General features: G+C 37.6%; 2 protein-coding genes and 2 long non-coding RNA genes across 5 annotated transcripts; 3 read left to right on the top strand and 1 right to left on the bottom strand.

Moving 5' to 3' along the window:
- Positions 1-30,241: 30,241 nt before the first annotated feature.
- On the top strand, positions 30,242-31,694 carry LOC147516235 (uncharacterized). Its single transcript, XM_086593193.1, has 3 exons — positions 30,242-30,789; positions 31,014-31,132; positions 31,363-31,694. Exons 1-3 carry the CDS (start codon positions 30,242-30,244, stop codon positions 31,692-31,694), a joined length of 999 nt encoding a protein of 332 aa, XP_086449319.1.
- Positions 31,695-32,473: 779 nt separating this feature from the next.
- Positions 32,474-33,329, top strand: LOC147516234 (uncharacterized). Its single transcript, XR_015213615.1, has 3 exons — positions 32,474-32,585; positions 32,759-33,116; positions 33,194-33,329. It is a non-coding gene; the product is annotated as an uncharacterized LOC147516234 (long non-coding RNA).
- A 31-nt stretch (positions 33,330-33,360) lies between these two features.
- LOC147516233 (uncharacterized) lies at positions 33,361-34,104 on the top strand. The gene is made up of 3 exons (XM_086593192.1): positions 33,361-33,703; positions 33,782-33,865; positions 34,006-34,104. The coding sequence occupies exons 1-3, from the start codon at positions 33,446-33,448 to the stop codon at positions 34,102-34,104; spliced, it is 441 nt and encodes a 146-aa protein (XP_086449318.1). The 5' UTR covers positions 33,361-33,445.
- A 30,799-nt stretch (positions 34,105-64,903) lies between these two features.
- On the bottom strand, positions 64,904-66,078 carry LOC147516232 (uncharacterized). 2 transcript variants are annotated; one of them, XR_015213614.1, is made up of 4 exons: positions 66,053-66,078; positions 65,413-65,463; positions 65,247-65,345; positions 64,904-64,974 (listed from the first exon to the last, which is right to left on the bottom strand). It is a non-coding gene; the product is annotated as an uncharacterized LOC147516232 (long non-coding RNA). The 2 variants fall into 2 exon arrangements; XR_015213613.1 differs by lacking the exon at positions 66,053-66,078 and having other exon boundaries at positions 65,413-65,598.
- Between the last annotated feature and the right edge of the window lie 6,011 nt (positions 66,079-72,089).

Genomic DNA, 72,089 nt, shown 5'->3' with positions numbered 1-72,089 from the left:
TTTGGAGATACGTGATAAGAAAGGAACAGAGAATGTCGTTGCTGATCACCTTTCTAGATTGCTAGTGGAGAATACAAAAAGACAATTAACAAATCATGGACTTTTCCTGATGAACAGGTTGTTCAAGATATCGTAGTACCATGAATACGACCATATATAAATTATCTTGTGACCGACAAGGTACCATCGCATTGGAGCAAGCAAGAAAAAGATTTATTCTACTCAAAGGCCAGATATTATTTTTGGGATGATCCATACTTATTCAAGAAGTGTTCAGATCAGATTATTTGAAGATGCATCCCAGAATCGGAATAGGAATCTATTCTATCATCATTCTGTCATGATCAGCCTTGCGGAGGACACTTTGGCCTGCAGCGTACTGCAGACAAGGTATTACAAGCTGGATTCTATTGGCCTACTCTTTTTAAAAATGCAAATGTTTGTTGGAAAGCATGTCCGAGATGCCAATTTTTGGGTAAGACCTCAAAAAGGTTCGAGTGGCCTCAATAACCGATCTTTATCTCAGAAATCTTTGATGTATGGGGTATATATTTCATGGGACCATTTCCGCCTTCTTTTGGTTACACCTACATTCTACTGGCTGTGGACTATGTTTCAAAGTGGATTGAAGCAGTTCCTACAAAGGCCGCCGATCATAAAGTCATCGTGGACTTTTTGAAGAAGAACATTCTACCAAGATTTGGAACACCGAGAGCCATCATCAGTGATAACGGTTCTCACTTCTGTAACCGAGTATTTGGGAATCTTTGGAAAAGTGTGGAGTAATTCACAAGCTAGCTTTACCATATCATCCTCAGAATAATGGTCAAGTAGAAGTTTCGAATAGGGAAATCAAGAGTATTCTGGAGAAGACAGTTAATCCTTCTAGGAAAGACTGGTCTCTTAGACTCCAAGATGCACTATGGGCATATAGAACATCATTCAAAACACCCATAGGGATGTCACCCTATCGCTTGGTATATGGAAAGGCGTGTCATCTTCCTGTTGAGTTAGAACATAAAGCCTACTGGGCAGTGAAAGAGATGAATTTTAGCCTAGATTTAGCAGGAGAAAGGAGAAAGCTTCAAATCAGTGAATTAGAGGAATTGAGAAGTGATGCTTATGATAAGTCAAGGATTTACAAGGATAAGACTAAAACATTACATGACAGAAGATTTCTGAAGAAAGAATTTGAACCTGGACAAAAGGTTCTGGTCTACAACTCTCGTCTAGAAATTTTCCCTGAAAAGTTGAGATCTAGATGGATGGGACCGTTTGTAGTAAGACATGCCACACCTTTTGGAGCTATTGAAGTAGAAGATATAAAGAGAAGGACTCGTTTCAAAGTCAACGCTCATCGACTGAAGCCTTTTATGGAGTAAACTACTGGAGACGTGGAGGCCGTTTTGCTCAAGGATCCGATTTATCAGACTACTGTTGAAGCGGAAAATTGGGGTAAGTTACCTACACACCTTAAAGATTACATTCTATGTCTTGTTGAACCTGTTACTCTGTCTAGTTTAAGTTTTTTGCATGAGGAAGCCAAGCGTCGTAAGCTTGACTCCTTAGGATCTCATTAGTATAAGTGCCACCGATAGTTGGGCCCTCAGATTTTCATAACTTTATCCTTTACTGAGAGGAGTTGCAAGTGCCAGAGTCAAAGTCTCATAACTCTAGTAGACCGAGTATAAAATGTCTACAGGAAGTAAGCATGTTGACGTCAAGAGATCAGTTTTGAGATGGAAACCTAAGTGTTCACCATGTAGGAACCATTATTTCAGAATGCAAATTTCTACAAATCGCGAAAACCCACGCGCAGCGGAATTAATAGGGTTTACAATTTTGGATAGAAAACATACATTTTAGAATCGGCTAAGATGTAATCTCTGAGAATCCAATAGCTATGAATCCGAATCAACAATCAACCCCTTGATTTTCTGTTGTATTCATTTAGAATAGATTGGATGTTATATCCTTTCTACATCCCGTTTTCCAACCTTTTCAGGAAACAAAATAGCGATATTGAGCTCTTCACCTTCTCGTCTGTGCCTTGCGCTTTCCCGGTGAAATCCCACACTCCCTCAAACTGCGCATTCAGGAAAGCCTTCTTTTTAGCTATTTTGGCTAGTAAAATCCTTCACTACTTCACAGTGTAAGTTTGCCCAAGATAGCTACCCCTCTCTTGGTTTACTTCACGGTAAAATCCTCCACTTCTGAAAGTGTGAGTTCGCAAGGTACCAAGAATGAATCTCTATGAACTGGAAAATCCCAGTGTGCCAATGCCTGTGGTTTCAGGTACAGTTCCAGTTGCGCCACAAGATAATCTACCTGGAAGTAACGCAGTAGCTCCCTTGATGAGCTCAAACAAAATATCATATGTTGAGGCTGCAACTTAACATATCCAACAACCAATGGAAATGACTGGGCTTCCAAATCCAGAGAGGATGGGGGAGTACCCTTCAATCACAATATAGGAAACAGCTTATGAAAAAGGTCTTCTCTTTTGCAAACATTGTCTGGTGGGTAGGATTGACTTACAAAAGGTGACACTGGAACGGGTGTATATCCTAGCTAAGAAACTATGGCAGACGTCCAATGAATGTCTCATTATCCCTATAGGAAAGGGTTACCTTTTTTTGACATTTTCGAAAGCTGAGGATTTGAACAGGGTTTGGGTGAAGGGATCATGGGAGTTTGACAAAATTCCTATGAGAATTAGCCAGTGGACGCCAAACTTCAATCCAGACAGCCAACGTCAATCTCAGGCACTTGTCTGGATCAGACTGCCTGGACTGGGGCAGGAATATTGGGAGCCAGAATCTTTTAGGTCTATTGCCCGAGGAGTAGGTTATCCTATGGAGATTGATGAGAAAACTCTGAATAGGGAATATGGATACTCCACCAAGATTTTGGTGGATGTTGATCTGTTGAAACCTATTCCTGATCAAATTTATGTCAGGACTAAGAATGCCCAATTTTGGTAAACGGTAGAGGTTGGAAAACTACCGAAAATGTGCACCCACTGCAAAATTGTGGGCCACTTGGTTACGAAATGTCGGAAGCTCCGTAGTGATATGCAAAGAAACAACGGGCAAGGAAACAAGGATAAGGAGGTGGTAGTGGATGTTAATACAACCACCGAACCAATGGGAGAGAAATTTGTCCAGAGGCGTGGGAAAAAAAAGCATGCCGGAGAGACTAGTAGACAAGGGATGAATACCTGGCAGAGAAAAAACTCCGAGAAAGCTCCAGATTTGCCGGTTCAGAATAGGTTTGCCGGTTTGGCGGGGGATGAGGACCAACTGATGAGGCCAATGATAGAGCAGCCAATATCAGAGATAGAGCAGTTAATAGTAAATATAAATGTTGAGGCCAAGGGCACCATGGGCTCAGTAGCAAGCCAGAACGCAATGGATCAAGGTAACCTAGACCCAATGATCCACTCTGCCATTTCTTAACAGCGTCATGGCAAGGAGGTAGCTGTCCAAGGCTAACAAGAAACTCTACCCACCATCTCAGCTGGAGTGGCTGCCCGAGAACATTGTGTAGTTGGTATTGTTGAGAGTGGGATTGGGTCGATTGGAAGAGTTGTGGCTCTACACCTCCATGATGCCCAGACCGACTCCATAGTAGGTGATATAGCAGCTGTGAATGGAATGGACGATTTGAGCATCGCAACCAGGAAAGAGATGAATCAATCACAGCTAGAACATCGATAACAGCTACAGAGGTTTTGCTTTCCCCTTCGGCGTTGGATGAACCTGACGTAGCCAAGGCCAAGGAGTCCATTACACCTGACCCACAGGTTAGAGTGAATCAAGATTCTGAAGAATATAACTTGGCCTCTCCAAATAGGTTTTGGGTCCTTGAGGAAGCTGATTTTCTGCTACAAGGGAATTGGGTGGATTAGGTGGAACAGGATGAGGCACAAGCCAGTTCAAAGAAAAGATATAAGCCTAAGTGGCAGGTGCAGAATCTGTCTGCATCGAGCACCAGGGCGAAGGCAAATTCATCAACCCACAAATGAATACATTGTACTGGAATGCTAGGGGAGTTAAAAGACAGGAACCTTGGTACCATATTGAGGAGCTTGTCTTATCTCACCACCCCGACTTTCTCGTATAAGCGTAACCTCTTATCAAGCCACCAAACGTACTTCGCCATTGTTGAGTAAACATGGTTTTGTCGCGATTTTCTATCACAATAACACCCCTCACAGGGTAGGCAATATATGGTTATTTTGGAGGGAGGGTATGACTCCTACCCTCATAAATTTATCCCAGCAGCAGATTACAGTAAAAATGGGAAATTTTCTTCTGACTTTTGTGCATGCAAGCAGTTCTTATGGTATTAAATTAAATCAGCTTTGGCGGGGAGCTTTCTCTGCTAGGTACTAGCGGACAAGCTTGGGCAGTGATAGGGGACTTCAATATTGTTACTTCAATAGCCGAAAGGAAAGGGGGTGGAACTCTGTGTATATCGGATATGGATGAGTTCAATCATTTTATCCACTCAAAGGCTCTCATTGATTCCACCACCTCGGAGTTTAAATACTCTTGGTGTAATAAGAGATGGGGTAGCAAATGTATGCTTCAGAAGATAGATAGAATGTTGGTGAACCAAGATTGGTTGAAAGGAAATGTATGATGGAGGAGCAAAATTCTCAAACGAAAGCTCTCACATCATAGTCCAATTGTGGGCTGGAACGCTTGCATTCCTAAGCCCCACAACATACCATTTCGGTTCAGAAAGGCCTGACTCTCTCATGATACTCTCAGGGAGGTGGTAGCGGATAGCTGGAACGAGCCCCTATATGATGTGCCCATCAGGAAAGTTGTAAAAAAACTAAAAAGGCTGAAGCAAAAGTTGAAAAGCTGGAGTTTTGAAGTCTTTGGTAATCAATCCCAGCATCTTAAGCGCTTGGAAGAGGAAATGGATCAGATTCTGCTAGATCAAGAGCATGACCCTACAGATTCCACCTTATAACAAATGGAATTTGATAAGGCATCGAAAATTGAGGAAGTTACAAATGTTCTTACTACCATGGTAAAGGAGAAATCCAGAGTCTCAGATGCTTTACACGGTGAACAAAACTTGGCCTACTTTCATGCCACCATCAAAATGCGACAGGCAAGAGCACAAATCATTGAAATAAAGAACAGAGAAGGTAGCTTTCTTACACAACAAGACCATATAAAGGGGTTTATTATGGAGGAATATCAGGAAAAGTACAAGCACCAACCAGTAGAGATGGATGAAGCTACGATGAATTTGATTCGAACACGGTTCTGATGGAAGATAATCTTTGCTCTTTTAGCCATGCCAACCAAAGATGAGGTCGAGGTGTTGTGTTAAGCTATGGATGCAAAAGCAATTGCTCGAGGGCTCTCGGCGGCTTCCAAGGCATTTTCTATCACACCTTCTGGAGTATCATTGGACAGGACGTTAGTCATGCGGTCATTTTTTTCTTTAGAGATAATGTTCTCCCCAAGGGCATGAACTCTAGCTTTCTTGTCCTAGTGCCGAAAGTTACGAATGCTGTTGAAGTTAATCATTTCCGACCTATCTGCCTTAGTAATTTCTTATTCAAGATTATTACTAAGATTCTTTCCTTGCGGATTAAATCCATTGTGTGTAAGATCATTAGTGGAGAACAGTTGGCTTTTATTCAAGGCAGAACAGGTACTGTGGGCATTGCTCTTGCCTCAGAAATGGTGAATGAGTTGGACAAGAGGACTAGAGGTGGCAACGTCGGCATCAAGCTTGACATTACTCAAGCTTTTGATTCTATCAGTTGGGAGTTCCTGCTAAAAGTTCTTAGAAGGTTTGGCTTCTGCAACCAATGGTGCTCCTAGATTTCCACTCTTCTCAAAAGTGCCAATATCTCTGTTATTATCAACGGTGGTCCATGTGGTTTCTTTGAGACTGGTAGAGGTCTCAGGTAGGGGGATCCTCTTTGATATAGCGGAAGATGTCTTCAGTAGAGCATTAAATGGGCTATTTCACTATGGCAAGATAAAGCATATGGCAGCAGCGGGCAAGTGCCTTAGCCCCACCCACATTTTGTTCGTGGACGACGTTTTCATATTCGCTAATGGAGGCATACGGGGCCTTAGGCTTCTTAAACAGTTGCTTAACAGCTATGAGCAGTCCGCCGGCCAATATTTCAACCAGTCTAAAAGCAAGTTGTTCCTTGGTGCTATGAATAGGAACAAGAAAGCTAAAGTTATAGATTTTCTTGATATCTTTGAAGGTTCTCTCCCTGAGAAATACCTAGGCGCTCCGCTTTTTAAAGGTAGAAGAACTCAAGCTAGTATACAACTCTTGGTGGATAAAGTGAAGAGAAGAGCAAGTGGTTGGGCAGGAAGAATGCTTTCTTTTTAGGGCAGGGTGGTAGTGGCCCAATCAATTCTCAATAGTCTCCCAGTATATAACATGTCCGTATACAAATGGCCCTCAAAGTGTATCAAAGACTGTGAAACAGCTATACGGAATTTTGTTTGGTCGGGGGATCCCACGATTAGGAAAGGTATTACTCTTAAATGGGAGAAGGTTTGCAAACCTCTCAAGGAAGGAGGGCTAGGGCTCAGGAAACTTCTCGAGCTGAATCTAGCCCTACTCATGAAACTTGCTTGGATTTTTCTCACTGGGAAAAGTGAATGGAGCTTGTATATGCAGGCTAAATTCACCATGGTTTCGAGAGAATGGCTTTCTTATTTCAAAAGTTCCTCAATATGGCCTAGTATTAGATGGGCCCTTAGAGAGATGTCTCCGCATTTGGGGTGGCTTGTGGGTCAGGGACAGGGAATTAGGCTGTGGCAGGAGAATTGGGCTGGAATTTCTGTAGTAGATCAGGTTCAAGGTATAAACTGGAAGCACCTCAAAGCTAAGGTATCCGACATCATTTCTGTGGGCGATTGGTCTATCCCTGATCAAGTGAAGCAAGTCTATGCAAGAGGCGATATTGATCTTAATTTGTTACCGCCACCTACAGGAGAAAATGAAGATGTTAGAATCTAGAAACCTACGAAAGATGGCAGATTCACTATAAAAGAGGCTTTTGAGACCGTCAGGAGCAAGGAACAAGCTGTGGGGTGGCACCGTATGGCTGGAATAAATACTTGCACCCTAAGACCGCAAGTACCGTTTGGAAGCTTATTCACAAGGCTGTCCCTACTGATGATAAGGTCAGGAAAAAAGGAATTCACATGGTATTGAGATGTCGTCTTTGCAAACAAGAGGAGGAGACAGCCAGCCATATCCTATGGGATTGCCCTATCGCTAAGGAGTTATGGGCTTGGCTATTTGGAGTCCACAAGGTAAAGCCAGCCATAAGTACGTCATCAAGGTATTCTTGCTGCCCCCCGAACTCTGAGCCCAATCAGGAAAGAGTTATGGAATTCTGCAGCTGCCCACCTGATGTCTCAAATTTGGAAGACGAGGAATCGCATATTCTTCGAGGACAGGAAGTTAAGCAAGTCGCACATCAAAAATGAAGTCATAAAGGGAGTTTCAGCTTTGGGTAAGGTAGCTTCAGGTTACATGTTCAATATTCCAGAGGACTTAGCCGTGCTGCATGCCTTCAAAATTAAGGGGACCGTCCCCAAGCACATACAAGAGGTAAGTTGGATTCCTCCAGAATTGGGTACTATGAAAGTGAACACCGATGGCTCCTCCATCCGGAATCCAGGGATTGGTGGCGCGGGCATTGTCTTTCGGAACCATGAGGCCCAAGTACTAGGAGTTCAAGCCTACGGTCTGGGGGTTACCACCAGTTTTGACGCAGAGTTTTTTGCAATTGTCTTAGCAGCGGAAGTAGCAATTGGCAAAGGATGGCTACACTTTTGGATTGAGAGCGATTCTGCAACAGCGATTAAGGCGTTTAGTGGAGGCAACATGCCATGGTTTCTTAAAGCTCGTTGGGTTAGAGCAACACAAAAGCTTGTGCACTGGCGCCTGTCCCATACCTTCTGGGAGGCCAACTTTGGCGCCGATGCTGTTGCAAAGAGAGGATCTTCTCTGATCCAGGATGAGACTCTCTTTGGAGCTCGACCAGACCGAGTTACATCAAGGCCATCGAAAGCCCATATAGGCCTTATTGCCGGTTTAGCTAGGCTGGATACATTAACTTGGTATCTCTCTAGCTGTATTCCTTCTCTCAATGTAACATTCTTTTTATAAGTAATAAAATATCCCTACTTGCATGCAAAAAAAAAAGTTGTGTGGGAAACGATCTACCAACCCCCTTCTTTCTCACAAAGCTAGATCCAATTTTGGATCTATCTTTTCTTGCCTCTCTTTTCAATCCAGTGAATAGTTATTTCGGCCAAGAGAAAAAGGATTCTATTTATAGGCTACAACAGGGACCATGAGGAGAAATTAGGGTTGGGCCTCCTGACAAGCTTGGGCCTCCCATGTTCGCCCAGAACACACAGCCTAAGTCCGTTAACAAATGACTTATTCCACTAAAGGCCATTCTTGCACTACCGCCCTAATCCCAAATTACGTGTTAGCGTTTATGGGCTCCATATTATATGCTCGTTGATCTCCATGTGTTTAAGATATCGAATGCCTGTTGATTAAGTCAAGTTACTGACAACTACATCAATCAACTTCTTATGTCCTTGAGTAGTACCACTCAACCTCATTGTCATGTCGGATCAAATCCACCTACAGGGTTTACATGACAGTCTTTTTAAGCTCCTCAAGGGGACATCATCAACCTGACTTCCTGCGGGCCACGGATTCCTTTTATAATCAACAACACACCTTACATACAATGTCATTACCCAATCCATCGAGTTTGTTGATTCACAAATGAATCTCACTCATTGATGATTTAAAGTAATGTACAATGCATTTAAGTGCCCGTTATTATATACGGATTAAGAAAACAAGCATCCATAATAACAGAGGCGTTTGTTCTCTTATATAGTCAGTATAAAGAGAAACAACCTCACTTAGTTCTGTTCAATACACACAAAGTGTACTAGTGTAATCCTATAGTCAAGATAGACTAATACCAGATTATACTACAACCGTACCAATGGTTTGTCCAAATCCATCTAGGTTTTGAACGATTACTTATACTTTATAAGATACTGATGATATGATCTTCTGTGTGTTCACACCATATCATCTACAACATAAAGTATTAGACACATGCATATAACTAATAACATATATAATATGCATAACATTTGTCCATATGATTCTCATTCAAAATATAAAGAATTAGAGTTAATACAAAAGTAACGCTTTTAGTATATAACCCTATCACTCCACCTGTTAGTTTGTGGGATTTACTCCCCGTTGATCTTCAAATGAAGATTATTTCTATCGCTCGTGTAGGGTTCGGTAAAAGTTCATTTGCGCATAAGAGGATAGTGCGTAAGCTAGTTTGGTGTAAGAATTACCATTCTAAAACTTGTCTTGGGTTACAACCATTAAGAGAAAATTGTTGGTACAAGGTATACTTTTGTCAATCACCTGCTGAGAGATATCAGAAGAATCCTTACAAAGTGAAACCTAGTGGGTGGGAATACTAGTCTTGAGGATCTGACTATAAAGGACTCAAAAGTCTTGAGAATCTGACTTTAAAAGACTCACATTACGTCTTGGGGATCTGACGTAAAAATACCTAAGAAAATAAAAATAAAATACTGATACATGATTATGAGGACTAATGTTGATTATGAGGATTAATTTTGATTTGAACTAATTGTATTTGATTTTCTCTATTTTGTGAGCTTAACCTTGATATGACAGAGAAAGATCAAAATATTGATATTCGGCATCAATGGTAATATTCTACCTTTTTCTCATCAATTTCATTTACTTCTTTATACATTGAGGTCAATGCATACATAAGTAGGGGGAGGGTGTACTTGAGAAATGAATTTCAAAAATTAGTTTTTAAAAACAAAAATATTTTTGTTTCTATATCAGTAGCATGAGAAAAATGAATTTTAATGATGAGTTTGGGATATAGATTCTATACTGCTTAGTGTTGAGTTTGATGGATAGTTGATATTATTGATTTCATTACCGCTTAAACTATTTATCATGCTCGGACATAGTTCTTGTTGATAGAATTCTTTATCAAGGCACCACCATAGTACTTGGTTAGTTTTGTGTACTTTTGCTAGAAGAGAGATTTCACCTTTAGTAAATTGGAGGTAGATTTTTTAGACTTAGTCCGTGAGACTTGAGCTTTATACCCATTCTTTGGAGAGTTCTTACAAAAAACCCGAGTCTTAGTGACTCAACATCATTCAGTTCTTTATGTCATTGTAATATAGTCTCATTATTCGTTGATTTGGTTAATCACGAAGTGACATCAACTGGGGAGATAACCATTAGGTCTTGTAGTCTATTCAAAACAGAGTATCATACTGATAAGTCAAGTAGTGAACCTATTCAGCCCTTATCCCATCTAGTAAGATCATCATGTTAAACCCTTTTGAGCCTTACAATAAGCCATTTTCTTTCATAAAACCCTTTACCCTTTACCCAACTCCAGACAAGGAGTATATCCAAAATCTTTATCAGCCATACCCATATGTTTATGAGAATACGAGGGGCACAAGGAGGAAGAAAGAGCACAAAAGGAAGACTACAAGAAAATATCAGAGAGATACAATGAAGACCATCATTATGTTCTAAGTGAAAGAAGATAGTGGAAAACAAGCATATCCAATACTAATCAAGGATATACCACTGAGCTAAACTAAACTAAAAAAAAAAATGTTGAACAGAATGAATGGAAAAGCTAAAACAAAGGAAGAATTTTCTTTGCAATACAGGATTTGAAGAAATCTTCCAAAGAAAGAAGCAAAACCCTTAGTGTTTCAGAAACAACCTTTGAATCCTTTTTATCTTTCCTTCATAAACCAATACCCAAGCCAAGTTACAACCCATGACTTATCACTATAGTATGGTACGAAGTCTAGAATAGGTGAGAGGATGCTAAAGTGAAGGACTCGACACTTCATATGTGATTGACATTCTTTCTATGAGACTACTTTCATTCAGAAGTCCATTTTTCAAGGTAGTATGTGGGATGTTTGTAATCATTATTCTTTCCCCCACATACATGAGGTAAAATAGTAGACCATCTTCTGAGAGATTCTTTTCTGAGAGTATGACCAATGAGAATTGAAAGTCGAGATTATCTGCCTATGGTAAACTAGGGATTCCGTTTCTTGGATAGGAGAGTATAGGAGATTGACTGAGTACACACATAAGCCTTGATTGAGAATTTTGTCAATTTTTACTATCTCCCATCATAATCTATGAGTCTTTGTAGCAATGTAGTTGGTAATAGAAACCCATCTATTGGAGTAAGCACTAAGTTGGTAAGGAAATTTCTCTCTCTAAAAAATGTCATCATTATTGAACATGCTATTGATTGATTTCGTGGGCATATCACCTGAAACCCCTCACGAGACTATAACTCGTTCTTTTTTGGGAACTTAAAGGTTTAAAGCCTTGTTGCATATGGTAAATACAATCGCAATGCCTACGAAAGTGAGTTAGGATTTTATTTTTGTTATTAGGATGTGATTTTGATCACTTGTCTCTTTTTATCTTATTTGCTAAGAGACTAGCAAAAGGCTGGTTGGGAGTTGTGATAAGTGCTCAAAAAGTGCATTTTAACCCTCGATTATATCTCTTGTTTAGCCATCTTAGTGGACTAACAGTCCTTGTAAGTCATGTTTTATGATTCTACAGGTGAAAAAGAGAGTTTTGTAGAATATTAGAGAAAAAAAGGGTAAAACGGAGCAATTCGGAGCATTAAGGATCACATAGGAACCCCGTGGAAAATCATGGAGAAGGCCAAGGAATTGAAGCTATGAAAGATTCATTGCTTGGACCAAAGCCCACAAAAAAGGAAAGAAGGATGGAACAAAAGAGGAAAAATATACTCTCGTGTCTGAGACGCAAGGATCGTGCGTCCAGACGCATGAACCGACACTGTAGCCACTTCTTTCACTGTTTTGGAAATGAAGTTGGACTCTGAAAGAAGTTGATTTGTATTAGGAAACAAACCACGATTTGGGATGCTTCTAGAACTCATTGTAACCCCTATAAATAGAGGACCTAAGTGCCTCATGAAACTTGCAAATTCACTTACATTCTTGTCTCCAGAACTTGAGGTAGAGAGAGATTAATAATAAAAGATTCGGTTTTAACAAGTCGAGTCTTGATAAGTAATCTTTCTAGTCCTATGTTCTTTGACTCTTCTTCTTCTCATTCTTAGTGTTCTTCCTTCTTTATGGAGGACTAATCTTCTCCTTCAAGGGAGGAGATGAAGTCGGTGCTTAGGGTTTAATGATTCTTCTGGTTCATGCTATTCTTCAATAAGGTTAGTTCTTTATGTTTTTAGTTATTAGTTCCATTGCTCACACCAGGGGATGGAAGTATAGAATAGGGTTTATGTTTTGCAATATTAATATCATGCTAGTGTTCTATACTTTTCTTCTAGTAATGTAGTTTTTTAGAGTTAGGGAAGTATTCTTTGTGTTGCCCTAGAAGGGGTAGCTCAGGGAGTGGCTGCCTAGAGGAAGTATTCTTTGTGTTTACCTTAAGTGGTGATTCATTGAATGGCCGCCCTATTAGGAAGTACTCCTTGATGTTGCTCTTGGTAATACATTGAATGGCTGTCCGAGCTTACATAAAAGGAAAAAAGATATTAATAGTATAAACATAGGAACAACTTTAAGTAGAGTTATTTGTCAATGATGTTTCATCCAAGAGGGTATCGGCACTCCCTCGATTGCCTAATTGTAGTCTACTTGTGAGAGCAACCATGAAATAGAAGATCACAGATCAAAGGTAGCGGTGGATTCTAATCTCTTGAATTTTCTCTCCTATAAATTCTCAATAGTTTAATTAGTTTAGTTTAGTTTAATATTAGAATCTAAAATCTCTACAATTATAGTTTTTAATCCCTCAAACCCCATTTCCAGTCCTGTCCTTTACATAACATACACTTAAAAGTGGAACGATATCCTACTCATTCTTTACTTATTGAGGGATAATTAGGTTTTGATACGCTTATATTTTGTTTAACGACCATCATCTATCTACATCATCCATATACCATCTCATACACACAAAACGAGCGCGTGTCAATATTCTAAAATTGGTTTATCTTTGTCTACAGGTGCTGTCTCTTTCATCCATTTCTTGCCTTCCTATCTGCATCTCCAATAATGGAACCTCCAAAGATCATCCCTGAACAATCCTTCCAAGCTTTGTTAGATTCTCTTTCGTATGGACTTCATTTCAGAGACCTTATCACCCAAGCCGGTTGGTCCTCCCTCGTTCTGCAACCTGAGCAGACATACTCTCCATGTTTAGCGGCTTATTTTTATGATCATATAGAGGATACAACAATATTTATTGGTGCGCGTGGTTTCTTTTTGAACGGATTCGCAATCCGTATGGGTAACACCAGACATATCTTTTACGAGCCAACAATTGTTATGACTTTGGACCTTCCTTATCATGAGCCCACCCCCACCATTCAATACATCATACAAAACTCCTTTAATCACTACTTTTAGGAAGATTTCACCGGCCACTATGGTGATGGCCTCACCTGAGTTATTGAACGTGAAGAAGCTGGCCGATGGCCGAACAAAACAATTCCCATAACAAATATGGCAATGAATGTTGGGACTTCCATGTTGTTTATCCTTTTGAACATCATGGGGGATTGGCATTTTTCTACTACTACCGAATCAGCTTGCAAGACTTTCCATGTTCTTGCTCAGCAACACACCTTCTTCGACATCACGAACCTCGTAATTGAGAACTTGAAAAGGGATCGTCATTTTCGACACCATTATATCACCTTGCCCGTTACCGTATGCCGGATAATGAAGGCATTCTTCCTGCAGTTTTCAGCCACTTTTCATGATTGGGTACAAGTAGATTCTATGTGTCTGGCGAACAGGATAATTCGTTCTTTAAGATTTTGGGTTTGGCGTCGTCGCTCTTCAAGGTACCTGAAGTACGTTTGTTGCTTCCCCAAAGACAAAGACATGATAGCTCATTTGGATGCTTCTAAAAAAAGAAAGTGGAGTGAAGTTTGGCAGGCCATGATAAACTGGCGTGACGCCAAAGAATGGCACTTCGATAGAGATGAAGCTAGAATGGACATATCCCTAATTCTTAATTAGGACAAGTAAGTTGATGTACATATTTGTTGTTTTAGTTCTTGATGTGCCTTTCCCTTTTGTTTTTGTATATTATATGTTGTGTTAGCATAATTTTCTATTGAAGATATCAGCTCTATTTTTGCTCAAGCCTCTTAGGTATATTCTTTCTTCCTCTTGATACTTTGAGGAAACAACGTCCTTCTGTTTGGGGGTGGTTAGAACCTTTCGCAAAAAAAAATTAAGCATTTCTAGATTGTATATAGCTTTATTTTATGTTTAAATAAGTGTATTTAGTGACAAAGTCTCATTTCCTTTTCTGTGATGAAAAATATCTATAAATTTCACCCTAGCACTAGAATTAGGATTTGTTCTTAGAAACTTCAGTTAATATGTATGCAATAGTTTTTACATCTTTTCATGAGCATTCATGCACTGATTGTCATTGAATGTATATAGTAGTAAGTTTCTGGGACCCACAATTAGACAACTTAATTTCCATATCCTGTGAGAATCTAACCAAAAAGCCTCAACATGTGTGATATATGAGTAATGACACAGAGGAGTAGCTTTTCCCAATAGAGAAAATCACACGTCTATGTACTTGATCACTACCCAAATCCTAGGCGAGAATATAGGCCTTCTTTGGATCGATATAGCTAAAAATTCATACCTGTAAAATTTTTACCGCTAGTTGCCCCACTGAATCTTTCATTTTCACCAAAAAAAATCCTTACCCATCTATTAACCACAAATAAATAAGCCCACCTAGATGATGAGTATGAGAAATAGGATAAAGTGTGGAAAAATGAAGAGAAAAACTTGTCACAAATCAAAATCAGTTACCTGCTTTAGAAAGAAAAGAAAAAGAAAAATAGAAATATGTTTCCAAAAATCAAAAGAAAAATCAAAGTTAGAACTTTCCCCAAAATCAAATCAAAAGGGAATACAAAAGCTTAAAAAAGCTAAGTATGGAAACTCATGTTAGAAGCAGGAAAGAGAATAAGGATTTCTCTAGTGTAAATATCTCGAAGACCTTATTCTCTAATACTTATCATTTTTGAATTTTCCATTCCATTTTCTTCTACACTACGACCTAATCCCCATAGCACCTAATAAAGACCTCTAGCTCAATTATGAGTAAGATGGTTTGATAATAAGTAAGTAGTAGATGTGAATTCTCGACCTCGACTCCTCTGACTGTCATTGAGTATGTGAGGAAATGTGTGCCCACTGCACACTGGAGTTAGCAAAACTTGAGTGGAAAAATATGAGAGAATTTGTGTTTCGACACATACCTGTGAGAACCTACTTAAGGACGCTATCCAAAGGATCCAAAAATGGCCATGCTCGTACATTTCATTGTAAAGATCACTGTATGCATGTTCATATTTAGATGTTTTGATTATTGTATGTATATTAACTTGAAATTCAAAGGAATTAATCATTGTTTCCCCCGCTAGTGAGATGTATAGATATCTGAGATTAATTCAGGGAACAAGCCTTTGTTGCTAAGTTGTTGTAGTATAGATGATGTTTGTGAGTATCTTCTCTGGAAAACTCTCATGAGGCTATAACTTGTCCACTAGGGAATTCCTAGTGGTTTAAGGCCTTGTTGCATACAGTCAATGCAACCGTACTCTGAGAAATGAGACTTAGTTTAAGACAACACATTTTTGGCCACTTATCATTTTAATGTCTCTTCTTTGCTTGAAGACAAACAAAGTGCTGTTTGGGGGTGGTGTGATAAGCACCCAAAACTGTAATACTAAACCCCGTAAAAACATAGCATTTTGGGTAATTATGTGTTTAATAATCATGAAATAATTATATTTTCGTACTTTTGCAAGTTTTTGCAGTTAACGTGAATATGATGTTAAACCTACATCAAAGCACGGGAATACTGTGCATACTTGAAGTTTTCCCACTCAGCCCCAGTGAAGCCCAACAAAGCCTGACTAGAGCCGAAGATTCCAACGGGACAAAACCAGTGAAGAACGGGACCACGTGCAAAGAAGCAGCAAACTTTCAAAGCTCACATCTTTCAAACCTGGACTCCGATTTTGGCAAGTGAACTCCTAGAATAACCAGGGCGATTAGCTCTACGCAAAAACAGAAAATTGTAAAAACGCCAACATCCCGGGTCGCCACTGGACACAACATGTGGACCCATTATGTGGGCCCACAAGAAGTGATGAGTCATCATGCATAGACAAGTGGCAAGTTATGGGCACTCTTGGACACCTTGCAAAACAAGATAAGACAGAATTAAATGCATGACTATACTTTTGATTAGGAAAGGTGTGAAAAAAGTTTGGATGATTTGAAAAGAAAAAGGCAAACTTATAATAAATATGGGAAGGTTTCACGTGAGAGAGGGTGGTATATCTTTTGGGATGTTGGAGAAAGGGGGCATTCCATTTTTCATTCTTGCTTTCCATTTTGGTTGTTTACTTTTCATGCATGGTATTTTCTCTCATTTGAAGCTTTTGTGTTAGGTTGATATAGGAGGTCTTGAACTTCTAATAAAATCTATTTTTCTTCAAGTTAAATTTCCAGTTCTTCCTTTGCTTTTTACTTTTTCATTTCATACATGCAAGAAATAAAATCCATCCAAGGACCATGAGCTAAAACCCTCCCAAGTTGAGGGTTAATGATGATCATGTGAGGATCAGGCTGCATTTTTGTAGTCTAAAATCACTACTTAGGAAATAGGTTTTGATTATACATCCAGTCCCAAAATGACTAAGACTGATCAAGTTTGGAGTGTTGATACTCCAGTTCAGTCTTGTGCGAGACTCAGTTAACACTAGGTCAAGTCTCGTGCGAGATCCTATGGTAGCCGTTAGCCCTCTAGTTTGTCCACATGGTGTATAATTAAACCAGGAGTTGAAGTGATATTCTAGAGATGGAATGTTAATTCAACTCCTCATGCTAGTGAGATGAACTCAAAGATGAGTACATTTTACTAGGGATCGATACTCGATGCCGTTACGGGTTTGTCTATAAACTCGAGATGGATTAGAGCTGTAGTAATAAGGTACTCTAAAAATTTGTAATTGATCTTGCATGATTATGATTAACCCTCTTCTTGTATCTCTCTCTCTCTCTATCTAGTTTACTAAGAAATCAATCTTTGTAATTCTACGTTAACTTGCATTCCAAGTTTTAATTGAGCAACATAAGAAATAACCTAAAATCCTACCCACTAATTCCCTTGAAGCTGTAAATTCAGTTGTGAACTTTGCCTAGTCCTAAGGTTTGGACGATCCCTTACTCGATCTATGCTACCAACCCACGTGAGTAAGGTAACTTGACTAGTCAGACATTTTATGGACTTTGGACACGAAAGAACAAACCTAAAAACACTAATTATCATTAGTGAAACCTGGAGGTGGTTGGGTTTGTGGATTATTAGTCCATGCGAAATTGGGGTGTTACCTCCATGGTGCATTTGGTATAGGGAAAGCACAAATTTCTTCTGGTGGAAGTGATGAAAGGTTGGTGATCAAGGGACAACTGGTATCTATATGATTTAAGCTTAAACAGAAATTGTATGGTTAGGTATTTATATTCATGACAGGATGAGGAGTTTGGTCTTTTTGTTTGGTTGTGAGGGCATCTATTTTTCTTGTGAGGGATTCAATTAAAGTTTTGATTTCATGATCGGATTTCACCTTAAAAATACCACTAACCTTAGATGTACTGGGTTGGGTTGTTCTGGAATTGTTTATATCGCCCCAATGGGTACTCTTTTCAGCTTGGTTTTCAAGAAAGGTTAAAGCTTCGGTTGAACCTCTATCCAAAAAATTACCATTACTCATGATGTCGAGGGTTATTTTGTGTTCTTGGAGAAGACCTTTGAATAAACATTGGACAAGAGTGGATTTTTCTAGTTTGTGGTGAGGACATGAATGGAGTAGGTCGGAGAATCTATCCCCCAATGCTTCGAAAAATGTCTCACTCGAACTCTGTCTGAAGAACTAAATCTGACTTCTTATCTCTTCTGTTTTCTTCGGTGGAATGTACTTCTTCGTGAAGGAGAACACAACATTTTCCCACGTATCGAAGGAATTGGGCTTCTGAGAAATAAGCCATGTGTGACTTTTACCAGCTAGAGTGAAAGGAAACACTCGTAGCTTCACTTGATCGTTGGTGATACCCAGATGGTGGAAAGTATTGCATACTTCATGTATCTGGTGTAGATGTTCGTACGGTAACTCGTGTTTAAACCTGTGGAAAATGGGTAGAAGATTAAACACGTTTAGTGGAATGTGAAACTCATTCGTGAGCGGTGTGAGACGTATACAAGATGGAGGTCCATCTTGCAACGATGTGTAGAAGTTTGAGAGAGGCTCTTCAACTTGCACGACTTCGTCAGCCATCTTAGAAAGGGGGGATGAGAAATTGGAGATTGTCTAGGATGACGTGCTATCCTACGTGAGTAAGTTTTATGCTTGCTAAACCTTGTAGTGCCTGAACGTAGTATCATGTACTTTAGCATGACTAGCAAAACTACCTAAAAATGCGCAAACGATGCAGTGGATGCTCAAACAATCAAAATTCATTTTTGCAAAATGGAGTTTTGAAAGAGTTTGCTTGGTCTATATATTACTATGCCCTGTTCAAACGAACAATTGGGCACTAAACTAGGATTGATCTACTACACGGCTTAGAAGAGTAAGCAATCACTTCACCAAGTGGTGTGCTACCAATAATCTCACTCATGGTGAATCTGGGGGAGAGGAGTAAGGAAGGTAGTTGGTCTACTGGAATCTGGTAACTGATTATTCTAAATCCCCATTGCTATATATTTTTTTCCTTTTCTGGAGGAGCGTGACTACTTTAGGCTTTAGTTGGTTGATTTTAATTTGTTTGTTTGGTTGGGTCTCAAGTAACAAGTAACACCCGGTTTATCTACATTAGGTAATGACCTCCCAATAGTTGTTACGTGGCTAGGGTTCAGCCTTATGCAGAGTGCAGAAAATTAAATCAAACAATCATGTAAGCATGCTTGAACAAACAAGGTATCCTCTTACATGGGCTTCGAGGAGGTTTAGAGTTTACCTCTCAAGCCGTGCTTACACGCTGCTTAAGGAGAAGGTGACGTTGGTTGGCGTGTGATTTGAGGATCAGGCCCAACCATTCAAGCGTTCCCTATTTTAGGTTACATAAAAGCCTACTTAAAAAGCCCACAGTCTGGGTTTTTTTTTTTTATAATTATACAACCTTGTCTTCTAGGGCCCAAAACATAAAAGTAAAACTAATACTAATACTGATAAGCACCCAAAAGTGTGGTTTATACTAATACTAATAAGCACCCAAAAGTGTAATTTAAACCCCTTAATAATATTCTACTTAAACCAATTATATTTATAATAAATAAGAGTTAGTACTGTTTACGTGTTTTTGTGCATTTCAGGACTTGAAGCTGATTAGGTGACTAAAAACACCATTTTTGCATGGAAAACGAGTCACGATGATTGCTGAGGAAGTTCTACTTTTAAAGCCCAAGAATCATGGAGAAAAGCCTTTTTTATGCCCACTCAAAGCTGGGAAGTCAAAGTCAATCTGGGTAGAAAAAGAGCAGAAAAGTCAATAGATATTCAAATAGGCGTATCTTTGGACTCAAGCCTCGGAATTGGACCTACTATATGTCAAAATGACCGGAACGGAATAAGCTTTCCAATAGACCCACAATCAGAGCTATAAAAGTAGACAAAAAGGGCATGTAAATAATTTCCAGCAGCTATGGCCTCTCTAGACTTAACCTAATGGACTTTGAGCTCACTTTAGGGCCCAAAGTCCCCTTTTTTGGCTCAGCACGAAAATGTAAACCTAACCCTCTCCTATTAAAGAAGGCTAAGCCAAAACTTAAGCTTTCTTCCTTACCCTTAGTTATAATTCTCTAAGTAGTTTTAATTAGGTTTTACTTTCTGCAGTTTAGAATAATTCTAGTATTATAGCCACCATTAATTCCCATCAATAAAAAGCTTTGTTCTTCAATTCAATTGCCTTTTCAATTATGTCTTCTATTCAATTCTTAGTTAAGGTGATTCCTATGGCACAAGGCTAAACCTCTATTAGAGGAGGTTTATGAAACCATGTGAGGATAATTAACCATTAGTATAATATTGTTTTGTATCAAGAACGTCAAGTTCTTTGTTGTGAGTGTCTAGAGATAGAGCTCATAACGTAGAACTAGTGTTTAGAGCCACCACCAAAGAGATTTGTGGTGGAGCTACACTCTCATGCTAGTGAAGCCTTGATCTGAAAGGATTTGGTATTCACTAGGGATTAAAGTGAGTGATTCGATACTAACTAATACTCAATCGAATCGCGTGGCAGATTAAACCCCTTCTAATAACTTCTCTTGTCATTAAATTCACTGTTTTCACCTTTAAATCTATTGTTTTCACATCATATTACTCTCACTAGTAAAAACACAATTTTAATCTAAGCTTGCATTCAAGTAAGGTATGACTAGAGTGGAACAAACACGACTACTCTCCTCTTTATTACATGATTTATAGAGTTTCATATCTTGATAAATATTGTTTCTTCATCTTCTCATTATTGCTTTCATAAGATAAATATTATTAATTATCAATGGCTCCACTTGCCATCTAGTTCATTTACATTACGCGTGTTTAGATTAGCAAAACTATTTTAACTATTCGCTGAAAACACACACTGAAAACACTATTCACAATTTCTTTGAATTTTTCTGCTACTGCCAGAGAGCATACGAGTTGTGCAACCAACTCTCTGCCCTCCCATGACCTGACCCTAAAAGTTTTAACCCTAGTTATTCACTTGGGAGCGCACACGCGCCCTCGTTTTGCCTTCACACAGCGTGCCTTGCGCATTACACCTTCGGCGCAACCCGCGCCCAATTTGCTCTATTTCAAGGTGCACACGCGCCCTAATTAAATTAGATAAATTTCAATTTTTGTCATTCAGTATAATATTATCTCACGAGTAATGTACAGTACTCGTATGCTATCAACCACATAATTATTTTTTTTCTCATTCTAAACGATGTCTAGAAAACTTTACGAATTTGGGTTCTCTAATTAATGAACGTGCACACACCAAAAACCTCCCTCAATTCTTAAGTGGCCTGCCGTTGGTTTGATACAAAAATATATAAAAAATAATAATATTAGTTAGTAAGCCCACCCACTACCAAAACCCGTTCACCAGGCCCAACACGAAGCCCATAGTAAAAAGCCTAAAACTTATTCTTAAAATGTTATCACTAATTAAGGTTAACTTTTTACAGGACTTCACTATCCACACCGTGTATCTAGACCAGTACTCGTATAATTGTTCAAGTAACACTAGACGTGCTTCAAGGCTGTTGAAGACGCTATTTATACGCATAGCAAGGACGCTCCAGGTAACACCTTTATACATCCTCTAATTTGCTGTCAGAGGATTCTATTTCTAGTACTCGTATAATTGTTCAAGTAACACTAGACGTGCTTCAAGGCTGTTGAAGAAGCTATTTATACGCGTAGCAAGGACGCTCCAGGTAACACCTTTATACATCCTCTAATTTGCTATCAGAGGATTCTATTTCTAGTACTCGTATAATTGTTCAAGTAACACTAGACGTGCTTTAAGGCTGTTGAAGAAGCTATTTATACGCGTAGCAAGGACGCTCTAGGTAACACCTTTATACATCCTCGAATATACTATCAGAGGATTCTATTTCTAGTAATAATCAGGCTATTTTTGCATGCTCGTTAGGACTTGCCTATTAGACTTAAAACTTGCATGATATGAGATTAAGATCTGGTTCGCATAAACCTGCCATATTAGTTTATCGTACACGCAGAAATAATTGCCTACCTAGAAATTCACCAATAATCACACACGCACCATCTACACCCACCACTACTGCATCTGTAGCAATGGGTGAAGAAATAGCATAGAGACCACTCTCTGATTTCTATAAGGCTTTAAACGATGGACCTGAGTCCTACATAGTTCTTGCAGATGCAATGGGAGATTTTAGAACTCCCCCCAATATATTTAATCTGCTACCTGTTTTTCCATCGGTTAGACCATGAGAAGCATTATCAACACTTAAGTAGGTTACAATAAGTTCTTACTACATTTCATCATCCTAGCATAAGACCTAAACAAATAAAGTTCATGGTGTTTCTTTTCACTATATCTAACAAAGCGGCTGCTTGGTTAACAGCACAAAAGCCAAACTCTGTCGACACATGGGAAAAACTAGTGGAATTATTAATGGAACACTTTTACCCACCACAGAAGACTGATGAAATGCTTTCGCATATTCATTTCTTTCGCCAAAAGCCTTAAGAATCTTTTTCTGAGGCTTGGAATCGTTTCACTGATCTTCTAGTAGAATGTCCCCATCATAATCTTGGTAAAGACACACTAGTTCGTGTCTTCTTCAAAGGTCTATCCCAACACCATAAAGAGACTTTAGATATCATGAACGGAGGAAATTTCCTAGGTAAAAGGAGCCACTGATGCTTACAACTTTATAGATAATCAATCTAAGAAAAGTAACAATGGGGGAGGTAACAATTACTCCCGCTCCATTCCTTTTTCTTCTAAAGCTAAAGCAGCCAATATGTTTGAGGTTAAACATGATCATGAACTTAGAACTTTAATAGAATCCCTCACTCGTAAGGTAGATGCCCTTTCTATAAATAAACAAGAAGCACAACCCACTCTCATCATGAATATAAACTCTTTTCACTGTAATTTATGTTTTAGTCTTGAGCATTCCGATCATTTTTGTCCTCTTGCCTATGAACAACAACCACAACCACAGCCAGAAGATGTCTGCACTTTTAATATACCTAACGCACCTTGGAGACAAAATCCTAATTTTAGTTGGCGTAATAATCACCAGCAAGCAATACCTCCAAGTTTTAATAATCAAAACGTTAGGCCCACCAACAACTACAATCAATATCAACCAAGGCAAAGACAAGGGCAAGGTAATTTTAATAACAATAATAGAAGTTTAGTCTTGGTAAATAACAACTATCAAAATCCACCCGTTAATAATCAACGTGCGATAGTTCCTGTTATATAACCCGCGGCCACTCGAACTGCCCAACCCGATAGATTCGATGCTTACATGCAAACTCAATAACAGATATTACTAGCAATCCAACAATTATCCCAAGAAAAGACCCAACAAAAGGCGTTTCAAAGGTCAACCTGTACCTAATCCAAAATCAATAAACACAAAGATTTGAATTAGCAGGTAATCCTAGTAATGAAAATTTAATACAAGAATAATTAAAGGCCGTAACTACTCTCTGTTAAGGGAAAGTGGTTGACAACAAAGTAATAATGCATGAGGATTCCCTATAACCTAATAAAGGACCCTTACTAGATGCTGTAGTTGACACTGAAGATCCTACAACTGTAGAAGTACTAGTTACACCTCAACTTAAGGGGAAGCTGACAAAAGTTAAGGAAAAGGGCAATACTCCTATTGACCCTTATGCTAAATATAGGGAAAAACCCCCATTTCCCCAGAGACTAGCTATGTTAAAGAAGGACGATAATTTTGACAAGATTATGAAAGTTTTAAAAAATTTAACTATAAATCTACCTTTCCTCGACGCCATAAAACGTCTCCCAAAACACGCTAAGTTTCTTAAAGATTTGTGCACCACAAAGAGGATAACAAACATACCTAAAGAAGCATTTTTAATTTAACAGAACAGTTTCCCTCTTTATATGAATATAATAGAATCGTTAAGTACAAAAACCCTGGTCGTCCCACTGTAAAATGCACCTTAGGCGATACTTTTACCATAACTGCTCTTCTAGATCTAGGGGCGAGTGTTAACTTACTCCTATCTTACCTTTATAAACAACTAGGTATACATGATCTAAAACCAACTAAAATGACTTTGCAGTTAGCCGATCGTTCGATTAAGTATCCTAAAGGCATAGTTGAAAATATTTTTGTTAAAGTTCAAGACTTCTATTATCCAGCCGATTTTGGCATTCTAGATACAAAAGTCGCTCATGACTTTGTTCCTATCATCTTAGGGCGTCCTTTCTTAGCAACTGCCAATTCCCTCATTAATTGTCGCGGTGGTTCGATATCTATTTCCTTTGGAAACCTTACTGTTGAGGTAAATGTTTTTAAGATGATGCAACAGACACCAGACAAGACTATAGATGGCGAAGTTAGCATGATAGAAAGCCTTGCCCAAGATTACTTTAACAAAACTTTTCCTGAAAATCAGATGCACCAATTTTTTTCCTTTGGCAGTATTGAGGATTCTTACATCCAAGAAGTACATGCCCTCTTAGAATCTACTCCTATCCATGATCCTTCATTAGATCAAACTCCTGAGTTTGAAGAACTCATTCCTAAACAAATCTGCGTCATAGAGGAGGAAGACCGTACCCCTCCTGAATCCCTTATTTCCACTCCTCCCACCCCTGAGCTTAAACTTCTTCCCGCTGAGTTAAAATATATTCATCTAGACTCGGATGGCACTCATCTGATTATCATATCATCTCAGTTATCTGCTACTGAAGAGGCAAATTTGATTAGAGTTATTCATGAACATCGTACTGCGATTGGTTGGTCTTTAGACGACATTAAGGGTATTGACCCTAGCGTATGCAAACATCGCATACATTTGGAGGATAATGCAAAAACCTCCCGTGAGCCACAATGTCATTTGAACCCTGCCATGAAAGAGGTAGTTATAGCGGAAGTTTTGAGATTACTCGATGTTGACATTATATACTCCATCTTTGATAGTGAATGGGTGAGCCCAGTTCATGTAGTCCCTAAGAAATCAGGTGTTACAGTCATTCGTAATTCCGATGGAGAGTTAGTTTCCACCTGAATTCCTATAACGTGGCGGATTTGTATTGATTATAGGAAGCTTAATGCTATGACACATAAGAATCACTTTCCTTTACCCTTTGCCGACCAAATGCTTGAACGTCTAGCTGGCCATGTTTACTATTATTTTTTAGATGGCTACTCTAGCTATTTCTAGATTATTATTGACCCTGACGACTATGAGAAGACTACATTCACATGTCCCTTCGGTACGTATGCATATAAAAGAATGCCCTTTGGCCTTTGCAATGCACCTAGCACTTTCCAGCGTTGTATGCTGCATATTTTTAGTGACATAGTGAAGAAATTCATGGAAGTGTTTATGGATGATTTTTCTATTCATGGTCATTTCTTTGAAGATTGTCTTTCAAATCTTTCTAAAGTTTTGAAACGGTGTCAGGAAAAGAACTTAGTCTTAAACTAGGAAAAATGTCATTTCATGGTCACTAAAGGTATAGTTTTAGGTCATATTGTTTGTAAAAATGGAATAGAAGTAGATAAGGCTAAATTAGATAAGATAGCGTCTCTGCCTATACCACTAACTGTCCGTAACATTAGGGCCTTTCTAGGCCATGCAAGTTTCTACAGACGTTTCATAAAAGATTTTTCAAAAATAGCTAAGCCATTAGCATAATTGCTTTTAAAAGATGCCATTTTTTTATTTTAATCATGACTGCAAATAGGCTTTTGAAACTCTAAAAGCCACTTTAACCTCTACACCTATCATACAACCACCAGACTGGTCAAAACCTTTTGAACTTATATGTGATGCTAGTGATTATGTCGTTGGTGCTATGCTAGGACAGAAGTTAGATAATAAATCTACAGTTATTTTTTATGCTAGTAAAACCTTAAATGATGCTCAACATAATTACAATAGTATTGAAAAGGAATTTCTAGCCGTTATCTATGCCTTCGATAAGTGTCGTCCCTACTTAGTTGGTTCCACGACCATCGTCTATACAGACCATGCCGAGCTTAGGTACCTTCACAAAGAAGGATATACTAAATAGAGATTGATCCATTGGATTCTTCTCCTAACTAAATTTACCTTAGAAATTAAGGATAAAAAAAGAGCTAAAAATATAGTTGCAGATAACTTATCTAGGTTAACTAATGAGGATGACAGTGATTCCGAATCGTATCTGACTCTTTTATGGATGAGCATCTTTATTTAATTTTTTCTGCACCTTGGTATACAAACATTGTTAATTTTTTAGTGTTTGAGATCATCCCTGAGATATGGTCCAAAAATGAACGCAAGAGATTTTTGGCCAAAGCTAAGCTTTACTACTGGGATGAAATCTACCTTTTTAAGTATTGTGCGGATCAGATAATTTGTTGTTGCATTCCCCAGTGGGAGCACAATGAAGTCTTATCCTTCTGCCATGAACAATCATGCGGGGGGCATTTTAGTGTAAAGAAAACTGCCGCCAAAGTTCTTCAATGCGGTTTTTATTAGCCGACCCTGTTTCAAGATGCTCATGCACACTGCAAATTAAAGCGTGTATTAGATGTCAACAACTTGAGCGTATTACTCAACGTAATATGATGCCCCTAAATCCCATTCTCATAGTGGAGATTTTTTATGTCTGGGATACAGATTTCATGAGCCCATTTCCCATCTCGCATGGTTTCATTTATAATCTTGTAGCTGTAGACTACGTTTCTAAATGGATTGAAGCCATGGCTTATCATAACAATGACCATAGAACTGTAGTATTGTTTATGAAAGAGAACTGTAGTATTGTTTATGAAAGAGTATATCTTCTCACGTTTCGGCGTACCTAAGGCCATCATAAGTGATGGAGGAAAACATTTTTATAATAGAGTTATTGAAGGTTTAGTCAAGAAATATGGAGTTACCCATAAGGTAGCGACTCCTTATCATCCTCAAACTAGTGTCAAGTTGAGGTGTCCAATAGAGAAATTAAAAAGATTTTAGAAACGACAATTAATCCTAATAGGAAAGATTGGTCTAGACGCCTAACTGATGCTTTATGGGCATATAGAACGACTTTTAAAACACATATTGGTGTGTCACCCTACCGCTTAGTTTTTGGTAAACCTTGTCACTTGCTTGTTGAGTTGGAATACCGTGCCCTGTGGGCTATTAAAAGTCTTAATTTCAACATTAACGCCGTTGGTGTCAAGCGCAAATTGCAATTAAATGAGCTAGAAGAAATCCGTAGCGATTCTTACAATTTAGCGAAGGATTATAAAGCTAACATGAAATGTATTAATGATAAACATATTTTGCGTAAATAGTTTGATATTGGTTAAAAAGTTTTGCTACATAACTCACGTTTGCATATTTTTTATGGGAAATTAAAAACACGTTGGTCCGGACCTTTTGTGGTTACTGATGTCACCCCTCATAGGGCAACCACCTTGGTAAATCCCAAGGACAACAATACCTTTCAAGTAAATGGCCAACGCTTAAAACATTTTCACGAATTATGTTCGCCTACTGTAGAAGAAACCCTTCTACAAGACCCTATTTATGAGGACTGACCCTCTACGTTTGGTGTACTTCATATCCATATTATATATATTTTGGGAGTACTCCATTAAGGTAACCGGACCCTCCTTTCGGAGTGAGTGGTTGTAAGTGTCAGATCCTTAGTCCACGTTCATATAATTCACGCTTTCCAATCTTGCACTTTTTGCTCATATTTTGAGTAGTGTTTCTCTATGGAGTGATTTACATCTTTACTTGCTTTGTTCTTTGATTTTCAAAAATCATTTTCATAAAAATTAGAAAATATAAAACCCATAAATATTAGATAGATTAGTAAGTCTAGGGTATTTGACTTTAAAAGACCCACATTTTCACCACAACAAAAAAATTCAACCTATTCCAAAATTTTGTTTTGGGGTAGGTAATCACCTTGTTCTCTAAATTTCCTATCTTTGAGTATGATGTCATTAAGTCGTATAGATTCGTGTGACACAAATCTAGTTATCTAGATTTTCTTCGCCTGCATAACTTATGTCATTTACGTATTTTGAGGCGTTCTTCCATCACCTTATGTGTCACCTACAGTTAGATTTGAGTTTTTCCTATATCATTAGATAACATTTTTAATGCTAATCATTTTCATAACTCATTCGCAAAAATCCAACCGCTAACAAATCGGGAATCTTAGTTTTAAGTTTTACGACGCAGTAGGACATGATGGGTATTTTATAAAAGATTTGGGCTTGGGCCAAAATTCATTTTTCCACCCAACCCATGATATTTACACCCCACCAACCATCCCATTTAACCTCGTGCACCGACCCATTCACTTCATTGTCCCGAACAAAATTAGATCTGACCTAAATCGATCCCAGTGCGAATCGCGCCGATTCAAACCTAAATCCACGCGCGACACTCGCCTTCATCAAAACAAACCTTCTCCAACTTTTTACAGCACCTTTCCCCCATCATTCCATACTTAAACCCCTACCCGTATTCAAATTTTAACCACACCATGGCTCGACCAGCAAAAATCTTGCCGGAATTCGCATTCAACGTGGAGCAATTCCAGCCATATTATGGTACTGAGATGCGTGCTAGAGGATGGGATAGAATGTGGTACTCCACTGATGAGTCCTACCATGAGGATTTGGTGTTGAAATTTTATCATTTTAAGATAACAACTCCGACAGGGAGGCTATTTGTGAACTTGGAAGGAGTTGAGGTGGATGTGACGCCTGAGCTCCTCGCAACCATCACTACGATACCCGCTAAACAAAGTCACCTTGACCTTACAGAGATCCCATTTCGATGGAGTGCATCAGTTGATGCTAGAGACACTGCTCGAGGGTCGATACAACGATCGTTCTCACTGTGCTAGGCAACAGTTGCTTAAGATTAACCAGCTGGCTGTGACGTAGTGGCTGGGCAAGAACATATGTGCCACCACAAAGCCCAGTGACATCAGCTTGTTGTTCTTGCACGTCCTTTGGATTTTGCAAAACAGGAGGTATGGTTTTTGCCTCATTGATTTTCTGCGTGAAGAGCTTATGGCTGTAGGTAATACTACTGCACCCCCTACCTATTTTAGTTACTAAAATGATGTTATCTTGGGGTTGCATGCTGGAGTCCAATAGGACTCATGTTAAGCTTCACTCAAACACAAAGGCATATAGTAACTGTGTCCAAAGGAATTAGACACTGCCTGAAGAGAGAGCTGATGGTATAGATGAGGATGAGGATGAATATCCTGTTTGTTTTGCTGAGAATGCTATGGAGCGTGCTTCTTCTAATTTTGCATGTTTTTCACTACTCCATAGCGGGATGCGTACACTTTATGATCATCAACGAACCTTATCTACGCTCTGTGAATCAATACAGAAGCACCAGGGTTCCATTCAACGCCAGCACCACAACTTAGAGCAGAACATTCAAATCATAGCTAACAACCACGCTGACATTCTTAATTCTATAGAGAATATGGAAGAGGCGCATATAGCTTTTCAGGCCGAGGTCTTCAGACGTTTTCCCTAGCCAGGAGGTTCACCTTCTTCTTCTGATTCTTGACGTGAGCGTCGTCGTCGTCGACCGTCTGATGGTTCTGGACCATCTTCTTCCCAGTGATAGATTATTTCTTTTTAGATTTGTTGTGATGCAATTGATTTAGATTTATTTTTGTTTTGTAATAACTATTTAATTTTTGTACTTGTTTTCAGTACTTCAGTTTAATTAATTATTAATTTCATTTTTAATTAAGTAGTTAGTATTTATTTGTTTATGTGATTGCTCTATTATGCACGTATAATTAAATTCAATGCATGATTAATCACATATTATTTTTTCTACCATATAGTTTCTGTTGTAATTCAGCATGTTTAGGTATTTTACTGAACTATTACATGAACCCCCTCTCAAATTGTTTGGGGGTGGTATATTTTAAATTTAGCACAATGTATGTGCACATACGAAATTGCATGCCTTATTCACATTTGTATGGGCTTTGATATATAAACATGGGATCCATATTGCTGCTGCTGAAGTTTTTTTTATGAAGGAGCTTATGTGGGAGCTAGATTTGATGTGGGAGTTGATGTGGGAGACATAGGAAGTTCTGGTGATGAAGTTGATAAGGTGTTTTGTACTGGTGATTGGTTTGGTCCTACAATTGATACCAATGCAGGGTATAACAGTTATGATTCATCTGATGAAGAAGATGAGGATTTTTAGATTGAAGAAATTGTCATGGATGAGGACTCTGAAGGTTTTGTAACTGGTTTGGTTGATGGGGAGAAACACTTCAATGAAATTGATGAGGGAGTCCTTATTGACAGTTTAGGGAAAATAGGTTCAAATTTGTTTGAAAATGAGCAAAATGAAGATGGAGATAATATTCCCACAGTTTGGCAGCTGGTGAAAGGAATGGAGTGGAGAAACATGGAAGAGTGTAAGAAGTTCTTCAAAGCATATGGAATTGAGAATATATTCAATTTTAAGCATAACAAAAACGACAAAATGAGGTACAGAATTTGGTGTTGTAATGAAGGAATAATGGGAGAGGAGTGTCAGTTTGGTACATGTGGTTGGTATGCTTGGTGTAGTGCTACACAGGATCACCATATTGTGAAGTTGAGGAAGTTCAATGACACTCACACTTGTGAAGAAGCTGGCAAAGATGATAAGTATAAGCAAGCTAAAGCTCTTTGGGTTGTTGATGAGCTGGAAGAATATGTTAGAGATCATCAAATAGTAAGCCTGTTGATATCTATAATGAGATTTATCATAGATATGGGGTAAAGATTTCATACTTCATTGCTTGGAAATCAAAGGTGCGGATGTTAGGGAGAATTAATGGCAATTATGAGCATAGCTACAACATTGTGAATGAGTTAAAAAGACAGATTTTGAAAAGAAATGAAGGGAGTAGAGTGAAATGCGTTAGGGACAAAAAATTTCAATTCAAAGGATTTTTCCTTGCTTATAAAACTTCATTAGATGGTTTTGTTAATGGGTGTAGGCCTGTTGTGGGTTTAGATGGTGCTTTTCTGAAGTGTAAATATGGTGGTTGTGTTTTAAATGATATGTGGTTAGATGCAATGAATGGATTGTTTCCACTTGCAATGTATGTGTGTAGGGGTGAGAACACAAAATCTTGGTGCATGATGTTAGGACTGCTTCAACAATACCTTAACAAGCACCCAGAACAACTCACGTTCATATCTGGCAGACAAAAAGGACTTGTTCATGCTGTGGGGACTAGATTTATAGATACCAACCACAGGTATAAGTTGTTTGTGTATTCACTAATTTATCTAATTTCCCTAATTCCTTTATATATTTACATGTTTTGTTTGTGTTTTTGACAGGTTTTGTTTTAGACATATGTATAATGTATAAGAATTTTAAGAATCAATTTAAGGGTGACCACTTGATGCAGCTTTTTGGGGGTGAAGTGGCATCAAAAGCATACAAAGTTAGTGAGCATGAGCAATTCATGGAGGCATTTGCAAGTGCTGAGAAGGATGGTGTGGACTGGTTAGAGAGAGAGCCTAGGAGAACTTGGGCAAACTCACATTTTGACTTTACTTCCAAGTGTGATGTAGTTACTAACAACTTCAGTGAATCATTCAATACATGGATATTGAAAATTAAAGACAAACCACTGTTACAATTTATAGATAAGTTGATCAGCTCCTAAATGTGCGTTTTATTACCCTTACATTACTGCATTACAACCCTTTTTACATATAATGAAAAGACAACTCATAGTTTTCATTGTCTTTTTTAGGTTACAGAGCAATTCATACCACTTATCATAAAAGCTGCGTCTTAGTGCCATAATAGGATATTTGCAACACGCACCTTTTTTGCTTTGCAACGCTTATTTACCGTTAGTAAATTGCCAACGCTAAATAAGCGTTGGCAATGTTGTAAAGCGTTGGTTTATTTGAGTGAATTTCCGGAATTAATTGCTAACGCTTAAAAAGCGTTGGAGAAGTGTTACAAATCCAAAAAACCAAAACAACTTCGAAATTTCAAAAATAGAGAAACAAAAAAGAAATCGTCGTCGGTATGTCAAAATAGAAAACCTCTCTTTCTCTCTCACAGCCGCTGGGTTATGTTAGGGTTTTCTTATCTTTATGTCCTTTTCAACAAAGAGAAACCTTCATTCTACAGTTCCATTAGACCATTACTGAAAGAAAACACACTTGTGTACCAGAACCACCATATAGATTATAGAGCACGATGAAATGGAGAAAGAGAGACGGGGTTTGGAAGCCACAATATGCAATTTTACCACCCCTTTTTAGTTCTATTTTATAATTTCTAAACCTAGGGTTAGGGGGTTTAGTATATGAGAAATAGGGTTTCTTGGTTTTACTCTATGTTGGCCATTCAATAAACCGTTTTGGTGGTTAATTTTGGAGGAAGTCGGGTATGATTATTCTCATCGGTATGGATTGAAAGAGATGAAAGTTCGACTGCACCTTATCCTTGCTTTACTTGCACTTTCAGATCCTGAAAAATAGTGGATTTGTTCAAATTTGCTCAAGCTCCGTCCTTTCTTCCTAACTTTTCAGTTCTCAAGGTAAGAACTTTTCGTTAGTTTATTTGTTCATTTTTATTGTTCAAGCTCTCACTCACTTGTCAGAGCCGTTGCACCTTCCTCCCTCTCTCAAATTCTCTCGATTTCTCTCCTAAATAGTAAGAGAAAAATCTAACCCCAATCAAGAGTGCCCATCTTCCTATTATGTTTTTTAGGGTAAAAAAAGTTTTGAGTTGAAGAGGGGTTAGGGCTGAATTCATCTATGATCTTTGTTGCTTTGATTGCACTTTTGGGGGTTTGATTTCTACTTCTAGAATTTCAAATTTGAGAAATGTGCCAAGAATCTTGTTGGTTATTATGGCGATGGATGCGAAGAAAGCTATGGTTGCTGAGATTTTGGCATCAGATCAAAACGGGGCCAGGTATGACTTTATTTTTTGATAAATCGTCGTCGACCCTTGTCCCTCTTTCTGTCCTTCAACCCCTCCTCCTCTTTCTGAAAAGCACAAAGTCGAATACGAGGTTCATCGTCTAGTTGTTAATCGCGATCCCAAGTTCACAAACTTTGTCGAGGTTTCTTTCTATCGACTTATTACTTTCAATTTTTATTATTGTTTATTATTTATTAATTCATGTCATGACCTTGCTAGTTTCGCACACACAAGGTTATCTACCGGAGATATGCTGGACTCTTCTTCTCCATGTGTGTTGACATTACTGATAATGAGCAACTACGTAATCAAAGCGCGAAATCTAACTGAAAAAACAGCCCGTATCTCTTTTTCCTCTTACGCTTTGGCCAATGGCGTAAAAAAGAAGAAGAAGAAGAAGACGACGAAATTTTCGGAGATTTCGTTCAAAATTCCAAACGAAATACTGAGGGAGAGGATTGGGGTGATTTCATGGACACTTTTTCACAACCTAAAAACTCTCTTCAATTCGAGAACACATGGGAGAAACCTAAAGGAGCTTTACCCTTATCATTATTTGGTGATATAGAAGAAGAATTACAATCTGACTTGGTCATTAATAGTGTTTCTAATGTAAAGAATGGATCTTGGCCTGGTTTTAATGAAGAGATCAAGGTTGAAAATATTGATGAAGATGATGATTGGGAATTTAAAGATGCTGTATCTGAAACTCTAGATTTTGAAATAAAGGTCGAGAATTTTGTTATATTTTACTGTGAAATAATAAATTACTTGACCTGTTATTTATAATTTATTCCCTTTTTGCAGAAAGTGGACAACATTTTTGATTCTTGGGTCATCCCAGAAACACCACCACCATCTGCAACAGTGACTACAAACAATGTAGTTCAGGTGAGTCATTGACCTTTTGCTTTGGACCCTGTAGTTGTTCTTGCTTGCATTGTTAGTGTAGTTGTTAGAGTAGTGTTATAAAATGTTGTTGTTGTTGTTACATTGAATCTTATATTTTGAAGGTTGACGGGACAATGTAGGAAAGTTTTGAAGGATCTCTATTTGGATTTAGCAACAATGAACGACTTGATGGGGATTGGTTTTTCCATCGGGGAATTCTCAAAATCCTGAGAAGTTGAGAATGGATTTCATTTCGAATCTGGTGTGAGTACCGCCAAGGACTCGTGTTCACATAGTCGACCTCGGCAGATTGCTACTGAAAATGGTCGTATCTGAGTTTGGTTAATGAGGATTATGATTACGATGGGAGTTTTTCTGACTTTAAGGATGCATTTCCAACTCTTGAAGCTTTAGATCGTTCAATTTGAGTTAGATTTATTTGTCGAGATTTTGGATCATTTCTTCAGCAACTACTTCTGTGAGCTAGATTTGGTCTTTAACTTCCACAAGGTACCTTTTCTTTCACTTACTCTTTTGTCTCATCATGGTTTATCACTTCCTCAGTTCCTCACATCCTTTAAATTTCACTATTGTTTTGCATTTAGCCAACTACATGTGATGATACCATTTTAAGTTCATCCATTTCATTATTTTGATAGATTTAGAGATCTATGGTGCAATTTCAGATTTCAAGAATGCACTTTGTTGAAACAAAGTGATAAATATCAAACCCTTGATTTTCTATATATTTTACCGACATATAGGTTATATAGTATGGTATTTTGATATCAAGGAAAATGCAAAATAGTTTGTAAAGATTAGTGGACATATATATTAGAAAAATCAATATTGAACATCTGATATTCTCGTTAAGTCGGGATATTCTCGTTATCTTTCAACATTCTTGTATATCAATATATATGTCTTCCTCGAAGTCATCATCTCTAATAATATCACCCCCTTCTTTTTTCAAAAACCAGTCATGCTTGCATTCGAAAATCTCTTGCGAAAACTGTGTTTGTAGATGGGACGATAGGCTAAGGGTTTATGAGAGAACTTGTAGATAGGGTGAAATCTGAGGAGTGACTTTCAGCCCCCGCAAAGTTTCTTTTGCGAGTCCCAAATGAATTTACTTGTTTACTCCCCGCACTCCAAACAGGTAACTCTAAACATCTAAAGCCAATGTGTGGTTGTTTCCTATACTGAAGCAATATACTGTTGGTGCTAGTTTAAGCTTCTTTCCTTTCCATAGTGTTTCCATCATAACAAACACACCCTAAGACAGCTTCTAAACACAGACTCAAAAAAAGCACCACAAACAACGTTACTCTCATGGCAATTTCTACTTCACTATCTCTCCTTCTCCCTCCTTCTCATAAACACTTGCATATAAATAACAACTCCATTTTTCATAACAACTCACACTTTCCACTCATCTCAATCAAACCACCTCAGAACTTCAGCTCAAAACTCTCTCTAACCACACCATTTAATAAACCATTTACTGTTTATAGTAGAAGGAATACATTTCATAGTAAAAGAGTTGAATGTTTATCATCATCAAAAGAATCAGGAGGAGGAGTTAGTAGTGAGAGTATTAAGGGACCAGTCATTGTTGGTTCTGCAATTACCGTTGTTTTCTCTGTCGTGAATTGAGTTTTATATAAACTTGCTCTTGTTCCTATGAAGGAGTACCCTTTCTTTCTTGCTCAATTCACCACATTCGGGTAACTCTTTTTTACGTTGTTTTTTATTGTAGTGTAAAATTGTTTGTGCACCAATGTATATTTGTGCTCATGAGATTTGTTTAAGTTTTGGGACTTGGGTATTTTTTTCTTTGGTTGTGAAAATTAAGTTTGAGTGTATTTGGTTTCATAGACACTAGATTGTACAAAGTGTATTTGTATCAAGGTGGGAATTGGAATGTTGGTTAAGATAAATGTTGCACTGCCCTTTCACTAATGTTTTACTTCTTATATGCAGGTATGTTGGTATATACTTTTCCATCTTGTTCGCAAGATATTGTCTTTGGACTTCGTGGCGAAGGAAATGCTATCCCTTCCCAAATCTTCTTTTGTGCTAATTGGTATTCTAGAAGCCCTTGGACTTGCTTCTTTGGGATGTCTGGCTGGAGGTATATCTGAAACTTAGATCGTAGTTAGTATTACACTTAGGCGAGGCATTCACGATTAAGTAGAGATCATTATTCAAATTCAATGCTTCGGAACGAACTGAAATGTATATTCCATTTTGTTCCTGGGGTTTATTGATACAAGTGAAACTTTGCTTTTATATAAGTCGGATATCGAGCACCATAAGCAAAGACTGTGTTGTTCTCCTTTGTTGAGCTTTTAAAGGGGTGGAAAGGTACAATTAGTTGGTGCATTATTAATTTTTTGTGTACTAATGAGTTTTGCATACCCCTTTTCAGCAATGCTTCCAGGACCAGCTATACCAATATTAAGTCAGGTGATGTTGATTTGTAAAGTTCAATTCACTTTCTTCCAATTTGCAAAGAAGACTTAGATAGTAACATACTCATTATGACCGTCAAAGAGTACCTGAGCTCCATCTTCATTTTATGTTTTTAGCTCTTAAAAACTGGCATAATTGTTTATACTCTTACCTTATTACGAAAATGATAATCCCTCATTCTTTTATTTTGTTACCTCATTCTTTTGGCTTATCAGTCTCTCTCATATTGGGATTGCAGACATGTGTGATGTGTCGACCATTGTAATAAGTAGTTTATGAAGTTGTTATCAGGAAAGAAGGTTATTTGTACAATTTTATGAAAGGACACGCAAACAAGTGCGTGTCTTGGCGAATATTAGAGAGCTTTCAAATGTAGGAATCGTTTATCATGCATGTCTACTTTCCCATGCAGTTTAGTAGGTATATTGATGACTTCCTTGTTTATTGTGAGTGTAGTGGATCAGACGAGGGTCAACTGCTATCTAACATCGACATCATATGGCCTAGACTAATGATAGCTTCATCTGCATTTCAAGCAGGTGCATCCATTATTAAGGTTGCCATTACTAACACACTCTCTCGGCATCTATACAATAATTGTTTTAGAAAAACTGTGATCCATTTCTTTTTCTCCATCGAATTTGTCTTCATTGATGCAGCTAAACGCCTCAAGGTATTTATTCTTTTTTCACTTCCCTCTTTCTTTTGTTAATTATGCCTATTGGCACCATGTTAATCTTAAAAGTGAACTGGTCTTTCCGGACTGGTTTTGTTAGTAGTGAAGTGTTTCTTTTGATGTTGTCTTTGTTAGACTTCCTTGTTAATCCCGTATTAATATATTGCGGGGAAAACCTCTTGACATATTTGTTGTTAATTCTTTTGGATCCGGCTTCCGGTGATCCTTGAAACTCTTTCGCTTTTGAATATTTTTTTTTGCCCGTTCTCGTCCGGAAATCGATTTGTAGGCGATATCGATATTGATTGTTGCCCTAATTTGTTTTTCCTCTCATAAGTGACAAGCCCGGGCCTCTAATTGCTTTCATGATGTTCAAATTCTTGAGTCACCCAGAGTTTGGACTAGTTTAGTAAGAACCCCTTAGTGTTGATGCTATGCTCTTTTCTCATAAAAGGTCGACTAGCCGAAGTCGTTTAATACCAAAATATGTTTGCCAACTTTGTATGGGAACCTACTGTTGTTAAGGTATTCAATGTTCTTTCCCATGTTGCTTTGTTCGGTTTCTTTTTACCTACATTGGTCGTGATTGCAAATGTCTCGGATAAATGCTATAAATGCGACAACAGAGGCAAAATTTTGCCTAATTCTAAGTGTGGGACGAGACCGTGAAGAACCCAAAGGTAAGGTTTTCTCCAGCTAGTTGTATGGCATTTGTAGTGTTATCTATCAAACATGTTACACTTTCGGCCAAAAGTTCGTCTTCATATCCCAAGAGTTCAGGTTGTTCAAATACATTTATTTCTTTTTCATTCCAATCGTGCCATCATTGGTAGTCACGGTGTTTTTAATTTTTTTTACATTGTTATTTTCTAATGGCTATTCATTGTATTGATAATCCAAAATGAGAGTGCACAAGGAGATGCTACGCTAGAGCGATGGGTTGGCGGGCGTGGCGGGCAGGTTTCGTGGCGTGGAAGGGGAATCTTGAAGGCGTTGAGCTTTTGGGTTTGAAGATGCCAAGGACTTCCTAGAGTGAAAGGAAGATTTTGAAAGCAAGGGTGGTTTGTTTCGTGGGAAGTTTGCTTTCTGTCCTTAATTTTGTTTGCTTCAGTTTGGAGTGAGTTTGTAGCTATATATATATTTGTCTAAACCATTCTTGTATTCATTGGATTCTTGTATTCATTGGTTATTGTAGGTTTAGATGGTCTCGCTACAAAATATGAGAATTTTTTTTTTTATTAGCAACCCATCAGCAACGGTTTATAACCGTTACAAATGAATTTTAAATTATTTTTTTTAAAATTAACTAACAACTTTGCAACGGTTACAAACCGTTGGTAAAAATTTTAACAAATTACCAACGCTTAAAAAGCGTTTGTGAAATTTCTGTTTGCAACGCTTTTTAAGCGTTGGAAATTTTTTTTTGTAACGCTTTTTAAGCGTTGCAAATATTTCCAACACTTTACCGACGCCATATTTTCAACGCTTAAAAAGCGTTGCAAAAATTATTAGCAACGCTTTTTTGCCGTTGCAAATAGCCTATTATGGTGTAGTCCACCAAAAAGAGCTTTATTTACGCTTATTATGAAAACTCGAAGCTGCTATGAAAAAGTGTTGAAAAAGTCAAAGTCAAAAGTCAAGAACTCCAAACCAGAGAGCTGAAAGTCAAGTCCTTAACTCAGAAGACCAGAGATAGATTTCCTTGACACAAAAGAAAGCTTTCTCTAAACCTAGCTCGATCAAGAAGAAAAGAAAAAGCAAAAGCATAAAACAACATGAGAGCTGTCTTGATTAGAGAGGAAAAGGGCAAATAAGTCTTTTGTAAAAGAAGGGGTATAAGAACCAAAAGTTAGGGAGAGAGAAGGCACCTAGACTTATTCTAGTGTCATGTAGGATTTATTTTCTAGTCATTTACATTTTGTTCTTCATTTTCAGTTTCAATCAAGTTCTTTACTTTTTGTTCTCAATCAATCAATCTTTTCATTACATTGTTGTTCTTTCTTTCAAGCAATCATTTCATTTCTTCCAAGTTATGTTTCAAATCACTTAAACAGCTTAGACTTTTCAAGCTTTTTCAATACAATAGAGTTAACCAACACAAGTTCTAAAACTAATAGAATCTACATTCCTTCCTTCTAAAACTCCCAACCATTCAAGCTCCAAACAATTTATGTTGAACCTCACACTCAACAACTTTGAAATACTTAACCACAAACCAACTTCAAATGGCGCCGCAGTCATGGATTGAAGGAGCAAGGATGCTTGGTTAAGCATCTAAGGAGGGAAGCATCACTCTCACCTTTTCACTTCTTATTTTTCTAATTTTCGTTGATTTATTTTGTTATTTTTCATTACTGATTTACTTTTTTGCAAATCCAAGTTCAAGATCAACATGCTGGAAAGGATTTGAAGCTGCAACTGGTGGACGGAGCAACTTTGACAAAACCAAACGCGTGATCGCATCCTACTCGGAGCGCGACCGCCTAGCTACCTCCACACAGTGATACCTGATTTTGTCACAGTTCAGTTGTTTTTCGTGTGTGGTTGTACTGTGAAACTCGGATTTTGTAATTGAGTAGTATAAATCAGTGGACTTGTTTGTAATAGATAGATATAAAGAAAAAGAAAAAGAAAATGGAAAAAAATAGAAAAAAATGAGTTTTTGATGAGTTATTTAGATTGATATGAGTGGAACACTTGGTTGAAATTGAGACTTACCCAGAGTTAGAGTTTTCATTGCCTTGGGAAGTTCAAGTGTGCAAGGCGAGTCGTGAATAATTCGCTCTCGCACTTTGAATCAACTTGGTAATCAACACTCTAATTACGTTTATCTCTAGTTAATCTAGGTAATCTATCTAGTTTAGTTAATCTATTAGATTTATTATTAGTGTTAGTTTACTTTTGTGTTTTGGGCCCTTGAAGGCAAAGTTATTTAATTATTAAAAAGCCCACAATCCAGAGCTTTTCCAGTGAACCTTTTTTGTAACTAAAACAAGAAACGCTCGAATGGTTGGGACTGATTCTTAGATCACGCGCCAACTAACGTCACCTTCTCCTCAAGCAGCGTGTAAGCACGTCTTGAGAGGCAAATTCTAAACCTCCTCGAAGCCCATGTAAGAGGATACCTTGTGTGTTCAAGCAAGCTTACGTGATTGTTTGAATTTTAATTTTCGCACAACAATTTACATTCACGCATAAAGCTGAACCCGAGCCACATAACAACCATTGGGAAGTAATGCCCCAATGTAGATAAATCGGACGTTGCTTGGATTTTTGAAGCCCTAGACCAAAAAAATAAATTAAAATCAATCAACTAGAGCCCAAAGTAGTCACACTCCTCCAGAAAAAGATAAAAATATAGCTACGAGGATTTAGAGTAATCAGTTACCAGATTCCAAAGGACCAACTACCTTCCTAACTCCCCTCCCTAGATTCAATGTGAGTGAGATTCTTGGTAGCACACCACTTGGTGAAGTGACTGCCTACTCTTCTGAGACGTGTAGTAGAGCCATCCGAATCTTGTGCCCAATTGTTCCTTTGAACAGGGCATAGTAAATTATAGACCAAGCAAAGTTTTCAAAACTCCATACTTGCAAAAACAAATTTCGATTGCTTGAGCATACTTTGCATCGTTTGCACATGTTAGGATAGTTTTGCTTTCTTGTTAAAAGTGCATGATATTGCGTTCAGGCACTACAAGTATTACAGAGAATAAAACTTACTCACATAGGAGAGCACGTCATCCTAGACAATCTCTAATCTCTCATCCTCCACCTACTAAGATGGCCAACGAAGTAGTGCAAACTGAAGAGCCTCTCTCCAACTTCTAGACACCGTTGCAAGATGGGCCTCCATCTTATATACGACTCACACCGCTCACGAGTGACTTCCGCATTCCATCAAACATGTTCAATCTTCTACCCATATTCCACGGGTTTGAACACGAGTTACCGTACGAACACCTATGCCGGATACATGAAGTATGTAATATTTTCCACCATACGGGCGTCACCGACAATCAAGTAAAGCTATGAGTGTTTCCTTTCACTCTAGCTGGTAAGAGTCACATTTTGCTTCTTTCTCAGAAACCCAATTCTTTCGATACATGGGAAAAGGTTGTGTTCTCCTTCATGAAGAAGTATTTTCCGCCAAAAAAAACAGAAGAGATAAGAAGAAATATTCAGTTCTTCAGACAGAGTCCGAGTAAGACATTTTCCGAAGCATGGGAAAGATTCTCTGACCTACTCCATTCAAGTCCATAAACTAGAAAAATTCACTCTTGTCCAATGTTTCTTCAAAAGTCTTCTCCAATAACACAAAGTAACCCTCAACATCATGAGTAATGGTAATTTTTTGGATAGAGGTGCAACCGAAGCCTTAACCTTTCTTGAAAACTAAGTTGAAAAGAGTACCCATTGGGGCAATATAAACAATTCCAGAACAGCCCAACCCAGTACATCTAAGACAAGTGGTATTTTTTAGGTGAAAGCAGATTCTGAAATCAAAACTTTAATCGAAACCCTCACAAAGAAGGTAGATGCCCTCACAACCAAACGAAAAGACCAAAACCCTCATCCTGTCATGAACATAAATACCTCACCATGTAATTTATGTTTAAACTTAAATCATATAGATGCCACCTGTCCTTTGACACAAACCTATCATCAATTCAAAAGGAAGAAATATGTGCTTTCAATGTACCAAACTTTGCATGGACTAATATTCCACAAACCCAACCGCCTCCAGGTTTCCACAAACCACCAAACACATTCAGACAAGGACAAGGTACCTATATCAATCAGAATAGAGCATTGCTTCTATCCCAGTTAAACCAGAACTACCAAAACCCACCTATCAACAACCAAAGAGACCTAGTTCCCATTACACCATCAACTAGTATCCCAACAGATAAGCCCACCGAAATAATGTTATCTGTCATGCAACAACAAACCCAAATCTTAGCATCCATGCAACAATCTCTAAACTTGTTAGCCCAAGACAAAACCCAAAAAGGTGTGTTTTCAGGACAAGCCATTCCAAACCCTAAACCTATAAACATAGTCTTTGAAGCAACAAGTGACGTGAGCGAAGATGGAGCCCTAAAAACTCTTTCATGATCATCTTATCTACAAGGATTAAATCTACTTTTCCCCGATATATTCCTTCTCCATTCCATTCCACCTTTCGCTTTTAAGGGAATACATCAATAAGGTGACTGGACCCTCCATTTGGAGTGTGTGGTTGTAAGTGTTGGAGCCTTAGTCCACGTATATCTCGCATATTCTTTGTAAAACATGTTTTACTCGTTGTTTGAGTAAGTGTGAACCTGTGGAGCGAGTATACAATTTTCTTTTTCTTTGTTTTATATTTTTTTTTTCAAAACAGTTGTTTTCTCTGTTCTGTTAATGCTAGATTCTCGATACATCAATAGTTATGTGATTTTCCAAAAACAAAATGGGCAATGGATTTTACACGGACCAACCCATAGAAAAACGCAATCCAGGGGCAGTTTGATATTAGTTTTTCTTACTAAGCGTCGCCTATATCACCTCGCTATTCGCACGGGTCAAGACATTCCATGTCTTGCGCAGTAAATCCCCCAACTCGCGTAGCTGAAGCTCTGTCTGTCTAGATTGTGTTTGCCCCATAACCGACATGAAAGTTGTTTGAGATTACCTGTTATGGTTTGTTTTTCAAAATTAGCGTTTAGAATTACAATTTTTGAGTATGAGTATCTTAAAACATCTCTCCATAGTTTTCAAAACTAGAGGATATAAAAATGAAATGCCCCAGAGTAATCAAAATAATACTGGATTCACGTATAATTTTATCTTCTTATCAAAACCTCTATATGGTTAGAGATATCTTTTGTTGAGAAAACCAACTGTAAAAAAAAAAAATAATAATAATAATAATAATAAACGAGTCATCTCCAAACGAGAATTAAACAAAATAAAGTAACCCAAAGTGATATTATTCTCTATTTAATTCTATCTTTTGTCTCCACCTCTCTATTTGTCTCGAGAATCTGACGTTAAAAGACTCAAACTTGTACAAATTTTCAAAATTCTTCTTTTCCCACAAAATCTTTCCCCCTTCTCAATATCTCTCTTTCTAAAAACCTTCAAAAGCTTTCAAAAATGTCATGTGTAACAAAGAAAAACCCTCCACCTAGCAAGACTAGATGGATAAGTTTCAATGATCATGTGCAAACACTTCCTAGAGAACTGCAGCTAAAGATATGGATACATATACCGAAAATCATCCCTGGTTTAGGTAAAAGTGCATACGCACGTAAGAGACGAACTATGAGAGAAAGTTGGTGCTCAAACTGTCAAACACCAACTTGTCCCGGTTTTCAATCTCATAGTGAAAATTTAGTTTTCAAGGTTTTTATATGTCAGCCACCTGTACACAGAGCACAGTTGAAGAGAGTAATCCAACCATCTTGTTGGGATTGACTCAAGTTTTCAAAAACTTTAAGTCTTGGGGATCTGACTTAAAACGACCCACCTTTTAAATTTTCAGTCAAAACTATTTCAAAACCCAAAAAAATTAATTAAAAATTTTCCTTCTTTTGTTTGTATATATTTCCTTCTCGTTCTTTCCTGTTCTTTCCTTTGTTTGTTTTTCACCCACTGTTGGATGTGAGTGTATCCTATATCTTTGCATGGCATTTTCGATGCTTATTGTTTTGGTACCTCACGGGTCAAAATCAGACACTAGTAACGAAGCATGGATCGGCTTTTGAAGTTGGCAAGGCACTAAGGACATGATCGGAATTACTTGATTTCATTTGGGCTTGGGCCAAAGATTCGATTAACTTTAAAAGGCATGTGCTCGCACGTGCCATCAATCCTTTCTATAGGTCGCGGCCGCCCAACCAACATCATCGTCCCCAACCTTCCAAACCCCTAGCCACACTAACCAGGCACGCATTCGTCCCTCATAAGCTTGCGACCGCCCACCCACCTATACACACCACCACTCCATTTTTTCATAGCCTGCTCCATTTTCAACCCCCATTCCAGCTAAAAACCCCAATTTCATCAATCCCTACTCTAAATGGTTCGAGTTTTAAAAATCGTGTCGAAGCAAAATTTTCAAAACCTCTTCAATTCCGATTTGTTTGAAGTGCACTTCAAGGTGGAGATTAGAAGAAGAGGATGGGAATCTTTGGTTTTGTTGGAAGGTGCAAGTTATTCTCCCTCTCTCACTCTTTCATTTTATTACCACATGCAACAAGGGGAGGATGAATGCGTCATGGTTGTCAGGGAAGGACACATGTTTGATCTAACTAAAGAGGTAGTGAGTGCAGCTCTGGGGATTCCTCTAAAGGTCTATACTCAAATGGAACAGTCACCAGACGACAAGACCATCGATGTGATAATGGCAAAAACGCTTCTTGAGGGTAGGAAAAACCCCACGTCACACTACGCGTTTCAGAGTTCGCTACGAAGGAATCAATTGGCGGTATCTCAATGGACAACCTTCAACTTGATAGGCTTAGCCAAGCCTTCTGATATCGGTAAGTCGATACTCCACATCTTGTAGGTTCTTTAGGAACATAAGAATAGCTTTTGCATCGCCACCTTCGTTTGGGAGCAACTCTACAAACCCAAGAGGTCCACAGCCCCTCTACCAGTGTTGGTCACTAGGATCATGCACCACTGGGGGTTCGATGCTACAGACACTTTAGTGGAGGTAAGAAACACTTCTATAGGTCCTATCTATGCCCACTGCATCCAAAAACTCTAGCATCCACCTACCGCCAGAGCCGCATAGCAAGCACGTCCTACCGAGCCAGTGGATTACTTCGCTAAAGGTGCCACTCGACAGTTTACTTCACTGAAGGTGTCACTCAAACGGAATTCACTTCCTCCATGAGGGCCAGAGAATTCTACACCAGCACATCCATCACCTTAGGCAAGGTCAGCAAAATATTAGCGGCTTAGCAGAACCTTAGAGAGGACCAACAGTCTTTCCAGCAAGAGCAGCAATGTTTCCAGTTCAGTGTCACTAGAATACTGCAGAGCATTAGAGATGTGCTCCCGCATAGCGATAGACACGCTAGGACCCGTCGTCAAGGAGAAGGATCTTCTCGACGTCTTGAAGAGTCACGCACAGATTCTTACTAGGCAGCTCCCTAATATCCATATAGATAGTTTATAGTTTATGTTTTGATTCAGTTTATTTTCTGTTAAGCACTTATAACTATTAGTGTAATTTTAATATTGTCTGCTTGTTTTATTTTGTTTTCGTATGGATTGGGTATATGAGTAGAAGGTAACACAAATACATCGTGCCAAAATTTTCCATTTCTCTATTTTTGCACTTCATATGTTTTCAAAAACACAAAAACCCAAAAAAATCATATTAGAATAATTATCCTTAGTATAATAAACCATGTTTTCTCGTTCTATATCAAACAACCCACGCCCCAAACTTATTTGAGGGTGGCCTATTTTCATCATAAAGAACAGAATACAAGTGTAATGCCATTTTTGCTCATGTTTATATGGTAATCGCTTTCCTTTTCTCTTCATACTTTGAGGACAAAACATATTTCTATTTGGGGATAATATAATAACATTTTGCAAAAACTAGGCATTTTCTATAGTAGATATAATAGTATATTTCTTTCTTTCTAAAAAAAAATTCAAAAAAGATCAAAAATATTTTTCTGTTTAGTATTAAAAAGTCTTGTTTCCTTTTTCTATGATGAATAAAAAGTCTAAAAGTCTCATTATAGCAATAGAGTAAGGACTTGTCCTTCGTACTTAGACTAATATACGTACAATAGTTCCGCATCTTTTCATAAATGGCATGCATAAGCGTTTGATTGTATATAACAGTGAGTTTCCGAGGCCAAGGTTAGAACAATTGAGTTAGAGAAAGGGAGTAACTTAGCTTGCTCTAACTCTACTATCCGGTGCACCTCAGTTTAAGGATTTGACTATTTTTAGTTTTCTCCTTCAGGTCAAGCCGTTTTTTTCAAGGTTTCTTTCCTTTTTTGTTATGTTTGACCTGCCTGACCAATCCCTTCTCGCCATCCCCTCTCCTTTTTCTGTTTTCTAAAGAGATAGATCAGCTCCATCCCTCCATGATACTAGCCTCTATTTTATTTTAATGGTTGATCTACCTTCTTCCCCCTCAAACCCCCCTTCCACCACACATGTTTCTTCTAGTCTGCGTAACCAAGGCTCATGGACCTCTCTTTTTAGAGGAGGGTCCAATAATACAAACACTTCTTTGAGAAGTTTTGAAACTCATTGAGTTGATGTAGTAGCTGAAATACCAACTAGTATTTTGGAGCAAGGAGTATCGTTTTGGAGTGATTATGTCGTTGGCTTTTTTGTTGAGAAAAGGCTTCCATTTCCTTTGGTCAAATCCTCTCTGGCTAGGTTATTGAAGATTAAAGGTAACTATACAATATCAACGGATAGAGAATTGTTCTATTTCAAGTTTAATCTGGATGAAGATAGAAAACAAGTTTTGGAAGCGGACCCCATCTTCATTGCCGGTCGATTATTTGTTGTTCGATAGTGGACTCGGGAAGTTAAAGCTCAGAGGCATAGGATCACAAAACTTCCCATTTGGGTTAAGGTCATGGATTTGCCAAAAGAGTTATGGACTGATGATGGTCTGTGGTATGTAGCGAGTTTGATTGGGAAACCGGTTAGTATGGATGAGGCTACTGAAAGCAAGAACCAGACTCACTTATGCCAAGATTTGTCCTTATGCCAAGATTTGTGTTGAGGTTCCGATTGATTTTTCCTATAGGAGCCCTATACCAGTGAAAATGGGGGATGAGGTTATAGAGCTCGCGCTTGAATATCCTTGGGTACCTGTATCCTGTACAAGGTGCAAACTGTCTGGGCATAAATACTCAAACTCTCCTTCCCGTCCAAAGCAAGTTTGGAGAGCCAAAACTACAAACAATGAGAGTACTGCTCCATTCATGGGGAAAGAACATGACAAGAAGACAACATGACAGATGGGGGTTCAAACTATGCAGAGTGTGAGGATGGTGAGTCATTGGAAATAAGTAATACTGGTCTTTAGATAGTGCAGTATGTCCCACCAGAGCAGATAGAGATGCCAATTCAGTTGGAGGCCCGACAAAGATTACTTCCTGTTACTCACAGAATCGCTAGAAATACCCAAACTTGCCTTGAGATTGAGGAGGTCCAAGCTTAAGCTGCTATCAAAAGTGCACATTACAATGCATCTACTACCCAGTCACAAGAAAAAAAGGTAGAGGCTAAAGGAAGACTATCTAAATGAGCACAATGTTTTTCAAGCTCTTGCTGAGAGTGAAGAGGAGATTGAAGATGATATCTCGGAAGGTGTCCCTATTAAATATTTCAGTGATCATGAACCTCCTAGGGAAGTGGTGACAAAAGCTAAAAGTCGTGCTCAAAAGAGAGTTGTTGAACTTGAAAAAGAATGTGACTCTTATAGAAAATAGAAGAATAAGGAAGTGCATATCTATGAGAAGAAGAAAAGGGGTAGACCCAAGGGGTCGGGGATAAAAAAACATTAAATGGGTTCGATGATTAAGTTTTGCGCTTGGAATATAAGAGGTCTAAAGGATCTCAAAAAAGCGGCTGGAATAAATAAGTTCATTTTGGAAAATAAATTGTGTCTCGTGGGTCTGTTGGAAACAAAGGTTAAGGAGGCAAAGAGTAATGCTATCAGCAGAGTATGTGCACCAAGCTGGCAGTTTGGAAACAACTATGGTAGCAATATGAATGGAAGGATTTGGATTCTATGGGATCCAAATTTTGTATCGGTTTACAAGATACATGAAACCACTCAATTTATCCATTATAAGGTGACAGTGCATCTTAATTCAACCAGTTTCCTCTCTACATTTATTTATGCCAGGCTTGTTTGATTTAAAAGCTTCAGGCTATTACTATACTTGGACTAACTATGGTTCTGGAACAAATAGGAAGTGGTCAAAGATTGACAGAGTACTTGTGAATTTTGAATGGTCGAGTGTGTTTGTTAATGCTTCAGCAGAATTCCTATATCAAGGCATCTCTGATCACTCTCCTATGTTGGTGCATCTCATGGACTTAGAAAGGGGTAAAGTTATGTTTAGATTCTGTAACTTCTAGGCTATTCATAACAAGTCTAAGGCGGTTGTTTAGCAAGTGTGGGATACTGAAGTGGTTGGATGTCCTCTTTATATTCTGGTGCATAAGCTGCAGCTTCTCAAAGACAAATTGCGTGGATGGGCAAAGACTTACATGTCAGACATTCACATTAAAACAGAAGCGCAGCTAGAGCTAAATTAAACAGTATACAGTGGGAGCTACAACAGAACCCTCTGATGCTCAGTTATGTGAAAAGGAAAAAAATAGCTAGAGCTAGTTTATGTAACTTGATAGAGATGGAGTATATGGATTTAAAATCGAGGGCTGAGAACGACTGGCTTGATTATGGGGATAAAGGAAACTCTTTTTTTCATCAAACTATCAAAGAAAGGAAAAATAAAAATTACATTTGGTCAGTGTCAGATATGTATGGTGTAAAACATGAAGGGGTTGCCCAAGTATCAAATGCTTTCCTTTCTTTTTACCAAAGGCTCCTGGGTGTCCAATCCCAAGCAGTGTGCACTAAAGAATTGCTACATGAGATTCCTATGAGAGATGTGATTGATCAAGCGACTGCAAATTTGCTCTTTAAAGACATTACAGATGAAGAGATTATGAAAGCCCTTTTTTCCATGGATGATGCTAAGGCTCCAAGTCCAGATGGTTACACAACTTTCTTTTTCAAGAACTCATGGGACATAGTGGGCAGTGATTTCATAAATACAATTCAATCTATATTCAGGCTTAACAGAGTACATAAAGGTACAAATACTACTTTTATTTGTTTAATTCCTAAAAAGCCCATAGTTTCTCATGTTAACGAGTATAGACCGATTGCTTGTTGTAATGTCACTTACAAATGCATTGCCAAGATTTTAAGTAACAGGATGAAGCCTCACTTGGATCAGTTGATTAACCTCAATCAGTCGGCCTTTATCCCTATAAGGTGCATACAAGATAACATCCTTCTTGCTCATGAGCTTCTCAGAGGCTACTAAAGGAAGCATGGGCCCCAGAGAAGTACAATCAAAGTTGATGTTCAAAAAGCTTACGACTCTGTCAGTTGGGAAACCTTATGTCTTGTTCTTAAAAAGTTCAAGTTTCTAGCAAAGTTTCTCTTATGTCTATCCATGTGTTTCACCTCTCCTTATTATTCTCTCTTGGTAAATGGAAGCCCATATGGGTATTTCCTAGGCAAGGAGATCCTCTATCTCCCTACCTCTTTGTGTTGGTTATGGAACTGTTGGGAGGTCTATTAAAGCAAGGTTTTCTCTCTAGAAGTATTGTCCCGCATTCAAAGTGCAGAAGACTTGCCATTACCTACTTGAGTTTTGCAGACGATGTTCTTCTTTTTTGCAAAAGGGAAGTAGCATCTATCACAGCAGTTAAAGCATCTGCCCATTGATTATTTTTCTTCTCTTACGGGGCTAAATATCAACGCCATGAAAACTACTATCCTTACTGGTAGTATGTCAGAGGATGATGGGTTAGCTCTTGTCGGCCTACTTGGTATTCAGTTGGTTACTCCTCCTATTAAGTACCTTGGGCTACCCTTTACCTCCTCAAGACTCAGCATAAAGGATTGCCTTTGTAACGCCTATATTTTAAAATACGTTTTTATCTATTTAATTAATTAATTTAATTATTTATTTTCAAAATTCGCTGGATTGGATTTGGGATATGCGGGCCGGATTTCTGGGCCCGAGTTTGTGTTGGGCTTGGGTTTCAGACCCAAGTATATAAACATATTGTTCTGGAGAATAGGGTTCTAAGAAAAATAAAATATTAAAAATGGAGGCTAGGCGTTGGGAGCGGCGACATTCGGACTTCGGAGGATTCGGTCGAAAAGGTTACGTCAAGTGAGTAGATATTGTATGGATTTTTATTTTATAAAATCCTTGTTACTGTCTATTTTTCTGTCATGTTGTTAAAGCTTGAAAACTCTGAATTTTTTATATTGAAACTGTTCGAACTGTTGGAACTCGGAAAAATTCGTCAATGGCGGAGTCGCGAGTTCAACAAGAAATCGAAATATTTCTATTTAAACCTTTATTATTATGTTGTACTGTAATACTATGATATTGAGCTTTTGAACTGTCGAAGCTCGGAGGCCGTTAATGGCTGCGTGAGCACGGAGGCGTCCTGTTCATTGTTTGAACTTAAAACTGCTGTAGTTGTTGTTGCTTTGAACTTTTGATTGTTGGATGTCGGGGTTATGTGTTGGATATTGGTTAGTGGTGTTCGATGGGTGGTAAGGTCTTTGCCAAAGCTTGGTGGGAGGCGTTAATGGCGCCGTGGTTGGGCTGTGTTTGGTTTAATTGGTTGTGTTGTTTTGCTTGGTTGGGTTGAGGTTAGGTTGTGATGTCGGATTAAAGGTTGGATTTGTGTGAGGGTCGCCTGTCGGTGGTTGAAGCCATCAATGGCGTAGCGATTTGGTTTGAAGTCGCTACCGGTGCTTACCGGTGAGAGGGAGAGGAACTTCGACTTTGCCATGAATTAAAGATGTGGGGTTTTTCATTTGGAGTAAAACCGCTTAGTTTAATTGGGTGGTCGTGTAGAAGGTGGGGTGGTCGGTTTGGTGCTGGTGGTGGAGGAGAGAAACAGTTGGAGAAGATGACGGCTTGGGCTTGGGCCTGGGTCGGTTTCAGTTTTTGGGCCGGTCTAATTTGTTTGGTTGGGCCCAAAAATCTATTTTAGTTTGGGCCGGTTTTATGTTAAGTTTTGGGCCAGTTCTTTTTGGTTTTGTTTGGGCCCTTTTATATTTGTTTTGTTTAATTTATGGACCAGTTTAATTTAAAGTTTTTGGGCGGGTTTCAGATTCAATTTTGGACCGAACCACTTAACTGTTTTGGGCCGCTTTAATATTGCTTGGGGCGGTCCATAGGACTTAATATAGATCCCAATTGGGTCGGTGTAATAAATAAGTTGGTTTTAGACTTTTCGGGTTCTAAGGTTTGGGCTCTACTAGTTGGGTCCAAACCGTTTCCGTAGTCATGAGCCTATGAGCCATGCACATTGACCTTAGCCATGAACCATGGCTATGACTCTAAACTTGTCGAACATGGAAATGCCAGTTTGACTTTGACCATGCCAGTTTGACTTTGACCATGACGTGTAGACTTTGACTTTGACCGTTGACCTTTGACTTTGGAATGTTGACTTTTTCCTATTTTTCACATATTTAAGAATATGGACAAATATAATAATAAAATATTGTCGAACATCATATAACGTTGTTTGTCATTATCGAATTAAGATTTGACGTGAGTAGTGTGTAAAGCTTATATATATTGGGCTTTGATTGTGGACTGTGGACTGTGGATTGTTTAATTGTGCTACATTATATGTTGTAAATTGTATGGACAAATCAAATGCTAAAATGCTGTGGAAGCTTGTATAAATTTGGTGGTCATTATCTAATTAAGATTTGACGTTGATATTGTGACATTATATAATATGTTGGGATATATTTATATAATGCAATATGTTTGGGAGAAATAAATGTATAAACACTCCATTATTATATATGTGAGATGCTACTATGAGGTAGTATATGATTGGTGAATATTTGCCTACGGGATTGTGGCTTAGTGCAATAATATATTGGCACGTGAAAGAATGAAAATGGTTATGAGATATATTCGAGACATTTCTAAATATTGTGGCTTAGTGCAATAATGTATTTGACATGCATGTGATATAGTGAAACGTTTATGAGTCATAAATGTATGACACCAATAAATTACGAATCTAAAATCCTAGAACCCGACTACCACAACTCATGTGATCCACCTGCGTGGGCGATTTTGATATATAAGATGTTGTATATATATGAGATGTTGATTGACCCATGTGTTGGGCAATCGTGAGCCAAATAGTGGCTTGATATATAAGATGTTGATATATAAGATGTTGTATATATATGAGATGTTGATTGACCCATGTGTTGGGCAATCGTGGCGAATAATGGCTTGATATATAAGATGTTGTATATATATGAAATGTTGATTGACCCATGTGTTGGGCAATCGTGAAATTTAATAGTGGCTTGATATATAAGATGTTGATATATAAGATGTTGTATATATATGAGATGTTGATTGACCCATGTGTTTGGCCAATCGTGAGCGAATAGTGGTTTGATTATTCCGCTCGCAAAATAGAACGAGATGCATAATATTTTATGCCGAATAGTGGCATTACTTACATAATTGCTTCCGTGTGAGGATTTACCGTGTGCGCATCCCGCCGGTGGTGGTTACGCATGCGAGTGGTTCATTATGTAAGGGGAGGCATGTGGATGTACATGTTCGGTTTGGGTAGCGATTGTGGTAGCCAGGGAAACTAGGTAAGACATAGATACGACGTGATTTTAGGGACACACAAAGAAAGTCTAAACTAATATAATTATGGTAATATGTTGGTAAATGATATATCTATAGATAGATGATTGTATATGTTTGGGTCTGGTTAGTAGTTTAGTTAGAACCTAAAACCTCGTGGAGGAACTAAATGTCTTTTATTATCATGGTATGTTGTATTAGTTGTTGGAAGTTAAAGAGCCTCGATGGAGGAACTACCTGCCTAGATTATTGTAATTTTAAGGATGATGTATTAGTCGCGAAAGTTAAAACCTTCGGTGGAGGAACTAACCGCCGTAAGGTTTGTGTATATATATGTATAATTATATGTTGTAGTTTAGAGCTACTCACACCAAAGCATTTTATAATGTCAATCTCGACCGATTGCATGTTTGCTTATTGGGTGTGTTCATTCAATGAACATAGTTGATAAGTTTTGACAGTTTAGTGTTGAAGAAGAGTGGTTGTTCTTGTGGTTTGCATTAGCATTGCATCTCGTGGATTTGTTTTGTTTTCCCTTGAGGTGATATAAATTTCAGTCTAGACAATGTTTTTGTATTTTCATTTGTAAATTTTATTAAAGAGTTATTGAAAGGAGAGTTGTAACCTAATCTTATTTGTGAATCTTTGTCATGAAGAAGACTTTTGTTTAAGTTAAAATTTTATTGGTTTTATTATCCGCATATTTAAAATGTTTATGGGTTTTGGGAGTTGAGAGTCGTCACCCCTGGAGATCGAAGAGTCGAACAAATAATGTTTTTCCAGTGCAAATTAAATTGGGGTGTGACACTTCCTCCTCGATTGGAAGGATTACTTTCGAATATCAAATTGGAAGAATAGGTCCTTGACTTATGCGGGAAGGTTGCAGCTTATACAATCCATCCTTTCCTCTTTTCACATATTTTGGGCTATGACCTTTATCTTAATAGTAGGTATTCTTGATAAGGTGGCAAAGATATGCAATAGATTTCTATGGGCTGGTGTTTCTATGCAAACTAAAATGTATAAGGCAAGTCATGCAACACTGAGACTTCACAAGAAAGAAGGGTGGTTTAAGGATTATTGACCCGAGGGTGTGGAACAAAGCTGCATACTATGGGCTAGTGTTTAAGGTGGTAAGCAAAGAAGAACCTTTATGGACTAAGTGGACTTGGGAATATCATATAAGGAGAAAGCACTTTTGGTCTATGGAAATACCACTGATGCTTTCGTGGTCCGGAGATGCATTCTAAAGCATAGAAAAACTGCCCGAAAATATATAAAGTGTATGATAGCAGATGGAAAGGATACTAGTATGTGGCACGACCTTTGGATATCCTCAAAGCTTCTCATACATAACAATCAAGCTAGAAACTTGCTACAAGAGCTACCAGATGATGCCAAACTCAGCTTACTAATCACAAATGGTAGGTGGAATAGTATAGTAACTCGGCTCCCTGATGGTGAACTGAAATCCAACATATTGCAGACCATCATCAATGTCAATATTGGGAAAGATTTGGTTGTGTGGACCTCATCCAGTAGTGGAAAGTTTTCTACAAAGTCAGCATTAAAGAAGATGAGGGCTAAAGTGGCGTCGTACAAACTTATATGGGGGAAGTACACTGTGCCAAAACACTCATTCATTACTTGGCAGCTGTTTGTAGGGTGTCTTGCTACGCATGATAGGTTGATTCTCACATACTTAAGGTGTTGTTTCTGTGATGCTCACCAGGAAAACTCTAAACACCTCTTCTTTAATTGTGTTTATTCTCGCAAGGTATAAACAGAAGTGAAGACTAAACTAAGGCTGGGGAGCAGTAGTGCATGAATCTACTATCGAATGGCAATTTATCTTGTGGGCAAGTAGATCAAACTTTGTGGCTAGCGAGATAGTTAGAATTGTGGTCTGTGTAATGGTCTATGGGCTTTGGAATGAACGAAATAGTAGGAAGTTTAAAAACATTTTGCATACTGTCGATACTCTTCAGAGAGACATTGTTGAGAGGATGAGAACCTCCCTATAGAGAGTGATAAAGGAAACGGAGGATTCGCCCGACATCAGGAGTATGATGAATTATCTTGGTATCGAACTCGTGCTTAAGCAAAAAATAATACCAATTCAAGGACAATGGTCAAAACCACCAGAAGACACTGTGAAGATCAACTCAGATGGAGCGGTAAATGCATAAGGAGCAGGCTTTTGGTGGGGTACTAAGAGACTATGAGGGAGCCCCATTGATCATTTATATGGGAAATTCTAACCTCAAATCTGTCATTATTCAAGAACTCAAAGGCATTGAAGCTGGGTTACTCGCAGCTCTATACATGAATTGTAAGAAAAGCATGGTAGAATCTGACTCCAACAGGGCAGTACAAGTGATTAACAGGGTAGAGGAATGCCCTTGGTATTGTTTGGATTTGGTAGCATCTATCAGGATGTGCATGAGGAAATTTGAATCTGTGATAGTCTCTCATGTGTATAGAGAGAGAGGAATAAAGTCACTAACTGGTTGGCAAAGTCGAGTACTATTAAGGATAATATATATTCTTGTAAGGGTTTAGGCCCCTTTTATAGCATTCCTCCTCTTTTGTATGAGCTAAATGTAATAGTGGAGGAAGATGTTGGGGGAATGATGTATCAAAGAGCTTGAGTTGAAATTAATACAGGTTGGGACCTGCCTAACCCTTAACTGTTTAAAAAAAAAAGTTTTATATCCTGTGAGAATCTAGTCAAAAAGCCTCATCTAAATGATTATTGAGTGATGACACAAAGGATGTCCAGATAGAAAGACCACACATCCACTTGCTTGATCACCACGCCATATCTTAGGAGAGAATTTAGACTCTTTTTGGATCGATATAGCCAAATAAACGTTAAAAACCTAAAAAAATAGTTTTCCTTTAGTTACCCTTTTTAAACCTTCACCATTTTCTAAAAGCCTTTTTATTCTTCACCACAAATCCCTAACTTATTACAACACACAATAAAAAGCTTACCCTGCTGACGAGTTAAGAATTGGATGGATATCAGAAAAAGAGAAGAGAAAACCTTGTACAAAAACAGATCAATTAGTTGCTTCGAAAAGAAAAGCAAGAGAATAAAAGAAAACCCCATTAAAAACCAAAACTCCAAAAAATTCCAAGGAGTCAAAAATTGAATCTCCCAAAAGTTCAGTTGCTTCGAAAAGAAAAGAAATAGAATAAAAGAAAAACCCACTAAAAACCAAAACTCCAAAAAATTCCAAGGAGTCAAAAATCAAATCTCCCTAAGTTCAAAATAAAAAAGGAGACGATATCAGAAACAAAAGAAAAGTTAGAGCTCCCAAATTTTAAAATCATATGGAGTTACAGAGCCAAAGAGCTAAAGAATCACAATTCGGAAGCAAAGAACAAAACGAGGTTCTTCTCTAGTTATGAGTATCTTGAAGACCCAATTTCTCAACTTATCATATTTTTGTATTTTCCTTTCCTTTTTCTTTCTAAACCATCACCCTAGCCTCGTAACTCCTAATAAAAGACTTCTAGCTCAATTAAGAATAGGATGGTGTGATAGTAAGTGGCAAGCGTGATCAATCGACCCCAATTTCCTATGGACGTCATTCGTGTATGTGAGAAATATAAATGCCCACTGCAATTGAGAGAACAAAACTTGAGTGAATCTATCAGAGAGTTTGTGTTTTAACAAATCCTTATGAGAACCCACCTTAAGGACACTCTCCAAAAGTCTCGAAAATGACTCTGCTTTTGCATTTCATTGCTCATGTTTTGCGCATTTATCTTTAGATGATTAAATTATTGTACATATGTTATTATAAGTTCAAAGGAATTTGTCCTTATTCAACGCTAATGAGATATATAGACTTCTGAGAATAAATAAGGAAACAATACCCTTTATACTGATTAGATGAAGTTTGTGAGTACCTTCACTAGAAAACTCTCACGAGGCTTAAAGCTTGTCCACTAGGGAATTCCTAGTGGTTTAAGGCCTTGTTGTATATGGTCAATGCAATCGCACTCCACGAAACGAGATTAGTATAGTAATAATAAATCACTCATTTGTGATATTAGTTCTTCTCTCATCTTTGCTTGAGGACAAGCAAAATGCTATTTGGGAGTGGTGATCAGCTCCCAAATTTGCGTTTTATTACCCTTACATTACTGCATTACAACCCTTCTTACGCATAATGAAAAGACAACTCATAACTTTTATTGTCTTTTTCAGGTTACAGAGCAATTCATACCACTTATCATAAAAGCTGCGTCTTAACACCAAAAGGAGCCTTATTTACGCTTATTATGAAGACTCGAAGCTACTATGAAAAATTACTAAAAAATTTAAAGTCAAAGTCAAAGGTCAAGGACTCCAAACCAGATAGCTGAAAGTCAAGTCTTTAACTCAGAAGACCAGAGATAGATGTCATTGACACAAAAGAAAGCTTTCTCTAAACCTAGCTTGATCAAGAAGAAAAGAAAAAGAAAAAGCATAAAGCAACATGATAGGTGTCTTGATTAGAGAGAAGGTCAAATCAATCTTTTGTAAAAGTAGGGGTATAAGAACCAAAAGTTAGGGAGAGAGAAGGCACCTAGACTTATTTTAGTGTCATGCAGGATTTATTTTATAGTCATTTACTTTTTGTTCTTCATTTTCATTTTCAATCAAGTTGTTTACTTTTTGTTCTCAATCAATCAATCTTTTCATTACTTAGTTGTTCTTTCTTTCAAGCAATCATTTCATTTCTTCTAAGTTATGTTTCTAATCATTTAAACAACTTAGTCTTTTCAAGATTTTTCAATACAATAGAGTTAACCAACACAAGTTCTAAAACTAAAAGAATCTACCTTCCTTCCTTCTAAAACTCCCAACCATTCAAGCTCCAAACAAGTTATGGTGGACCTCACACTCAACAACTTTGAAATACTCAACCACAAACCAACTTCATAAGTATACCAAAGTTGTGATGTCTCTTATACATAAGAGAAGGGTACTTTCCAAGGAGATGAAAGAGGGTGACCTTGTAACATCTGCTACAGAGGTCATTACCAAGCTACAAAATAAGCATAATAGATATAAGGTAAGGCTTTGATACTGACAAATATTGTGCTACCAATCCAAAATCTGGGAAACATTTTGTAGCTCAATTAATTGCCAAGACATGCTCTTGTATGGTATGGCAGTTGGGTGGCATACCATGTGTTCATGCTATTGCAGTCATCAGACCTCTGAGGCCAAGTAGAGAATCTTGGAGCAAGTAAGTACAAGTTTGATACTTAAGTCTATACAATGTACTATAGATGTGTAATTAACTCATTTCATATATATGTTTGGGTTTATTGATGGTGTAGCCTTTACTTTCATGCTGAGGCATTCAAAGCCACTTATGCTGGTAGTATCTATCCCTTTGATAATGAGGAAGACTGGGGAAAGGTTAGTTCTGTTGTATTATGTTTTATTAGATTATATTTTAATATGACACTTATGTGATCATGTTTTTTTTTTGTTACAGTTAAGTTATGAAGATCAATATCTACCACCACCTGTTGAAAGAAAAGTTAGGAGACCAAAAAAACAAAGATCGAATCAGAGATGAAGATGAGGAGAGAGCTAGTAGCACAAGAAAATGCACATTGTGTAATAATAAGCCAGGACATAATCAGAGGACTTGCCCTGAGCGACCTGGCAAGCAGAGCAAGAATAGGAAAAGGAATTCAAAATCAAAAGATACAGGTACTATTATTTTAGTCATATTTAATGAATTTTTAATTACCCTTTTTAATTTAATTATCTTAATTATTTTAATTGTTGTATTGTAGGGGATGTAGCTGCAAATGAATGTCAAGCAGCTCAAGGCCAAGTGCCACCTCACGTACCTGAAGGCCAAGTGCCACCTCAAACTATTAATTAATGAAGGACAAGTGCCAACTACAAGTGGTACTAGAGGTAGAAGAGGTAGTAGAGGTCGTGGCAAGGGTAGTAGAGGTGGAAGGGGTGGTATAGTTGGATCAGCAAAAGTCAATGAAAGCCAAGTTTCTCAACAAGTCAATGCAAGTCAAACATCTGAAGAACCATTGAATGAAAGTCAAGCATCTGCAAGACCACCTACAAGGGGTAAAGGTAGTAGAGGTACTAGAGGCTCTAGAGGTGGTCAAAGCAGACACATGTACAACTATTTTGAGAATCCAACTTCATATACACATCAACCTGCTTCAAGAGCCACAAATGAGTCTTCTGTAACTGGTCAAAGTCGGGTATGAACTTCCCTTCCCAATACATATTGTACTGGGACACAATTGGGCATATCACAATTTACCTTTTCAAGAAATTGAAATCCTCATACCTTCAACAATACTATAAAAAGGATCTCTTTGACATCTCTCTCTCACACACACACAATCTCAAATGGGGAAGAACAAAGGTAAAGGTAAGGAGCAAGTGAACAAGAGTGAGAATTCTAGAAGGGGTGAGGAATATCCAGATCATCTAATGTCTTGTGTGAGATTTGGATATAACCATATGGCTTGGGAAGAAGTGATGGTTGCTAGAGCCTATGTTGATGAGCATGGTGATGAAGTTTCACATGATGAAGTACTTACTCATGTGATGAAATGGAGAGAAACAAGAGATGTTGCTTTGTTGGCTAGGGGACTTCCTACTGCATATCCATAAAAAAAAAATTGAGGAAGAGCAGCTTATGCAGGAGTGTTGGGAATTTGAACAAGCTAGGTTAGATAGGGAGAGAAGCCAATGTTCAACTCAACCTAGACTGGTGTCCTCAGTGCTATCAATATTTCAAGAATTCAATGAAGAAGATAAATAAATAAAAAATGATGTTGGTCTTTATTTCTTTGGATTTTATTTTCTTTATGTATTTGTCTTTATTTATCTTGTTAAGTTTTTGTAAATTAATGTCATTATTGTGTTTGTTTCAGCAGTGAACCTCTGACGGATCAAAGAATGTTGTTTTTGCTTATAGGATGTCAAAAATTACTGTGTGGTGTTGGGTACTATGTTTTTGTGTTGAAGTTGTTCTGAGCTGGGTGAAGTTGAAGTTGTCAAAGTTGAAGCTGGGTGATGAAGACCTTTATGTTTTTGTGTTGAAGTTGTCAAAAATCAGCTTTTATTATGAGCTGGGTGTTATGCTGGATGTCAGATGTCATTCTGTGTTTTGTTTACCCTTTTGTGTTCGGTTCCTTTTGTATTTTGTGGTATATAGTTGACAATGGCAATGACTATGATCCGAATGACTATGTAGGTATGACTATGATTTGGGGAATGAATATGTTATTTTGGTCAGTTAAAGTGCACAAGTTGTTTATTGGGACCCTTGTTTATTGTTACTCCATAACATTTTATTGATCACTATATAACTGACATTCTGAAATTAGAGAACTAAACTCCATACATAACAACTCAATTGCTATTTATACAAGAATTAGGGACATGACAACCCTTGCATAACTTACAGACTTCACAAAGCTTATCATCTTCTTCCTTACACAAGTTACACACTTCTGAGTCAACCTTCTTGTCAAAGTAAATTTATTCCACCGCATTACAACCTTCCCTAGAACACTTGAGGTATTTGAACTGCAAAGTACCTTCTTTCATATGACCTAGTACCACTCTCATAAATCCACAACACCAAGAATGAGGGTAGTGCACGCCAAGATATGGACATGTTGAAGCATAGTGACCTTCGTCATAGCAAAGTTGACAAACCTGTAATCAATGAACAAACAACAAATGGTCAAAACTAAATTAAATCTGGAAAAAAAAACAACTATAATTGAAAACCCTTTAAAATATTAGCATATGGTTCTTCCATATATACATTAGTTTTGTTTTAGGTCCTTCGTCCTTCTACCGCTATTAATGAACATAATATGGAAACTTCAGAAACAATAACACCTTTGGTGCAACAACAATAAGAGCTTCACTTCCACCCATGCTCATGCTCAAAAGGAAGAAACTTAACAAAACTTGTGTCTAAATGGAGAAATTGAGTACATTCTTATAGAAGTAGCATATGACGGTTGGGGATGGGGTGCTCAATGACTATCTTACAGCAGTCGTTGGATTGGGGAGCCAGGATGTCAACACGTGTCAGGTAAATTTCAATTTGGATTTTGAGTTTTTTTGTGTAGGCACTAGTAAAGCATGTGAGGGGTAGTTTGGCCATTTTAAAAATGCACAACGCCAGACACACAACAATAGATGGTCAACACGGTCAACTAACGGTAGGGGGGACCTAAAGCTAATAAATGAAACACTTTAAATCCAACACAAATACCCCTATTATTGGGTGGACCTAAAGCTAAATCACCCTTAAATTTACTAATCAAAATGGAAAATGAATGTTTACGGCATCTCAATGCAAGCCTTCACGTCCTAGTTTGAGTGTAATGGAGTCTTTTTAAGGACATTCGTCAGAATTTTCGGTAACATTTCTTCAAAAAATTTGACATAACCTCATTTTTATCTTTGACTTTTAAAAAAACCTAGAACCTGTCATAATGCAGTTTCAAACAAATCAAATAAGGGGTTAGTTAGACTTACCCCATTACTAGTTGCAATTAGTGTTACTCCCTTTACCCCCCACCCATTTTCAAAAATATTAGTGATATCCCCCCATTTGTAAGATCCAACGGTCAGATTTCTTTATCTGAAAAAAAAAAATCATCTCGTAGCCGTTGGATCTTGCAATTGGGGGATATCACTAATATTTTTGAAAATAAGGGATAACACTAATTGCAACTATTAATGGAGGGGGGTATCACTAATGGGGGGTAACACTAATTGCGACTTTCATACATTTAATACATTAGGGAATCACAAGAGTTTATAATGTAATCCATCAAAATGTTGTACCTCCATGCACTCAACAACCCAACATCCGTAACACTTTTCACCCACAAGAAGCCATTACATATAGATATTATGCAAACTCTATGCATATGGTACAATCTAGATTGCTTGGAAGTTTTGATGTGCATGATACATAGAACAAAGTATGTCGAATTACATGCCTACATATATTCATACGGCGTGTTTTAAATAGATACATTTCATTTAATTTCTTCATCTTCATACAAATGCACACCCCTGCATTGTTTAACAAATCGACATGTGGGGGTGACAGATCTACATGAAGTGACTTCATAGTTTTTGTATCATCTTACTTGAGGTTGCCCTGTATTTCACAAAGCAATAAGGAGAGATTAGTGCAGAAAAGATGCAAAAAGGTCCGCATGATATAAATTATCACCAATAAGTTTACAGTTTACACCCGTCAAAAACAAAAGCAAAGACATTTACGGTCTATACAACAAAGAAAACATTTGCGCCTCTGAAATGCCATGGCCGAAACCAATTTTGTTTTTCTTAAATTTGATTATGGTATATATGCAAATGTAACAAAAATGCGAAAGTGTAGTAATCATTATCAAAGCTGTCAAGTCTTGCATAATGAGCCTAGCACATCCTTAAAACATAAATGTAACTCAAGTTCATGCAAGTACTAAAATAACATAGTACAATAAAGATCAAACCAACACCAACTCCTTCCCTAACAATAAGCTTAGCAATATTAACATTCAATTCTTGACAATGGTAAATTAGAAACCTGCATATATTTCTGATTTCAACAAGCACTCATGATCTTGCCACTACTAAATATCAATGCACCACTAAGGCACTAACAATAAAGAATGGTAACAAAATATGTAGGGTGACCTTTTGTACACGGCGTATTAATGCAGAATGCTAAAAGTAAGTACATTGGAGAGGCTATAAGGGTATCTAAAGCTAGTTAGCACCCTAAACACCAAAAAGGAGAAAAATGTGTCCAATGCACATGTTGTATGGGGTCTTAGAATAGCTGGTGTAATAAACTCATCAGATAAACCTAAGACCCTTTAAACACCTATACACAAACACATGATAGGATTTTGTCATAACTACATTTAGTAAGAAAAAAAAGGGGCGTCATCACACTGTAGTATCTTGGACAACATCGACGAAGGTGATATACGTTCACAATGCCCAAATAGGTGCTAGCTGCTGATTTGGCACCAATTTGGCCAGCTAAAGGTGTATTGGATATTGGATATGCTCTCAAAAGAAGCCAAAGCACTTTTGATTTAAATTCTCAAAACTAGGACCAGCGTACTTTAGGTATAAGAACTGTATTGCTTCTTAAGTGTTAAAACAATCGGCACAAATAGTTTCAACCTTCCCATTGTATTGAGTTAGACAATTTCAATCTATTGTTTTCCCTTGCAGCTATAAGATTTTGTAGTGTTGTACTTTGTCGTGGTAACAACAATCTACACATTTCTAAATTTTCTATAAAACAAAGTTTGTTATTGTTCAAAATTTGCAATAAAAAGAATGGTCTAACTCTTCTAAGCTGCAGCAAATAACCGTTCATTGTGCAAGAAACCCACATCTCTCAGTCTCCCCGACCTGAAATTTTAAAATAAGCTAGTTAAATTAATAGATTATAAATTATTAGAAACCATACAACAAAAGCTATAAGAAGATTCAATCTATTGTTGTACATAACAACCCACCACCTCTCTCTTGGAGGACTTGTGATCATCTTGTAGAAGTAAACATGGTGACCATATGTTGAGTATTTGAGTATATAGGCTATAGTTAGGAGCCTCCAACTTGTAGGTGGAATTAACAAAGAGATATCACAGTTGTGATATATAGTTATATACCACTGATAACATGAAAACAACTAAGGGAAATGTCCAAATCTCAGATATAAAGTAGAACCAGTATAATTATATGATGAGTTGAGTAATAGTTCATGTATCATTCCTCCAAGACAAGAAGACATGTCTTCTATAAATATTTACATGCTCAAAAAGGTTAGAGCTGTGCTGTGTAAAGTTCCTAGAAGGCGATTCGTATCAAAGCTGTCCGGATATGTACCAATACTAGTTTTCAGTGATATAATCAATTTCTCATTAATCTTGGTATATAACATAGTAACATACAATGAAGAAGAAAGGACAAATAAATCATGGCGGCAATTGCTATAGTGAGTAAAATTGGACCTTAGGAGTAATACTTTGGAATCTCTATTAGCTAAACCAATGTGCTAATGTATCGTCATTATCCAAACTAGCAAGATGCACGTGCTATGCACGCGATGTCAAACAAAACTTAAGGAAGAGTGTAAACATAATTTGCTTAACACTTTTCTTATTTGGTAACCAACTCGGGAATTGATGTACTGTTCATAATTATGTTTATGGTTGCTAAATTTTCTTGTTGAGGGAATGAACTTAACATTTAAAGAAGGATATAGGTAAGCGTCTTGCTCTTCAATATTATATACCTGAATTTTGCAAGTTAACTAACACCATTTATTCAAATTGTAAGAAACATAAAGCTTCTCGTCCGAGTAAAAACCATAGTGTCATATACGATAGAAATCATAATATTATTCTATTACGATTTTTGTATTTCATTATTCAGACTTTTTGTAACATAATCTCCTTACTGGTTATGTTTGGTTTGTTAATGCCTGGAGTACTGCACTATCGTCTACAAGAAATGCTTAAATTTGACGAAGCCCTGCTTCTTTAAGAATCTGTTTAGAACTGAAAGAGGTCTTCTCGATTAAGCAGGCAATTTGATGGGCAAATTCACAACAAAGTTAGCTTCTTAATGGCTCTGTTTTGGGAAGAGTTATATTTAGTTTGAGAAACTATAAATTCTATTGAGCAACAAATATGCGGAAGACAATAGTTTATGAAAATTTTCATTGATTTTGTTAATGATAAAATGGAATTTTTCCATTGCTAAGCCAGGATCACCATATATACAGAAACGGTTTTCCAAGCTGTTTTGCTTATTTCACAAAAATAAAATAGAAAAATATGTACAAAAAGAAAGAGATGGGAGACCTCATACTACACAAGATCAAAGATGTGACAGTCTTTGGTCCAATATGCATCTATAAATCTGCAGCTTGAGCCTTGCAGATTGGGCACCGCTTCTTCAGCCAGCGACCAATCGATTGATCTGCACCAAATGATAATGATGATCGCACCGCTAAGTTGCCCATCTCATCTCCCTCAAAGATACTCTTCCTGCAAAAACCAACATTAATAAATTTCAAGGATTGAAATTTCAACACAATCTTGATTCCATTACAGATGGAATCAAACAGTTCCTTTATTCGGTCAAATGCAATCTTGGTATACTATTGGAATTCAGTTACTACCTACACTAATAAGCACCTCAAAGAACTCCCGAGAATCCCATACAAACACTACCAAAATCCACTTTATGATGATTGAGGTTTGAACTTGTTATTCGGTTTCGTTAAGAAGTACCGTGCGACAAACACTGCATTTGGCATCATCACCTCCCGTCCTAATCCCGAAGTTTGGAGGCGCAGGCATATAGAAGCTCCTTTTCGTGGCAGTTTGAGAATTTTGCTTCCGTAAGGCCCGTCTTGACAAGCCCATCTTCTCACCTAGTGCTAACAATTCCTGTTATAGCAATAAGCATATATAAGGAAAGCACTACTCTGAAATCTTAGATTAAATATTTTATACATAGAATTTAGATCATAAACAGGACGCATAATACCTCATTTAAGGAAGCAGGATTTGACACTACAATTAAAAAATTCCTTCGTAGAAAGCTCCACGAAATATTATTGGAAAAAGAGAACTAATGAAAAATGAAAGGGAAAGAAAAAAGAAAAAAGTAAGGGAATATGATCTGCAAAAATCCACAGCTATTAAGAAAAATAACAAACCTCATACGACATGTTGTCAATGTCAAGTCTCATATCCCGATGCTGATCACGAAAACCAAGACCACTCAAGAACAAATTTGTCTCCAAAACCAATAATTGCTGCATTAGGTAAAAGAAGCTCAGAGAAAGATCTCAAGAAGAGGAGAAAAGCACAAAGACAAACAACCTCATATGTGAGCTCCTCATCTTGTTCGATCCTTTCCAATGATAGCAATACCTGCAAAATGCAAAATATAGCTTGAGTTAAAATTCCAAGTCAAGTCACAAACAACAATTTCCTGCTCTACCAATTAGACCATTCCCCCAGGCAGGGTTTAGATTTGATCAATTACAATGATACCTCTGCAATTCCATCCCTATTATAGTGTTGATAGAATTTACTTGGTGTATAATTTGAACTCCATAAAGATGTATATTCAGCTTACTCGCAGAAGTTCAAGTAAAGGGAAACACAATCCTATAAAGAAAGCAGATAGGCTAGGCTTGTCGTGAGGGTGTCAAGGACATTCAACTCCTATCCTTTGACATTTGAGCAGTCCAAAGGCAACCGTTTGAGCAAATAGGCAGTTTAAGGCCGCCGTTGGATTTTTCACATGGGGAAGACAATGAGATATATCTTTAACTGCATAGATGCTATTGAGGATGATTAATGTCAACAACAAAGGAGTGGTATAAGCATGGCCCTATTTCCAATAATGAACTCTTAGAGTTCAACTGAAACCAAAAAGGGCATACAACTCTTAATAAGCCATTAAGTATGATAAACAACATCTATATCAATTGATTATCCAATAGTAGAATCGTACCGCCCACTACCATGTCATGCTTCTTTTTGTCATTTATTACAAAATTATGATTCTGCAAACCAAACAAATTGTGTCATTCGCGTTATAAAATTATGTCATTGCTAGTACTACTTCCTACACGTGATATCAACATCTAGGTATTCTAAAGCACTTTATTACCTTTGTTACCTTCGACTGGTAGTGACAGCAGCAGTGACACATTCATTGAATCCCACGGAATCTACAATTTTCCAACTCATGAATCCCAGTAATGATAGCACTCCCAAATCAGACCTATTTGTTCGAAACCACATTGTATGAATTGATGGCTTGAGTCTTGACAATTTGGAGCTGTGGTGGGGCAGGGGCAGTAAAATTCTAGAGTACACAGCTGCATAGTGTAACTCTTTTCCCTCCTCCTTTATCTAGACTTGGGACCAGCAGCATAAAACCAGAAGTTTGCATTGGCGGAGTTAAAAAAGTTTTGTAGCAATTCCAATGATCATGGAAATATTAAGGGCGAAAAGTGATATTAGAAAATCTAAACATAAAGAAGTCATATATGAATCAATGTATATCATGAGTAACTGAAATCACTATATGAAGACAGGACCAGTTATCAACAGTCCAAGAAAACATGAGTTGGATACATAGCTTTCAATTAATTAAACAAAGATACGCTTACCATGTAGTAATTCATGTATGATCCACCTTTCAGATAAACCTAGCAACTGAAAATGCTACGCCTTCACCGGTCGGTGAGGAACGAGGACCTCAAATCTCAGAAACACGGGACCCAAACAGATGGGAAATGACAATTAGATTGGACTTGCCTCTAAGGGATTATAACTCTATAAACATATCTTAAAAAAGATATTGTAGACAGAACAATCAGTAGCTTTCATTGCAGTAGATATAGGACACTTACCAGCCAGTCCATTTTTCGGTCCACACCTTGGGCTTATATGCCTTGTTAGGAGAGAACCAATCACAGTAGAAACCGTTGCAAGTGTTTATCTGTTGCAAGATCAATAAAAAAAGTGCAATTAAGAAAGGAAATTGGAAAAGAATTCAAAAACTTCTATGTTGTCAGGGAGAAAGTTACAGAGTGGTCGACAGCTATCGGTTTACGTTATTCCCAGAATTGCTCTCATCTTTTATGAGTTTTATCCCCCAATTACTAACTCACTCGCCAGTGTCGTCGACAAAGTATGGTAACTTTTAAAAGCACTCTCCCAAGTCACATTCAACAAAATTCCCAAACAAAATTCTTAAACAATGGGTTCGCATATTGTGATTTTGCAACCGCCAATATATCTTCAACACCACACTAAATTCCAATCAATGCTAATTGATATACACACACTGACACGCTTATTACCGCTGGATTGACTACCAGTGTGTAGGTGAATTAAACAACACAACAGTAAAAGAAATACAAAAAAAACCGACGAATTAAAATTGAAGCATAAGTTTACATGCAATTAGCCTTTGATTATTTGAAAAGAAACCAAAAAGAATTTAGTTCCACAAAACCCCAATTTGGTACAACCCCATTTAACATTTTCAGTAAGCTATCAAGGGGCTTGTGTTAGGAATATCGGATTATGCTTCGATTTAGATTACGTAAACTATGTGCATAAGCTTTGTCACCATGAAAGTACAGCTTGTCAAGCAAAGGCTTGGTTCTTTCAAACGAAAACTCATACAACAAAGGCCATTGGGAGCCTGCCCATTTCAGCATTACAATTGGCATTTCAAATGACAAATAACTCAAAACTAACCTTCATACCACCCATTGCAAATCCAATCAACACCCCACATCTAGCTTATAAAGCATGAATTTGTTGGCTCTCTTTGAGAGTTTTGGTGCTACCCATCCATCTGTTGAGAAAGACTTGATTGATTTCTCCAACGATTCTCTAGAATGGGAGAGTTTGTGTCAACCAAATTACTTGCTATGGTCTATGATCTTTTGGTGAAATAGATAAAACAAATTGAACAATTAACTAAATCAAAAAGATTGAATGGCTTGAATTTGTTGTAATGAGATAACTCAATTTGAAGAGAGAGACCAAGTTCTCCCATGTTTTTTACAGCCGGGATTAGCAATGGAGTAGAGAGGGGATCTTCGGTTTTTTTTTTTTTTTTTGGCTTTGATCTTTTTTAAGAGAGAGAATGAGGGCAGATTTCTTTTTTGATAACTGAATGAGGGGAGATTTGAGAGAGATAAAACTCATAAAAGAGAGAAAAGAGAAAGACGTCTGTGATATGTTTTTTTTGTTTTTTTGACTTTTAGCTTTTAAGAGAGAGAGAGAGAAATGGGCGCATAAGAAGAGAGAAGATGAATAGAGAGACGATTGGTTTCTTTTCATTTAAATTCGGTATAAATGGTAATAATTTGGCAGTTAATGTAAGGCTAAGTCGCGAACAATTGAATAGTGGCGTGTAGTTGATTTCTGATTTGAATTTACATATACGTCCTTAAAGTACTATGTAATCTTAAGAGTATAAATGATAGTAAATTTTGAAATGACGAAGTAGTCCTTCTTAAAGGCATTGAATAATTGATTTTAATTTTTTATTAAGGGCATTTCATGGTAGAAAAAAAATTGGTCTAATTTAAAGGTCCATATTAATTATGGTATACTATACTAATAGAGATTACACATGAACTGAATGGAAAATAAAGAAAACAAACAGTTTAATTTTAAAATAAAATAGAAGCAATTTTTTTTTTTTTTGCCAAGTCTGTTTTAAATGAGATCAGCAACTCTTTGATGCTGGCAGGGTTCGAGCCCAGACCTCGTATCATCACCCAAAAGTTTTACCGACTTTGCTAGTCGGCACCTACAAATAAATTGAAGTATAAGAAATTCAAACAAGATGAAATTGAGTTTGCATTATACTACAAAAATATGAACCCCACTGATCTACGACGCAATTCACCCCATCTATATGTTTATGCTTTTGAAACTAGTTTTAGTATAACTAACTACTCAAACCACAACACTACCTAGAAAACCTACTAGTTTCAGTATAACTCACTACTCCAATGTGAATATTTTGAAGAAACTATACTGGTAATATGGTGCAATTTGTAGGTTAAAATATGGGTCGTCTTAAAATCAAAGAATGTAAAAATACCAATAGTCACATAATAATAATAGTAACAATAATGATAACTAATAAGAATAATAAATCACAATGGCTGTAATGTTAAACCTACATAGCTCACATTACCATAAAAGAATTGATAGGCTAAAGAGCTATGACATTCAGCGGACTACAATTTTTAGACCATTCCATTGCACCTTTAATGTAAGATTATAATGCCAAAGTAGTGTACTGCACACAATACTCTGACTCTGTAAACACAGTCTGAAGATTCCATGAAGTAATGTCAGGCTTTGAGACTAAGATGCACCAAGTCAATCAGTGCTCTTTTTCACTATCCAGGTTTGGGGTTACTAAGAAAGAAATAAAAGTAATCAAAGCATCAACATATTCACAAGCCCCCAACATATACTAATCCCATTTAGAAGACTTCTAAATGGAAGAAGTCACAACTTCTAAAGGGAAGAAGTCACAAAATACAAGAAAAGCAACCATCTAAAGGGACTCAACAAGAAAAGCACCTCACTTTTATCATGTATATATTGGGATAGATCAGAAAGAGATAGAAATTAGGAAGCCTATATTTTATATTGTATATACACCTAACCATGGATTTCTGGTTCCGTCAACACCTCTAATGGGTTGGCAAAACAGCAAAAAGGATCCTTGGTTGGATGACCTCATGCTGATATTGAAAAATATACTTTTCATTTGACATCTTTTGCTTGAGCAATTTAGTGTAATTATCATTCAACCAAGTAAGTACCCACTATCTAATTCTATTTGTTTCGCGTAGCAAAGAAAATAATAACATCTTAAAAGAGAAATATTAGTCAAGTACATTTTAAAAAGATAATTACCAATGCAACAACAATCTTCTCCTCGGTTGTTGACCATTGCAATGAAACACAAGCACAGCGGGCACGGAAGGACCTGTCTCTTGACAATGGCCTGAACACAGCGCAATGCTCCTAGCCTCCTACAGCCTGCCTTCTTTCCAAATGCCCATAGAAAGCAGCTTGCAACTTAACTATATTCTTAAATTTCAAGAGTGCTCTCTGAGCCTATTAATTAAAGTCAATGTAAAGAAGAAATAGCAAATATCAGATCCACAAATACTAAATAACCAATCAAATATTCCACAAGTATGGAGTCGACTGAAGAAATCATGTTTCCTCCATTCAAATCTATTTAAGTTAGAATCATATCATGGAAATAAAAAAAGTACAGGGAAAAGAAAGTACCAAGTACGCTCTAATGGCAGCTTGGGCGACGATGGTAGAAGATTCATCCAGGTTGCGACTAATCTCTCACTTGTATTCTCTTTTGTCACTAACGTACCATTTTTTTCACCAATCTGCGTGGAAACCAAAGGGGTCAGTCTTGGCAACACTTTCTTTAGCAATCAACAGGATAGAAAATTTTGAATTCAATGTAGTTGACAAGGGAGGCATTTCTTCAGTCCATTGCGATACAGAGATTTTTTCAGGAACACTGCGCTCATTTTGTGCATGGAACTCATTACTAGTTGATTCCAGGTTCTCCTTATTTCCAGAAAATGGAATTTCTGAGGTCAGTGTTACTTAGCACTCGATACCTTGTAGATTTCTTCCGAAAACTCCACCGCATCAAAATTTTGTAGTGTTTGTCATATACTATATCCCACCCACCCCACCAACTTACAGCCCCTCCCCCCCCCCACCCCCGGCGAGCAGAGAATCCTGGATCCGCCTTTGTGTAATGTTCATAGCACGCCAGCACTTAACTGCCAAATATACTTTCAACAATTCCTACAATAAATCCTAATCCTTTTCACAATTGGGGGTTACATCTATTCATTGGACAACTATGAGAAGTTGTCTTTCATTAAAAGGGGGGGCTATGGCACCCAGGGATTCAGTTATTCAAACTAAATCTTAAACTGAATTTTTTGTAGTTAAGGGGCATTCCTACAACTTGCTTAAACACCAAGTTATGTGTCATAACTTGAGTAATATTTGAAGAGCTAGTACCACCTAGGCTCAAAAAAGTGCAACTGGTTGCCACCAACCCAACCTAAGTTTAAGCTAAACTTAGATGGTGTCTCGAGGAGAATCTTTAAATTGTTGGTTATGGTATATATGAGTTAGAGTCTTAGAGATTACATTGGTAATGTCGTATTGATTATCCAAACTACAATCAACTGAAGAAATAGTAAATCTCGTTCAAAAAGGATGACCCTCTAATAATAACCTATTACAAATACCTACCTAAAATAGCTCAAACCACCTATAGGTATTTCGAATAAAGTTTCAATCCACCAGTCCAAAACACATTGAATAAACACGATTGACAATAGTCATAAATCAATTCATGCATTGTCCAATATAATTTCTACCATATTCAATTTTTTTGGTATGTATACACTCATTTGTTCAAACTTTTTTCATATGTTCATTCTACTATACTTAGGTAGTTAATTATGCCTTCCACAGTCGCATTCTATTATATCATCAAAGTTTCAAATAACACTTGAATTGAATAAAAAGGAAAATAAATCCAACAAATTAATTCTGAAATTTCACATTGGCCACGCCAATTTAAATAAGATGAAATCAACTAACCTAAAGAAAAGGCAAAAATTGTGAATGAATATTCCCAAGGGCAAAAGTGGGGGTGTCTACAAGTACCAAAATATCCACTATACCAATGTGGGAAAAAACTATAAAAATATATGTATGTACTACAATATTGAGGATTCGTTTCCATTAGGTAAGTAGTTTAATAAGAAAATGCTTTATCTCTTTTCTTGAAAAAAGAAAACGCTTCATTGTTCACACCTCAAGATAATAACCACAGTAGGTTGCTATCAGTTAAGCAGTTCCAGACTTTATATTCTTTCGACTATCGATCAGCCACCTTCAAGAAAGAAAGTACCCAATCAAGTATCAATAAAAGGAAA

Source organism: Coptis chinensis, chromosome 2 (genome assembly GCF_015680905.1).
Source record: "Coptis chinensis isolate HL-2020 chromosome 2, ASM1568090v1, whole genome shotgun sequence".
NCBI lineage: Eukaryota > Viridiplantae > Streptophyta > Magnoliopsida > Ranunculales > Ranunculaceae > Coptis > Coptis chinensis.
Note: the sequence above shows the minus strand (reverse complement) of the source record. Positions and strands in the feature narration are given on the sequence as shown.

Bases quoted from the DNA above. Each gene is read 5' to 3' on its own strand.
- LOC147516233 (XM_086593192.1), top strand. From the start codon at position 33,446: ATGGACACTTTTTCACAACCTAAAAACTCTCTTCAATTCGAGAACACA. The intron at 33,704-33,781 runs GTCGAGAATTTT...CCCTTTTTGCAG, and splicing joins CTCTAGATTTTGAAATAAAG to AAAGTGGACAACATTTTTGA. The intron at 33,866-34,005 runs GTGAGTCATTGA...GGGACAATGTAG, and splicing joins CTACAAACAATGTAGTTCAG to GAAAGTTTTGAAGGATCTCT.
- LOC147516235 (XM_086593193.1), top strand. From the start codon at position 30,242: ATGGATGAGGACTCTGAAGGTTTTGTAACTGGTTTGGTTGATGGGGAG. The intron at 30,790-31,013 runs GTAAAGATTTCA...TAATGGGTGTAG, and splicing joins AGATTTATCATAGATATGGG to GCCTGTTGTGGGTTTAGATG. The intron at 31,133-31,362 runs GTGAGAACACAA...TGTTTTTGACAG, and splicing joins TGCAATGTATGTGTGTAGGG to GTTTTGTTTTAGACATATGT.